A 72,089-nucleotide genomic window follows, 5' to 3' on the forward strand; every position below is an offset into this window, starting at 1 on the left:
AAGTGGGTAGATGAGTCTCATGGCCTCGTGGGCAAATGGTCGAGGCTGTTACGTCACTACTGAGTGTCGAGGCTCCGGGTGCAAAGGGACGGGGTCGGTAAGCCAGTCTTGTAGAGATGAGTGTCGAGGCTCCAGGTACAAAAGGTCGGGGGTCGGCATGATGAGTCTATTGATAAATAGTATTGGGTCTTGACGTGGTGGCGGTTAAGGAACAATACGTTGAGTAATCGTCGGGGTCTTAGGGATAAATTTCAAGGGTCAATGCATAATTCAAGGCCTTGGGGATAAATGGCAAGGTCGAACAGCAAGCTTTTATAGAGGAGTGTTGAGGTCTAGAGGATAAACGTTAAGGACCGATATGATTCGAATTGTTATACTTGAAGGACTAAAATAGTATGATAGGTTAGAAGTAGCTTTGAGAAGCTAGGGACCAACGAGCCTTGTGGTCGAAGTTACATAAGTCTGGGTACCTTGGATGATTGTGTGTGTGTATTGATAACCGTTATGACCTATCGTTTCATTATTACTAGCTATCCTATTTTCATGATTCTTGCTATTACGAGCACGTTGTTTTATGTATAGTTAGTGAGGACTACTAGTGGGCCTTATGGTTGGGGTTACTTTGATTGCATGTGTAGGTTATTCAGTGTTATGATTTATTGATGCATGGATGCCAATTTAATATTTTGTAACCAATGTTGTGTGCTGAGCCTGTTGTTTGTGTGTAGTTAGAGAGGGCTACTTATGGAATATTTTTAACCCGGCTGGAGAAGAAGAACCATAACTAACTTTCGAGCATTTAGTTATAACTTGTCTAAAATAGTTGTTAGGAGTTCTTGTTGAATTAGTTTATGTCTTCTCTTTGGAGCATTGACTCGTGTAAAGTTTAGGGAGTTATTAGAATGTTTGAGATGACTTTTATTTATTTTATTATCTTTTATTTCAACCTCCTTAATTTTGGTTTAAACTAAAAAGCCAAAATTCTCCATTTTAATAGAAAGCCCAAAACCCAAGAATCTCCAACAACCAAACATAAAAGGGTTAACTTAAAGTCTAGAACCCAAGAATAAAATTCAACAATTAAAAATTAAATTTTCCAAACCATTTGATTTAAGATTTAATTAAAAACATTCTCCAAAGTTAAAAGACTTAATTTATGTTAGTCCAGCGAAAATAAACTTAACTATAATCTACTCAAAATTAGAACCCAGATTAGAAATCAAAGAATTTATTTAATAGCTGAGGGAAAATCTTAATGCACAATTTAAACCTTGAAATAAAAATAACTCAAAAACTCGGGGCGTTACAAACTACCTACCTAAAACAAAACTTTCGTCCTGCAAAGTTGACTGGTTCCACTACTCTAAACGCCGAGGCGTTATATCAAGACTACCTTCTTAATATGATCAGGGGTAGTCTTTTATTTTGTTTTAAATAGGTTTAAAATCAAATAATAATAGATTAAATGTAAACTATTGTCTATAAGGGAACTTTGTCTAATCAAGTTCTGTCTAAGTTGAGGTACTTAAGCTGACCGAAATGGAACACTTCTATCTGGGAACCGACCTAGCGTTAAATTAGTCAATATTTTATATGCATGCAATAATGTCCTTAATTTATTAAAACGTTTAATAAACTAGAACATTAATGTACAACCACCAATATAAATAGTTATATTGGGTCGACTAAAAATTCACTTAGCCGAGATTTACCTAAGTAAGGTACCATAGTTTTAGAATACTAAGTGGGATCAAAAGAGAATATGTAATATACAACGTATATTTTTTATATACAAGGTATATATAACAAAATTTTTTGCTCACGTTTCTCCCTAATGTTCACACTATGAGTTCCATGCTTGGCCTTGTGTCGCCCTGGGCGCGACCTCCCTATGGAAGATGTTTGCATGGTTTAATATCGAGGTGAATGAAGATATTATTCACAGTAAATGGGAGAAGGACGTCTGACAACACATATTACGGTCTCTGTCATTAGTTTGCACCGTGAGATGTCATACATGACCTGCGTGTCGTCCTGGTGTGGTCATCCTTACGGAGGGTCCATTGTATGGAATCAATACCACGACTAACTCCATAAATGGATAAGGGTTTCTTAGGTTTTGCTCCAATATTTTCCTTCCCTACGGCAAGATTATTTGAGCGGACCTTTGAGGTCTGAAAATAGTGGGTCACACTTACGGGGAATTGTTAAGCTAGTTAGCAATTTACTGACAAAATAAACGATGACTAAAGTTTATAGGAATAACAGTTATTATGGTGTAAAATTTAGTTGAGAACGTCTTAATTAAATGAAGAGTAGTTGTTTGCCCTATGGTGGTTGTTACTCTAAATAACTAAAGCGTCGTTGTAAAACTTTTTTTTAGGGTGCTTGATTACTTTAGCTAAAATTTGATTGAAGTTAGAGGAAAATGCATGAAACTAATATAGGTTTGTTTCTTATTAAGCATGTCGACTTCTATAATTGCACTCTTAGCCGCTAAAAAAACTTAACGTCGAGAACTATAAACAACGAAAATCGAGCCTAAACACTATACTAATGATAGATTATCTTAGGTTCATCTTGCAAGAGGAATGTTCTCCAGCTCGTACGCCTAACGCCGCCGTGGCGGTGCGCAACGCTTATGACACGTGGATCAAGACCCACGAAAAGGCCAGGTCTATATCTTGGCGAGCATGTCTGATGTGCTTGCTAAGAAGCACGAGAACACGGTCATCACCAAGGAAATCATGGACTAGATGCAGAGCATGTTTGGACAACTGTCCTCACAGGCTCAACATGAAGCCCATAATTTCATCTACAAACCCCTACATGATGGAGGGCTCATAAGTTCGAGAACACGTTCTCAACCTGATGGTGCACTTCAATGTGGCAGAATCGAACAAAGCTGCCATAGACGAGCAGACTCAGGTCAGCTTCATTATGGAATCTCTTCCAAAGAGTTTCCTGCAATTCCGTAGCAATACAGTTATGAATAAGCTGGAGTATACTTTTACTACGTTGTTAAACGAGCTGCAGACCTACGAGTCACTTATGAAAAATAAGGGACAGGAGGGGACGCAAACGTTGCCAACTAAAAAATGTTCCACCGAGGTTCGACCTCTAGAACCAAGTATGCGTCCTCTTCTTCTGGAAGTACGACGTTAAAAAAGAAGAAGGTTGTTGGTAAGGGGCCTAAACCTGACACTACTTCTACCGCTGGCAAGAAAGGCAATGTCAAGGTTACAAACCAAGCAAAATATTTACACTGCAACGTGGACAGGCATTGGAACCGCAATTGCCCAAAATACCATGCCAAGAAGAAGAAAGCCAACAAAGGTAAATATGATTTACTTGTTTTGGAAACTTGTTTAGTGGAAAATGGTTACTCTGCCTTGATACTTGATTTAAGAGCCACTAACCATGTTTGTTCTTCATTTCAGGGAATTAGTTATTGGACGTAGCTTGAAGTCGGAGAGATGACTCTCAAGCTCGGAACAGGAGAAGTCGTCTGAACTGTAGCAGTAATATAGCTTAAGTTGTTTTTATTGGGTGTGTTCCCTAAACTCGTACTTTTTATTTATGTAAAAATAAATTTATATTCAAACAATTTGTTATTTAATTCATAGCATTGCATTGTCCAAACCCAATAAAGTAAACATCCAATGTTATTATCATGTAACCGAGACGGTATATATACTGGGTATATATTTGATATACCCTAAATATACAAGTGGATAATATCCCGGGAATGACCTAAAAGGTCTATAGTACATGGATAAGGCTAGGTACCTTATCCTAGTAACATTATGGATACGGCTCACTTTTTAAATGTTACAGACGACCCGATCTAGGTCGTTCGTGTGGAGAAATGCAAGTGGGGATATCCTAAACCATGAGTTTGTATAAGACTGGACCACGAAATAGTCAATCTTAAGATGTAACGTCGTTGACTAACAGATTGCTATTTCATAAGATGACTAGGCAACTCATTCTCAATCCTGAGTGAGTTATCGACTCCTGCCCGTGGCGACTCGTTCTTTGATCTGTATGAGTGAGAGTGACCCGAGTCGTCGACTACACATTCCTACAATTTTGGGCACGAGACCGAGTAGGGTGCTAAGAACATAACTACACAAGATGGAATTCACTGCTCCCTGCTTTAGGGGAGTGGATGAGTGTTCCGTTTAGTGATGACTCCGGGACTTGAACAAGTGGTATCACCCTCTCATTGGCCCGAGAGGGACTTTCTGTTATTGGTCAGACAATAATCGGGTTATTCATTTGAGGATTAGCGGTGCTTAAGGTACAAGATTTAACACGGGGTGAAATGGGAATTTGACCCATATGTGGTTACGAACACTTGTGAATGATTGACTTGCCGTTAATGGTTCATATCCATGGACATATAAATATTCTATAGTGAGAAAAGTACAACTGTGGGTTTTTAGTGGACTAACCCGTAGTTAACGTATGTTGATTAAGGTGGTTAATGAGTTCAACCAATTAATCTCGCAATGTTGGAGCTTCTGATCTATAGGTCCATTAGGCCCCCTTGCTAGCTCGTAAAAGGTAATTAAGAACATTAAATATTTGAAGAAATTTGAATTGTTTGAATTTAATTAAAGTGAATTGAGTTAATTGTGTATGACACACTTTAACATAATGTATGATGATACATTATAAAACTATATATTATAAGAGTTTAATGTGAATTAAATTCATATTAAATACTATAGGTTAAAGTTTAATGTGAATTAGATTCATATTAAATACTATAGGTTAAAATTTAATGTGAATTAGATTCATATGAACTACTATAGGTCATGGAAATTTATATTTGAATATGATTCAAATATTTATTGGTTTAATTAAATAATATTTATTGGTTTAATTAATTAAATAATATTTAATTAATTATTAATCAAATAATATTTACTTAATTATTAATCAAATTAAAATGGTTTTAATTTAATTATAAATTAAATAGATATATTTTGGTTAAGTATGATTTTTACCATAAATTTCACTCTTTCCCAGTAGTTGCTTTAAAATGCAAGGGATTTCTCCTTGTTGGGTTGGTTGTTGATTTTATGTGTAGAACATATATCTGTCACAATCTCAAGTTCAATTCTCTTTTCGCCTTCTTTCTAAGAAGAATCCCACATTCCGTTCTTCATCCTAGAGTCATAGCAAGGAAATTTAGTGGTCGTGTTTGTGCCTAAACTAAATTTGCTAGTTCCTGCGTTCGTGTTTGTGCCCAAACAAATTTTGTGCTCGAGGAAGAAGGGTTGTCAATGTTCTTCAAATGTAAGTCGTTTTCTTCCTCCCAAGAGGCCTAACCTTCTTTTTTAATAGAATTGTTCTACTCTTTAAATCACAAGCGATCAACCACTTCCACTTGGGATTCGATCCCATTAATTGGTATCAGAGAAAAATCGTGATTTAATTTCGTTTAGTACAAAACAGTACTGGTTTTTTGTGGGTTTGTATTATGCATTTGATGTATGTTTGTTTGCTGGTAGACGATTTCGGTTTTTGATATTTTGATTTACAATTCATGTTGATTTACAATTCAATGTAAAGGCCCGTTGTTTTCGAAAGTTTGATGTAAATCGAGTCTGTACAGTCCGGGTCGTTCGTGGAAAAGAGTTACTGCAAATGAGGGCTGGATTTTGATCAATTTTGAGCGTTTTCGCTGCTGGAATAGATGGCAGAGAGCAGACCTACGACGGTAGCACCATGGAGCTGTAGAAGAAAAGCAGCAAGCACCGTGGCGCTACAGCTACTGGTTTTATGATGTAGAAGTGTCGCGATGCTGCCTTATGGTGCCACGATGCTGTCCCCGGTGGCCCCGATGTGGCCGTTTGTGTGTTTGAGGCTCAGCAAGCATTTTTTTGTTTTTTTTTATTAATATAAATTAGTGTATATTAATTTTAATGTAACATTGGATGCCAAAAACCGATCTAATTAGCTATTTATATTAATGCATTATGAATGTATTTTTATTTTGAATTATATGTTGCATAAAGTATGCCATATAGTTTAAAATCCCACCATAAGTTAAGCATGATTATGTTGGGTTTTATGTCCTAAAACTCATAGTTTGAAAATGACAGATATACTTTTATCATTCAATAAAGTTGTTATTGAAGGTTTTAATCAATAAGTAGTTATTGATCCAATAAAATGTTCTTACTATATCTAAATTCAATAAAATAAAGGATCCTAGACTGTTACCTGAGACTCAAATTCTATGTAAGAGACATAAATATGGATCAAGTTTGAGTTAACAGTCTAAATGGTCTATAGTATAGGAATAAGGTTGGGCGCCTTATTCTGGGGACACTATGGATGTGGCCCACTTTGTAGCTAGTACAAACGATGTGATCCTAATTCGTTCATGTGAAGACATGCGAGTGGGGGTGTCCCGTGCAAAGAGTTTGCATAAGACCGGACCATGAGATAGTCACTTTTACTTTATAACACCGTTTACTGTATGAAACTGACTATCTCAACTTTGATGGCCTAGGTAACTCGATCTTAATCCTGAGCTAACTATGAACTTCTATTTACTCGGGATTATCCTTAGATCTGCATGGGTGAGAGCATCTCAACAGCGCTGGCTCAATAAGCCTCCCATTTCAAGGGTAAGACCCGGTAAATAGCTACATAGGGTGCAAGAAGGAATTCACTTCTACCCAATTTTGGGATAGTAGAGAAGTTGTTCTCTTAAGGGCTGAATCCAGGTCTTGAACAATTGGCGCCACCCTCATCAAAAGGTTTGAGAGGATTTTTTGATTTGATAGTTGGACTACAAATCATTGTTCATCAGAGGATTAGTGGGACTTAAGGAACAAGAGGTAATTACAGGGGTAAAGCGGTATTTTGACCCAGCTGTAATTACGAACAACCTGTGAAGGGTCGACTTACCGATCATGGTTATATCAAATGGACATAATATATCTACAGTGAGGAGAGTGCAGCTACGGGCTTTAGTGGAGTGACCGCGTAGTTAACGATTGTTGGTTAACTAGGTTAAAGAGTTTAACCGGTTAATCTCAGATCGTTGGAGCTCATGATCTGTAGGTCCATAAGGTCCCCTGGCTAGCTCATATAGGAATAAACTTGGAATAATTTGAAGGAATAATTCAAATCGTACGAATTAGGTTAATCATATGAGATATGATTAAGTAATTGATATATGATATCAATTTGAGAAATTTGGACAAAATATTTAAATAGGATTTAAATATTAAAATTATGAATGCGGATTCATAATCGGAGGCATGAATTTCATCAAACATCGGATTTTGGAAAAAGTCAAATAGTTGACTTTGACCAGAGAAAGTCAAAGGTTGAATAAAGTAGATTAAAATAATGTTTTTAACCAAGTTGGTGGAAAATTCCACTAACTTGTTGAGTGGAACATTTAAATAATCTCAAAAATCCACTTTCTGACACTTAGCCATGCATGCATAAGTGGAATGTGTGTTGTAAGTTTTTTGTGAACTTAAACATGCATTTTGACACTTAGCCATGCCATGCATGAGTGAAATGTGTGTTGTAAGCTTTTGGTGAACTTAGACATGCATTTTGACACTTAGCCATTCCATGCATGAGTGGAATGTGTGTTGTAAGCTTTTGGTGAACTTAGACATGCATTTTGACACTTAGTCATGTCATGCATGAGTGGAATATGTGTTGTAAGCTTTTGATGAACTTTGACATGCAAGAGTTGCATGTAATTTGCCTATTTAAGAAGGCTTTTGTTCAAACATCAAAAACTCTTGGAACCTTTGGCCATTTGATGTGCTTTCAAAAAACTTACATAACTCCTTTTAGCTCCACTTTTCTCTAATTTTTTCCTTCTCTAAAAAGAGTCCCACCACTCTATTCCAAGCCTTGAGAATAGCTAGGAAGATCTCTTGGTGGTCCTTCATTGGAGCTATTTGAAGATTTTTGAAAAGCTACAAAGGTTTGTATTTTTCTCTACTTATCTCTAAGCATTATAATGTATGACCATACATGTTTAATCCTAGGTTGTATTATGCATCTAGATTGTTATTTCGATTCTTGCTCACTTCCGCTGCGCTTGTATGTATTTTTTCCATCAGATTATACATTACATGGATATAATAGTTATAAGGTATGATAGCATGTTTTCTTTCATAACTGATTAATATAAGTGTTGTATTAATTAGATGAAAATAAAATTGCATTGAACATGACGATACTTTAAGTTAATATAATTGTTATATTAATTTACGTCGTCAATGCATGATTATAGGTTTAGTTTCATAATTTTATAAGAGTTAATGAATTTTGGTACATAGAAATTGAAATCTATAATAAAGAATTGTAGGCAAACCTAGGAATTATTTATTTATTTTAATAATGTTAAAGTAATACGAAAATATGCCAATTCCCAAACTATTTCAAAAAATGGAAATAGCAGGTCGACCTGTGAAGTGGCAAATACTAAGCGCCACATTAATTTTATTTTTATTTTAAAATAATGCTTGGTTGTCTCTTGAATAGACGACAAAGTCCGTTTTTTAAAAGCATGGACCGCCACGCTGTTTTCTTTTGTTTTTTTAATTACACAGCATGTCGTCTCTTGTTAGGCAAGGTTTTTCGAAATCCCACTTGGTTGTCTCTTGAAGAGACGACCAATTCTGCATGGGCATCAGTTGGCGCCTTGGTCATCTCTTCGAGAGACGATATGGTTTGGGTTTTTGTTTTAAAACCCTTAATCGAATAGCCCCACCACCATTCACTCCAAGTTTTCTCTCCCGCAAACCGCCGGCGATCACCGCTCCGTCCAGCCGCCGCTGCCGATAACCTCCCTGTAGCTGCCGCTGCCTCTTTGGTAATTAAATATTCTTCTTTTATTTTGTTATTTTGTTTTTGTTTGTTTTTTTTTTTTTTGCAATAATTTAGTTTTACAACATGATTATAGGGACCACATGCATCAATTCCAATTTGGAACCACTTGTCATAGAAAACGTTAGTTTTTTCTCTTATGTATTTATTTATTATTCATGTTTGTTTTTATTCATATCATGATTAGTTTTGTTTTTTAGTATATGTATATTAGAATGATTTTGTCGTTTTATGTTTATGGTATGATTTTCAGTTTTTTTAGACGGGTTTTATGTTTTTTATTGTTTATTTTGTTCTTTTTATCTTTTTATTATATTATATTGATACATGAATTAGATAGTGTATACATAATTTAACAAAGTTAGATTTAGATAATTTTAAGTAATGTGATTAATTGGTTAATTATTATTAATTAGTTAGCTAACTAAAACTTTTTAATTTATCTTTTATTAATTTGCGTAATTAGATTTGGTTACCAAATTTAACTTTTGTTTGTTATGTTCTAGGATAGAATTTGGCAATTAAATATTTGGAAATTGTTTTGTATATGAACGGTTGTATGGTGGAAGGTGTGAATGGAGTTGAATATAATCGATCGCCATGTGGAGGTTTCATTGTTAGTAGTGGTATTGATTTTGGACATTTTGTTGAAATGGTTGGATTATCATTGAACATATATGTGAGTGGCAGTGAATTTGAAATACTTTATAGACACCCCACATTGATAAGCGCCAAGGTTGCTCGGGTTTACAAAGCTAGAGGTCCTTCTAGGATCCTTGCAAACATTCACAAAAACGACTAACTTACCGAATGATTCCAACCAAGAGTAAGGTTAGAAGATGAATCACTCTTAGATCGGACTTAGAATCTACGATGGTCACTCCTAGATCCTAAGACGACTCACTCCAGAATTAGCTTGATCGAGACTAATCCAATGAATCGGTTTAACATCAAACCTAAAGCAAGATTTGAAAGAAGCAACACCAAAAGTGTTAAGGAACAAAAGTTCTTGAATTTCAATATGTTTTAATCTTCCAAAACAAGGTGATTACAAGCCTTTAAATAGGCCAAAGGGTCGTTCAACATGAGGAACACCAAAAGTCTTTCAAATCCTATTTAATGCAAATTGTAGAAAATAAGACATGCAAATTAAAACATGATTGCACATCAAACTAGACAACTAAATGTGAATCCAAAAACGTAAAATTGCTTTAAATTGTCTTGGAAATCACATGTAGGAGGCGCTTTACGTTTGGATGAGATTTGACAAGCTTTGACATCACAAACTCCCAAGAGGTGCAATCTGCAAAGGCACCTGTTCACCAATCTGCACACTTTTTTTGTCCTCCGTGCCATCTCTCAAAATAGACAACTTTTCCCATGCCATCTTTGCTCCATTCTCTTCTTGACTCATTAAATTAACATTGTAAAGAATTTTTGCCTCAGAAATCTTTGTCTCCTCGTGTGCATTAGCTAGCCTTTGAAGATGTATTATGAAAACCTCTTGAATCTTCTTTGCTTTGCTTCTTGTAATTGGTCCCCCGGGTACAGTCAATGGATTCGTGGTTGGATTTGCATCATCCCCCCTTTCTTTAAAAGGATTTGTCCCCAAATCAAGGTCTTCATTTCCTACATCAAAAGGAGTCAAATCAGCCACATTAAAAGTAGAACTTACATTATACTCACCTCGAAGATCCAATTTGTACGCATTGTCATTGATCCGTTCAAGCACTTGAAAAGGACCATCTCCTCTTGGTTGAAGTTTTGACTTCCTCTGATCATGAAACCGTTCCTTTCGTAGATGAACCCAAACCCAATCACCTGGGTTAAAAATAACTTTCTTTCTCCCTTGGTTCTTGCGACTTACTAGCTTTCGATTCTTGTTCTCAATCCATTCCTTGATCTCTTTGTGTAACGTTTTGATGTATTCGGCTTTAGACAAAGCTGCATCACTTGTAAACATATTAGGTGGCAAAGGTGTTAAATCTAAAGGAGTTAGAGGATTAAAGCCATAACAACCTCAAATGGTGAACAATGGGTGGTGCTATGTACAGCTCTATTATATGCAAACTCCACAAAAGGTAGAGTCTCTTCCCAATACTTAAGATTTTTAGAAATGAGTGACCTAAGCAGGGCCCCTAATGTTCTATTAACCACCTCAGTTTTACCATCGGTTCGTGGGTGACAAGTTGTAGAAAACAAAAGCTTGGTACCCAATTTGCCCCATAAAACTTTCCAAAAATGACTTAAAAACTTAGCATCTCGATCACTAACAATGGTTTTAGGAACGCCATGTAGTCTAACCACTTCTCTAAAGAAAAGATTAGCTATATTAGTAGCATCATCTGTTTTGTTACATGGAATGAAATGTGCCATTTTACTAAACCTATCAACCACCACAAAAATGCTATCATGATGTCTTCTAGTTTTTGGTAACCCCAAAACGAAATCCATGCTAATGTCAACCCACGGTTCACTAGAAACTTCTAAAGGTGTGTAAAGACCATGTGGTTGAGTCTTAGACTTAGCCTCCTTACATTTGAAACATTGCTTGCACACTTTGTTCACATCTTTCCTCATTTGTAACCAATAAAAGTGTTCACACAACATGCTATATGTTTTAAATTCTCCAAAATGTCTCATAAGTCCTCCCCCATGAGCCTCCTTTACAAGCAACTCCCGAATGGAACACTTAGGAATACAAAGCTTACCTTTCCTAAAAAGCATACCGTCAAACACAAGATAATCATGTATATTTTTCCCTTCCAAACATTGCTCATACACATCATAAAATTCCGATTTCTCAACTTTGTACAACTCAATCATATGCTTAAAACGAAGAATTTTTGCACTAAGTGAAGAAAATAGAGCATACCTCCTTGATAATGCATCGACCACTACATTGTCCTTACCTTTTTTGTAATGAATGACATAAGGAAATGTCTCGATGAACTCCACCCATTTAGCATGCCTCCGATTTAACTTTGTTTGGCTTTTGAGGTGCTTCAAACTTTCATGATCGGTATGGATAACAAACTCTTTTGGCCATAAGTAGTGTTGCCAAACTTGTAAAGCCCTCACAAGTGCATGGAGTTCCTTGTCATAAGTTGGGTAGTTAAGCTGTGCTCCATTTAGCTTCTCACTAAAGAACATGATCGGCCTTTTTTCTTGCATCAAAACAGCTCCTATACCTATCCCACTTGCATCACATTCAATCTCAAAAGATTTGTCAAAGTCAGGCAAAACAAGACAAGGTGCATTGCTCAATTTATCTTTCAATTCATTGAATGCATTTTCTTGCTTTTCTTTCCACTCAAATTTAGCATGCTTCTTAACAAGTTCATTTAATGGTGAGGCTATGCTACTAAAATCTTTAATAAACCTCCTATAAAAACTAGCCAACCCATGAAAAGACCTTACCTCGGTTGCATTGGTGGGTGTTGGCCACTCTCGAATAGCCTTTACCTTTTCCTCATCAACTTTCACCCCATCCTTTCCAACAATGAACCCTAAGAAGTTGACTTGGTCTTGACAAAAACTACACTTTTTGAAGTTGGCATAAAGCTTTTCTTCTCTAAGTTTTAGTAAAATTGTCTTGACATGCAAAATATGATCATTCAAGCTTTTTGAGTAAACAAGAATATCATCAAAGTATACAACAACAAATTTTCCAATGTATTCTCTCAAAACATGATTCATTAGCCTCATAAAAGTACTTGGTGCATTAGTAAGGCCAAATGGCATAACAATCCATTCATACAACCCAAACTTTGTTTTGAAAGCTGTTTTCCACTCATCTCCCACATGCATTCGAATTTGATGGTAACCACTTTTAAGATCTATTTTTTAAAACAGATTAGCACCATGTAATTCATCTAACATGTCATCCAATCTAGGAATAGGATGTCGATACTTTACCGTGATTTTATTGATGGCTCAACAATCAACACACATCCTCCATGTGCCATCTTTCTTGTGTACCAAAATTACCGGAACCGAGCAAGGACTCATACTTTCTCTAACATAACCTTTCTCCATAAGTTCTTCCACTTGCCTTTGAATCTCCTTGGTTTCGGTGGGATTGGTCCTATAGGCAGCCATGTTTGGGAGAGTTGCACCTGGTATAAAGTCAATTTGATGTTCAATCCCTCTAAGAGGAGGTAAACCCGTAGGTGCATCTTCATGGGGAAACATGTCATTAAATTCCTGCAAAAGAGACTTAAATGCACTTGGCAAAACATCATGAGATTTTGTTTCAATTGCTAAACACATACCTTTGCACATAAGCACAAAATGTGGCTCTTGGGTTAACAACACATTTCTCAATGCACTCTTTCTTACAATCAAACTCACATTCTTTCTTTTCAACTCATCTTTTTTTTCTTCTTGATTTTTACTCTCATTTTGCCTTTCACTCTTCTCTTTTTTTTCACTAGTCTCACTTATGCTCTCTTCTCTCCTCTCTTTTTCTTCAAATTCTTTTCTTTTCTTCTCTAATTTCAAGTGGTCACAATGTACTTCAAATGGAGACAACGGAAGTAAAGTAAATTTCTTTCCTTTCAAAGTAAAACTATACTTGTTCAACAGCCCATCATATGTGACCTCTCTATCATATTGCCATGGTCGGCCCAATAGTATATCCCCCGCATTCATAGGGACAACATCACAAAGGACTTCATCTTTGTATCTTCCCAATGTAAAAGGAATAAGAGCTTGGGAGTTTACCTTTAGTTCTCCTTTGTTTGTCAACCATTGAAGTTTGTATGGTTTTGGATGTGGACGTGTAGCAAGTTGAAGTCTCTTAACAAGAAAACTACTTACCACATTTGTGCAACTTCCACTATCAATCACCAAGCTACACGGATTTCCTTCAATTAAGCATCTTGTGTGAAACAAGTTTTCCCTTTGATCTTCAACTTTCTCTTCCTTGATTTGTACACTAAGTACCCTTCTTGTTATCAAGGATATGAAGTTACCTTCTTCAATATACTCTTCATCACGTTCTTCAAATTCTTCATGTGCATTTGTGTGCATTAGCTAGCCTTTGAAGATGTATTATGAAAACCTCTTGAATCTTCTTTGCTTTGCTTCTTGTAATTGGTCCCCCGGGTACAGTCAATGGATCCGTGGTTGGATTTGCATCACACATTTACACCTTCAAGATCAAATAAGTACATTCCTATTCCTGTTTTGAATCACTATGCATTGGAGTTGATGTTCTCAATTGTAGTTTTCTCCCCATAGATGGTGGAATTATTTGTGTGTGTTAGAAACATAGTTAAGGACACATCTAGCCAATGTCTCAACGAGAGCCAATGCCTTGACCCTGAGCGTGAACCAAACGTTCTTCAAAGTGATGATGTAAACGAGGATATAGACTTACATGCTGAAAATAGTATTGTAGAATTGAGAATTGCAACATATGATGAGTTTGATAAGTTGGATTTCGAGGGTCCTGAACATAATATCCGTTTAGACATGTTCAACGGCTTGGTAATGGACATCATTAATAGTATTAGAGAACATGATCTGATCGTTGAACCCGTCGCTGTGGAAAATGATCTGTTGTACAAGGGGTTCAGATGCAAAGATAAACAAATAATGCAACATATTGTGATACAATTTTCAATTAAAAGTCACCACCCATATGATGTTGTGGAGTCGGCACCATTGAAGTGGGTAATTAGATGCTAGAAGTGGGAAGATGGATGCAAGTGGCAACTCCATGCGATCGTAAACAAATGTTGAACCTTTGGAAAATCACGAAGTACGAAGATCAACATTCTTGTGTTTACTCTGAACTCAATCAAAGTCATGCTCAATTGGATTCAAATATGATTAGTATTGAAATTTATGATGTGGTGAGAGATAATTATTCTATAAAAATAGTGACACTTCAAGGTTCATAAAATAAAAGTTTTGATATCATGTTCCTTACATAAATGTTTGAGATGAAAAAACAAAGGCACTGGCTCGAGTATTTGGTGATTCGGATGAGTCATACTAGCGTTTATCGAAGTGGATGTACATGGTGAAACACACTAATCCAAGAATGACTATTACGGGACACTAGGTTATGTCATTCTTCATTCCGTCTTTTGGGCATTCGGTCCTTGTATTGCAGCTTTTAAAACGCTTCACCCCGTATTTCAAATTGATGAAGTCACCTTTATGGAAAGTGTAGAGGGAAACTTTTCATTGCAACATCAGTTGATTCTAATGGACATTTGCTGTCATTTACTTTTGCCATCTTTACAAGGAGAGTCGAGATACTTGGGGCTGGTTTTAAAAAACCTACGAAAGATTGTTACGCATGAAGAAACATGTTTGATATCTGACCGTTACTAGGTATTATATTAGACGTTAATAATCCATATAATGGTTCGACAGGACCTAAATCTTATCACAGATTTTGCTTATTACATGTTATGAGCAACTTCAATAAAAAAGACGAGTAATAAGTTGAAAAATGTGGTATATCGTGCTGGTTTTCAATCCGAAGTTCGAAAGTACAACAAGTGTGTTGAAGTGGACCCAATCACATGATCGTGGGTATAGATATGAGTGGATGACTACCAATCTTTCAACCTACCCTTGTGCCTACCAACGATACAGGAAGGCCTACCTCATACCCGCTCCCCTGCAAATCAAAGTAAGAAAAGAGCTTTCCACTTCCTTCACAGAGCTTGCTTGCATCTGATCTAAGCCTATCGCCCGCCTGCTTCCCGTTCTGCAGCGTGGTGGCAATACCCTGCGAGATGTCCAATACTCTCTGACTTTGTCTTCGAATCGTAAGTTTCAGCCCGTTAGCCTTCTTCCGAAAATGCTCTTTCATCGCTCTAAACTCATCAACTGCTAGTGGCCTAGTCTGCCTGTCTACTTAGTGGCAATAAATAGCTCACTGAGCGAGGGAGCTCGTATATTACCTATCACTGCATTGGCGGACCTTACATTTTACAAATGTGTTAAGTACTTTGAGAAGAGAAGGGAAAAAGCAAGAAATGATTTAGCGAGAAATGAAAAGTATACAAGGTAATATGTAGTTCATTGTTAATACTTTCAACATTCTTCTTAAATGACTATGCTTATGATGATATATATTCAAACATGAATCTTTATGATAAACTTCTTAAATGGGCGATGAGATCTAGCAAAACACACGGTAGTGAATTATGATAGAGTTGTTGGTGTGTTTTATGTGAATACCGGAATTAACTACTATAATTCAAAAGGAGGAAAAACACAAATAGTGAGATTCAATGCGATTGAACGTTCATGTACATGCAACAAATGGCAATCATTTAACATCTGATGCTCTTATTTCATGTCAGTTTGCTCCCATATAAACATAAACTACGAAGATTATGTAAATTATTTTTACAAACTTACAAAGTATGTTGCATGCTACGCTCATCAATTAGAACCAGTTCCACATGAAGATTACTGGATTGCCCATCGAAATATGGCTATCCTAAATCCTGATCCATAATTATTGAGACAGCTTGGTAGACGAACAAGTTGACATATTCATAATGAGATGGATTAGAGAGAAACTAGTATCCAACAAAGATACAAGTTATGTAACCAACTTGGTCACAATCGAAGAATAGCTGTCCTTCAAGAAATAGGGAAGCACCGTTATAGTAGCATGTACTTATGATTTCTTTTTGTCATTATAATATTTTACCTTTTTGTTTAATTTTGAATGATGACATTATGATTTATTTTTGTTCAAATTTTCAATGCTGACATTATTTATTTAAATATTTAATGATTACATTATGATTTAAATTTTCAGTGATTTTATATCATGATTCTTATTGTACCTCATCACATAATTTATGGTAATAGATTATGGAGCTAAATCCAAATCCGATAGATCAATCAGTGTTGTATTGTCAAGCGCGCCATCGATCAGAACTAGTTTGGGAAGGTCAGTGTAACGAGGAGTTGCACTTCAAGCGTAGAGATACAGTATTTGATCCCACCATTCCATTACATCATTTGATTAAACCAGCACTTCGTGCTTCCGGTTTTTATGGATTTGCCAAAGTTGGATTTATTCAATTAGAGTGGCACTTGAGCACTGCGCTTGTGGAGCGATGGAGGCTGGAGACTCACACTTTTCACATGCCTGAGGGTGAATGCACGATAACTCTCGATAATGTAGCAGTGCAACTCGAGTTACCGATAGATGGTGAGCCAGTAACAGGCCAGTACATTAGAATTGGAAAGCCACCTGTCAATTATTTCTTGGTGTGATTCCAGACGACTCCCATATTAGAGGATCTAGACTTAGTTTACCATGGTTGGTTTCAGAGTTACGCAACTTAGATGACAATTCCAACGAGGACACCATTATTATATATGCTCGTGCTTACATTTTTCAACTTATCGGTGGTAGCTTATTTGCCGATAAGTCTAATAACTTGGTCCACTTGATGTTCCTTCCATTGTTGGCTGATTTTGAGATTGTTTGATGATTCAGTTGCGGAGGAGCATGCTTGGCATGGTTGTATATAGACATTTATGCAAGGCATGTCGATCTGATTCACGAGACATTATTGGTCCGATCATACTCCTTCAAGTATGGGCTTGGGATCAGTTCCCAAACATGGCTCCAGCTCGTCGCCACATCGTGGAACATGAGCTCGTGGGACGACCATTAGCTGCACGGTATGCCTATCTAACTATTTCATTGTGTCATAACATTATTTCTTTACTTTACAAACTTAGAGTATTATTGTAGGTGGAGAGATCAATTTTGTGTCACAGAATTATCGACACATGTATTGGTTCAGTACAGATACATGATCAGTACTTGTTTAAATATTTAAAATTATAAATATAACTTGATTGACTTTTGACATGATATTTTTTCCTAAATATTTCAGATGATTGGAGAATCATATAATAAGGAATTTGCATCCTTACCAGATTACTGCAGCAACGGACATGAGATATGGTGCAGAGTAAGTCCACTCATTTTTTCATGTTGTTGAATGGCATCATCCATATATAGTTGCTCGGCAGTTCAGGATGAAACGATCAATTCCATATGTTCCTAATTTGGACTCGAAGATACATGATGTAGACCTTCGACACCAGAGATGGCAGGACCATACAACACCTTTTGTGGCTAGGTGGCGCATGAGATATATTGCCATCCGGTGGACGATGATGGTGATTGCGATCTCGGATACATGAGTTGATATTTGTCAATTACTAGATGTTATATCACTCAAGAAGGAGCAGTGTTTGGTGCTATTGTATGTTTTTCAATGTTTTTCAATTTGACTTTACAAACTATTTGAATTTAAATATATATTTATTTTAATTCCGTTTCTACGCATGCGGCATGTTTTGAACAAATTAGTATCCTCTCATTGTCAGAAGATATTAATAGCTTGTGTACCACTGGTGGGAGATATCTTCAAAGGCTTCATCAGTTGTATAGAGTACCTACACCTACTCACGGTCCCAAGCGTAGAGGACGTCGTCAAATAGAGCAGGATGTTCCAAACGAGCCTGACATTCCTGAACCTGAAGTTATGTATCATAATGTTGATGACGCTCCACCTTTCACACAGACATAGGATGATGTCGGCCCATCCACACCTATGGTTATGATACCGACTCCTGGTTCGAGTCAAGTTCACACACTATGATTATAAGGGTCATGGAAGTGGGCGTGGAGAGTATGAACAATACATCAACACTGACGAGGATCAACAAACACCAGAGGCACCGAGAGCTCGTCGTCGACAGCCACATCGTTATCGACGATCTCCCCTATGTGGGACACATTAGATAGATTGATAGACTATAATGCTTAATTTTTGTTATTCAGCTCTACCTTTTAGATATTAATTAATATTTTATTCCTCTCTTAATATTATTTTATAATCTCCTATTGATAAATTCACTATAATTCTCTAATATTGATAAATTAAGAATATTATTTTCAAAGTATGGTATTAACAAAATTAAATCTTGAAATATTAAATAATTTTAAATGAAACTATAAAATAAATATATTAAATAAATTATGAAGCAAAAAAAAATAATAAAACAATAATGCTGGTCGCTAACGACCAGTTAGTAAAAAATAAAAATAAAATGAAACTTGGTCGTCTCTTACCAAGCTATGTAATTAAAAAAAAAAAAACAGCGTGGTGGTCCACGATGTTTAAAAACGAACTTGGTCGTCTCTAGCGTTATTTACAAAAAAAGTTAACGTGGACTTTGAAAGTGTCGTTAGCTGGTCGTCTCACAGTCTTTGCCATTTCACACTTGTTATTTCCAAAACATTATTTTTGGAAATAGTTTGGGAAGTGACATATTTTCGTAATTAGTATAACATTTAATAGTATTAAAAAACAATCTTGCAAACATAGGGTCTAAGTTCATTAATTTAAAGGGGTTTAAAATTAATTAGACCTTAGGTTATATATTATGATATGATTAGTGGGTAGTTTTTTTTTTCTACCTAGGTTTAAAATGAAATAATAAAATACTAAATATAAAATATTTTCTATAACGGAACTTTCTCTAAGTAAGGTTCTGTCTTGGTTGACGTACATAAGCTGACCGAAGGGAACACCTCTACATGGAAACCGGCCTGAGGGTTGAATTAGTCAATATTTTATATGCATGCAATAATGTCATCAATTTTTAAAACGTTTAATAAATAAAAACATTAATGTAAACTATAAACATAAATAGTTATATTGGGCTAACTAAAAATTCACTTAGTTAATTTCGCTTAAGCCGGGATTTAGCTAAGTAATATACCATAGTCTTAGAATAGTAAGTGGGAACAGTGGAGAATATATAATATACTGCGTATATTTTTGTAACGCCCCGCGTTACTCAGGTTAACTTGCCCCGAGTTCGGGAAAATTTTATAACAAAATGGATTTTATTTATTGATTTATTGATTTATTTCATTGTTATTTTTAATTGATTCATCAGTGATCTTATTTAATTTAAGTGTGACATCTCGACTAGTGTGTATTGTTACAGTTTTAGTGGTGAGTTAGTAGCGTGTAGTTATTTATCAAGTTACATTTAGTATGGATTTCCATTATGCGACACTTGTTTTGGATCATTGGGCCAATTACGAAACTCTATTATTGGCTTGTTTTAACAAGGAAGGGTTCGGTAAGTGGGCCTTAAACAAAAGGAAAAGAACCCAAGCCCAAAGGAGTTAAAAGTTTGAAACAAAAAAAAAAAAGGAAACCCTAGCCACTTGTTCTCATTCCTCTTCTCCTTTTCCCCTTTCCCTCTCTTGTTGAAGTCGTCGGCCACCCCCCCTCCACTCGGACTCTCCCTCTCCGACACAGCAGTACCGACGGCAGCCATCTCCGGCGGACACAGCAGCAGCAGCGGCGGCGGCAGCAGGTGCGGCGTCGAACAGCAGCAGCGCATGACGGGTGGCGGCGACGTGCGGCGGGCAGCGGCGGTGTGCGACGATTAGCGGCGGCGCGTGACGTTCGGGTAGCTGCAGGCGGCATCGATACACGCGGGGTTGTGTTCGCGGCGTCCTTGCTCCGATTCAACAAGCCTAACGACCTCGAACAACTTAGATCCATGAAACCCGGTAACTTTTCTTTGACCCACCTTTGTTCGAAGTTAGATTTGGAGTACCCACACCCAAACGAAATCGATTTAGAATACCCACACCTAAGCGAGGTTGTTTTGTAGCAACGGACATTGAAACGAAGCCATTGGAGATCGTATTGGACGCTTTTCGCTGCTGCAAAAACGTGGACAGCAGCGTATTAGTGGTGTTCGGCGATTATCTACATTCGTTGAAACCCGATTTACGCTACCCACACCTATACGAAGTCGTTTTGCGGTAATGAGCCCCTTTGAACCCTCTTAAAGTTGTTTTTTGAAGGCTGAACGGTACATTTAAATTGTTGTATTTTTCTGTTTTTATGCTTAGGTGTGAGGCCGACGCAAACTTAAAGACGTGGTTGTGTAAGTAGCACCAGGGGGCGAGTGTGTGCGTTAATTAGCGTTGACGGAATGATTTTGATGCTGTTTTTTTGTTAAAATAATGTAATTGAGCATGTAGGGATTGTTAGATTTGATTTGTGAATTTCTAGCGATCTTGTTGCCGTTTTTCTAATATTGAACACCTTTGAGGAGACATGTCTTCTGTTCTTATTGTTGTAGGTGACTAGTAGGTTCTGAATAGTGGTAGCTAGAAGTAACTGGCTCATGACGTTTTGCAACTGTGATGTAAATGAAATGCTCGCGTTGTCAAACTGATAATTTAGTTTATATTGTCCTGGTTGCGAGCTGTTGGATGTATTTTGTTTATTTCGAGGATAAGTATGCTTGTAAACGGTGCAGAGATTTAGAATGTGGGAAATTTACCTGCAGGTGGTCATGGGAGGGTTAGCGAAGTGGTGAAGGGTGAAGGGTAAAGGGACGGGTTGATGGTCCGTTAGCTATGGGTGTTCTGACCTGAAAATGTTTATGAATCGTTTGGAGGTTCAAAGCGTTGAGTAGTGGCCTTGGGAATAAATGACAAGGCCAAAGGTCAAATTCTGTAAACAAGTATTGGGGTCTTGGGAATAAATGTCAAGGACCAATACGCTGGGAAGTCATCGGTACCTTGGGGATAAACGGCAAGGACCGGTGCACAGTTCAGGCCTTGGGAATAAATGGCAAGGCCGAACGTCAAGTTTCTGGAGAGGAGTATTGAGGCCTTGGGGATAAATGTCAAGGGTCAATACGACTCGAGGAGTTAGGCTTGAGGGATTAAAGTAGAGTGGAGCTTGCGAAGTAGTGGTGCTAGGCCTTGGGAATAAATAGCAAGGTCGAACATCAAGTACTGTAAAAGGAGGGGGCGCGGTAACTTGGGAATAAAAGTCAAAAGCCGTCATGTCTCGAGAAGTTAAGCGGGAAGTAACACAGGGGGGTGTAGAGGAAGGTTTAGTACTACGAGACAAGGGTTAGTGAAACATGGGTTGTAGTTTTGGTAGTTCCGACGCATGGTTGTGTTATGTAATTGTCAAGTTATTGTTCATTATTTCTCGCTGCCTATTTAATTGCCTTGCTATCGTTTTATTCTATATGCCGTGACTGTGAGCATGATTTTTGTGCTAGTTAGGAAGTGCTGCTTACGGAGTACCTTACGTACTCACCCCCCCCCCCCTTTTTACCCTTATATGTTTTCAGGTGTGAACAGGGCCGACCGCAGTGATGACGTGGAGAGGGCTTGACCGAGGAGAGATCACTAGCCTAGTTAGTGAGGATAGAGGGAAGGGTCATTGGGTACGAGTAGCATTGAGATTTATGTTATAGCTAGGTGCGAACTGAGGAGAAACTTTGTATTCATTGAAACTACTTTAATTGTTATGGATGTTGCTAGAAAACACGTCACTGTTGCCGTTGAGGTTGACGTGTACAGTTGTTTCATTTATTAAGAATTTTTGCAACTGAGGCGGATATGAAATGTTTTTCCCTTGGTTTTTAAATTGCCCACGGAGGGCGAGTCCTGACATTTTATGACAGTTATATTTCTGATAGAACGTATGGGAGTCGAAACTTTATTTCATTTAAATTATTTTTCCAAGAAGGTTGCTTATCTCGTGTTTAGAGTTAAGGTTAGCCAGGTGAACTTTAGCGTTGCCTAGGACGATATATAAGATCCTGGGGCGTTACAATTTTTGACATACGAGGTATATATAACATATGTTTTCTCTCTCGTTTATCCCTAATGTTCACAGTGTGAGTTTCATGCTCGACCTCGTGTCGTCCAGGACGTGGCCTCCCTCCGAAAGGTGTTTCATGGTTCAATATCGAGGTGAATGGAGATAGTGTTCATAGTAAGTGGAAAAAAGACGTGTGACAACACATCCTATGGTCTCTACCATTGGTTTGCACCGTGAGATTTCATACATGACCTGCGTGTCGTCCTGGAGCGACCATCCCTACGGAGGGTCCATTGTATGAAATCGATACCAATGAAAACTCCAAAAATGGATAAGGGTTTCTTAGATTTTGCTCCAATATTTTCCTTCCCTATGGCAGGATTATTGGAGCGAATTCTGAAAATGGTGGGTCACACTTACAGAGAGTAGTTAAGCTAGTTAGCATTTTTTTTTACCAAATAAATGAGGACTAAAGATTACAGGAATAAAAGTTATTATGGTGTAAATTTAGTTGACGTCTCAATTTAGTGAAGAAGTAATTGTCTGCCCTACTACGATTATTGCTCTAAATAACTGAAGCGTTGTTGCAAAACAATTTTGTTAAGGTGCTTAATTACTTTGCTAAAATTTGATTGTGTTTAAAGGATAATGCATTAAACTAATATAAGTTTTTTTTTTTGTTCAGCATGGGTACTTCTATAATTGCACTCTTAGACACGGATAAACTTAACAGCAAGAACTATAAACAATGGAAATCGAGCTGAAACACTATACTCGTTGTAACGCCCCAAAATATTTTACACTATTCTAGGTAACGTTAATTAAACCCCCTGTCAAATATTATCTCTAAACCCGAGATAAACAACTCCCTGTGAAATATTTATATAAAATAAAGCTCCAACTCTGTTCAATACGTCAAAATTAACACAAAAATAATACATCAACTCTATAAATTTTCAGCCAAGCGTCCTCCGTGGACAACACCACAAGGCAAATCCATTATTCCAACTAAACGAACTCAACGACTAGAAGAAAATAAATGAAACACCTGTCCCGAGTCAGGGTAAACAATAGGTGGGAAATTCCCAACAATCAAATAGGACAAGTAGTCTATTGCTAAACTAATAATGCCTAAATCATCAAACCTAAGCTAAACGAAGATAACTACGCAGCCTATGGTCCTCTCTTGTCATGTCTCCTCCACGTCATCGCCATGGTCGCCAACAAACTCTCCGCCTGAAAACAACAATTGTAGGGGGGGTGAGTATATAAAATATACTCCGTAAGTAGCCCTCACCAATCACACACAAACATCATGCTCAAAAGCCATGAAGAACACATACACATTCATGCTCTATCATTACATCATACAATCAACCATAGACATGCTATATAATTACATTATACAATCAACCATAGACATGCTCTATAATTACATTATACAATCAACCATAGACATGCTCTATAAGACTCGATGCTAACCACACCCATATACAATCAACTACCGTTCAAATAACTCCCTAACACCTCAAACACCTCTATGTTCATCTCAGCTAATCAAGCTTTCCAAGGCTACTTTGTTTGGTAGGGTCGGCCCCTGACCATTTTTACCCAGAGTCCCGACACTACTGCATCGACCATCGACCATTTATACCCGAGGCCTCGATGTCTTTTTAACTATTGGCCCTTGACCATTTTTACCCAAGGCCCCAATAGTTTTCCTTCCAAAGGACTCCTCGCCCCGACCCTTGCCATTTATCCTCAAGGCCTGACACTCATCAACCGAGGCTTGGCGTTCGACCTTGCCATTTATCCCCAAGGCCTTGAACTGTGCATCACATTATGTTAGTCCTCCAAGTCTAACTCCTCGAATCGTATAGACCCTTGCCATTTATCCCCAAGGCCCGACACTCATCTACAAAAGCTTGACGTTCGACCTTGCCATTTATCCACAAGGTCTTGAACTGTGCATCGACCCTTGACATTTATCCCCAAGGTATCGACGACTACTCAACGTATTGGTCCTTGACTGCCACCACATCAAGACCCAATACTAATTCAACAAAATAGAATCACCGTGCCGACCCCCGACCCTTTGTACCTGGAGCCTCGACACTCATCTCTACCAAGTTGGGGTATCGATCCCCGACCTTTGCACCTGGAGCCTCGATACCCAACTAGTGACATGCCAGTCTTTTTCGCCCTGTTAGTTTTCCTTCCAAAAGACTCCTCGCACCGACCCTCGACCATTTATACCCGAGGCTTCGACGCTCATCTTTATCCAATGTTGGCGTATCGACCCCCGACCATTTATACCCGAGACCTCGATACCCAATTAGTGACGTATCAGCCCTCGACCATTTATACCCGAGGCCCTGACACTCACCCATTCACTTCATAACTTTCATAACTCCACATATCATTTCTAGCCTCCAACCAGGATTTCAGTACTACTTCCCTAATAACACCGACCACCACAAAGCCCATCAACAACACAACCACTAGTATGATTTCAATGCATCACGGATCTCAAAAACACAAAGTTTGACAACAACCAACCTGCTCACAGCATAGCGCACACAAAGCTTCAACAAACAACTCTGACATTCTTCACATAACATGCTTTTCACAACATAACAAATCCTAATCACTTCCAACCATACAATATCAGTAAGTTCCTAAAGTTGCAGACAACAAACATGAATACCAGTCATATACATATCCAATATATAAAATAACTGCAAGTTACAATAACAGCATCGACCTCACAAACCTGTCCAACAATTAAAATAATAAGAGAAACATGTTTATAATGTAAAATCAGCAAGAACAACTTCTATCAACACACAGATCAACACACACACCCGCCCCCGTGCTACTTACCCAAAGTCCCAAAGCGCTACTAAGCTCGTCGAAGGGTTCCTAAATCAAAAAGCAAACCAAACTTGATCAGATTTCATGTTAGAAACACTTAGTTTGCATAGAAACTAAGTTTAGATGATCTGTTACCGATTATCTCACCATAAAACCTCTTGGGTTAGGAGTGGGTCGTTGTCGAATAAGCTTGGCACTTCAAAACTGAGTTCGAAAAGTCTCGGGCTTGCTGGTCCTATGCCGAAAAGGAATGGGTAACTCAAATCAACCTTCGTTTGAGCGTCGGCAAGTGTCGAAAGGATGCCGAAAGGGTTAGGTATCATGGATTTGGCTTCAAACACCAGTGGGTATCAATAATCCAGCTTCGTACACGGGTGCGTAAGTGCCAAAAACTACTGGAATGCCACTGTCCACGAAATCCAACAACGGAGATGCGCTACCGATGCTACTGTGCACGTTTTAGGTGGCAGGGACGTTGCTGCAGCTGGAAAGCACTACAAACCACTGCGATACCCGTTACAATCGCTCCAAATCGATGCTACTACTCTAGGTGACTGGTTCGGTGACGAAAACTTCGAGTCTACCTGAAGACGCCACAGATCGTGTGGATGAGGGGCGCGACGCTGAAAACCACGCCTGGTCGAGGCTACACCGTCGCCGAAGACCGATGCTGCTGTAGCTCGAGGAACGCCGACGCGATCTGTTTTGCTGCGGTGGGTCTTGAACATCGATGCTCCATATTTGTCGGGGGAAGAACGGGTCGTCAGACCTGCTCGAGAAAGCGCGCCGCTCGTCGCCGTCGGAATGCTCGAAATCGCGCTAGAGGAAGTCGAACCTCGAGCTGCAACAGAACTACACCGTTGCTGAAATCGTGGTCGGGTACTATCGCCGTTGGTTGCTGCTGCTGTCGCGTCGCCGTCGTGTGTTTCGTGTGTTGGGTCGCCGGAGCTACAACGGCCGGCGGTTCAGGGCTGGCGGCTGGGATTGATGGAGGGAGAAGAAGATGAAGATGGGGCTAGGGCAAGAGGAAGGGAAAGAGATGGAAAAATAAACACTAGGGTTTCCTATTTTACCCTTTTGTTTTCTTTTCTTTTAAAATTCCCCTTTTTTATGTTTTAAAATCAATAACCTAAATTCTCAAATTTTAAAAGAGCCCAACTAAATAACATGCCGACCCAATCACAAGAAGTCCAAAATCACATTTTATTTCTTAAAGTAAATCCCACAATGATCCCAAAATAAAATGATTAACTTTAACATTAGAACACAAGAATAAAGTCCAAAAAGGGAAAATTAGAACTCCAAAATTATAAAATCCAAGAATTAAAATTATCAGCTTTGGGAAAAATCCAAAGGCACTAACGATATCTTAAAAATAAACATACTCGAGAACGCGGGGCGTTATACTCGTGATAGATGATCTTAGGTTAATCTCGTAAGAGGAGTGTCATTAAGCTTCTGCACCCAACGCCGCCATGGCGGTGCGCAACACTTATGATAGATGATCAACACCGTGCAAATTCTAAAGACACAAGAAATTGCACAAGAAATGGGAGATAAAGCTCTCAACCAAGCTAATGAGAAAACTCACTTTTCATTAAACTTCAAATTGTGTTTACAACAAGACATCTCAAGGCTATATATAGCCATCCTAGCAAGCCATATGAAAAGTCTTAAGCAAATGAAAAAACTTGTAACTTACAAGAAATGAAAAGACTTGTAAATGAGAAGACATAACATACAAGAAATGAAAAGACAAGCAAATGAAAAGGTTAAGAACATGGAAAGCCAACCAAAATAAGTACAATCTCGTCCATAATGAGGGATGTGAGTGTTTGACTTGGTTTTTGAATTGAATGAGTTGACTTTGACTTGTCTTGATGGAGTTGACTTTGACCTTGACCAAGTGGATTTTGACTTGCCTTAAAAACACTTAAAAATGCATAACTTGCACCAAATTGAAGTGCATAGTTCCAACTTCTTGCACATCTTCCTTTTTTTCTCTTGTCGAGTTCAAGAACGCTTGGACACGAAGTAGCAAAGCTTGTTGAAGTTTCCTAGCTCTCGATCTTGTAATCGGTCCATGAGGCATAACAAAGGTAGCTCAGGTTCATATCAAAAGGCAAGGCCAAGGTTGCAAACAAAGGAAAATGCAACATGGACGAGCATCAGAAACGCAATCGACCAAAATACATGGCCGATAAGAAGAAAGCCAATGAAGGTAAATATGATTGACTTGTTTTGGAAACATTTTTAGTGGAGAATGATGGTCTGCCTTGATATTAGATCCAGGAGCCACTAATCACGTTTGTTCTTCGTTTAAGGGAATTAGTTCCTGGAGGCAGTTTAAGCCGAAGAGATGTCTCTCAAGATTGGAACAAGAGAGGTCGTCTCAATTGTGGCAGTAGGGGAGCTTGAGTTGTTTACAAACAATAATTTGTATATATTATTAGATAATGTGTACGTAGTTCAAAAAAATTAAAAGGAACTTAATTTCAATTTCTTGTTTCTTAGAACATTTGTATTCCATTTGTTTTAATTCAAATGAAGCGTTCATTTTTTTAAATGGAGTGAATATTTGCTCTATTAAACTTGAAAACAACTTGTATGTGCTAAGATATACCATAACTAAAGCAGTTTTAAATATCGAGTTGTTTAAAAATGATAAAACTCAAACAAAAATGTAAAAAGTCTCTCCTAAAGAAATACCCATATTTGACACTTAAGATTGGGTCAGATTAATCTCAATAGGATTGAGAGATTTGTCAATAGTGGCCTTCTAAACGAGTTAGAAGACGACTTTTTACCACCATGTGAATCTTGTCTTAAAGGCAATACGACTAAAAGACCTTTTTATTGGAAAAGATTATAGAGCCAAAGGGCCCTTAGAACTTATACATTCAGACCTTTGTGGTATGATGAATGTTAAAGCTCGATGAGGGTATGAATATTTCATCTCTTTTACAGATGATTATTAATGGTATGGTTATTTATGCCTAATGCAACACAAGTACGAAGCCCTTGGAAAGTTTAAGGAGTAAAAGGCCGAAGTTGAAAATCAATTAGGTAAAACCATTAAAACACTTCGATCCGATCAGGATTGAGAGTATTTGGACGTGAGATTCCATGACTATGTGCTAAAATATGGAAACACGTCCCAACTCACAGCCCCTGGTACACCTCAACAAAACGGTGCATCAGAAAGGAGAAACAAAATCCTGCAATACATGTTTTGATCAATGATGAGCTATGCTCAGTTGCCTGACTCGTTTTGAGGTTACGGAGTGGAGACTATGGTTTACATTTTGAACGTAATTCCATCGAAGAGTGTTTCTACAAAACCCGTTGAACTATGGAAGGGTTGTAAAGCTAGTTTAGTCACTTCCACATTTGAGGATGTTCGGCACACCTACTTGGAATAACCAAAAGAAATTGGAGCCTCGTTCATAAGTGTGCGTATTCGTAGGTTACCCTAAAGAGATGAGCAGTGGTATCTTCTTCGATCCTTAAGAAAGCATAGTGTTTGTATCGATAAATACCATTTTTATGGAAGAATACCACGTTCGAGATCATAAACCACGAAGTAAGGTAGTGATAAACGATATTTTTTCAAGAAGCTACAAACTTAGTGATGCCATAAATGAATTAATATTTGTCCTTCTTCTTAGCTTTGCGAATTTTGTTGTTCTAATTTTGGGTTCTTTGTCGCATTATTAACTATGATACAACATCGCAATCAGAAAAAGTACAGAAAAGCAGCAGACTGACAGTGACAGTGACAGTGACAGAGCTGTTAAAAAGGGGAATTACCACAGTAATTGAAGAATCACCTAGAAGTGAGAGTTGGGGGCCCATAGATGTTGTTTGTTGCCCTAAAAAAAAGGGTATAAAAGCAACATTAAAGGAAGCATCCAAACAGACTTTTAACATCAATCATCTCTCACTTCAAAACATTCTCCCAAGAAATCCAGTTCATAAAAAGACAAGAAGAAGGTGGAGTTCTGAAGATGAGCTAGAGCAGAGGAAGAAAAAGAATACCACAAGGAGCTTGTGATGCCCCCCCCCCCCCCCCCCCCCCAAATTTTACTACGTAACAAGATGACGTCACGATGTTACCTATTCACCCCCCTTCCCCCTTTCCATCCAAGACGCGAAACAGTTACTTTATAGATAATCAGAAACTCACAACACAACCAATCCCTAAAAGTTCATGGCCGCTTCAGTGGCTAGCAATCCAATTAAAATAAAACAACCATGTGGTCCAGTAATCCCAAGTGCATCAGTACTCGAATAACAACAATAATCGCAAAATGTTAGTTTGCCTATGAAGAAATAAGAAAAAAAGAAAATGTTTCGTGGGTCAACCCAATGTCTAGTACACCCCTAACTATAAGTTTCTAACGCTGCTCCCCATGAACGGCAAACCCTGCCATCCTAACCAACACAACTAGTGATCCCTCCTCGGTCAAACCTCCTCCACGTCATCACCACGGTCGTGGGCCCGGTTCGCACCTGAAACAATTAAAGTAGAGGGGGGTGAGTATATAAAATACTCCATAAGTAGCCCTCCCTAACTAATCACCACAGCATGTTCGTAATCACAGCGACATCAAACTCAATAGTAAAAACAACAACCAGGCAGCAAAAGGTAATAACAGTAGATAGACATTCTCATATAAGCATCCATACACCAGGACTCCTAGGACCCCGACTGCACGACCCGCTAGCCTTTGACCCACCCGAACTAGAATCTGCTCTCCCCTCTACGTTAGTACCTCAAGTCTAACTCTTCGAGGCGTATCGGCCTTTGAAATTTATCTCCAAGGTACCGACCTACCTCTATAAAAGCTTGGCGTTCGACCTTGCCATTTATTCCCAAGGCCTTGAACTGTGCATCAGTCCTTTACATTTATCCCCAAGGTACCAATGACTACTCGGCACTTTGGTTCTTGATATTTATCCCCAAGATCCCAATACTCATCCATAGCAACTTGTTGTTCGGCCTTGTCTTTTATCCTCGAGGTACCGATGTCTGTCGGTGTATTGGTTCTTGACATTTATCCCCATGACACCAATACTTCTTTATAGAAAACTTGGTGTCTGGCCTTGTCGTTTATCCCCAAGGACTTCTACCCTCGAAGCCTCGACATTCGGTAGGAACCTAGCAACCTCATTCGTTGCCCACGAGGCCACCACACCAGTACATCCACTTTCATTACACGATAAACCACGCATTCAACCCCTCCAAGACAACCTGTAAGTTACCCTCACTCCAAGTCACAACAAAATTTACCAGCATACATTTAATCGTACCAAACAAAACACTACCGAACAGCTCGCAACTAACAACATAAAACTAAGTAGCATACGATCAGTATGTGCATTTCATCTCAACATGTTTTCAAACGTCATAGATCAACCCCTTCCAACCACAATAATCAGAATTTCCCAACCACATTCAATGACGAGAAACCATGCATGCCCATAATGTCTAACAATAGAATTAACAACATGTAACTCAACAGAAATCACTAGGCGATCACAAAACCAAGGCTAACAATTACTATATGCACGAACGAATTATTCTAACTAAAAATCAGCACAAACCAATCAGAACTGCCCAACCACAATCAACGGCGAGAAACCATGCATGCCCATAATGTCTAACAATAGAATTAACAAACATGTAACTCAATAGAAATCACTAGACGTTCACAAAACCAAGGCTAACAATTACTGTATGAACGTAACGAATTATTGTAACTAAAAATCAGCACAAAACCATTCCAGTAACATTTAGCAACTCACGCACTCGCCCCCTGGTGCTACTTACCCACTGCTATGCTTTTAGATCTTGCGTCAATTCAACACCTAATCAACAATAGACAAATAAAAATAATTAACACAAAATTTCCAGCCATCGAAATTCAATATAAGGGGTCTTGCGACGTCCGTTACAAAGAAAAACGCCCTTGTCTAGGTGCGGGTATCTCTGGCCTAACTCGAATAAATATGGGTTGCATAAATCGAGCTCCTAATGGTTATGGGTAAGCGCCGAAAGCCAAAAACTGCTGCTGTCCAAGCTACTGTATCAACAAAAAACTCACCAAATCGATACCCACTCGCGAGGGGAAGGATGCGCCGCCGGAAACACCCCAGAACCGATCCGCCGCTGCACTGCCTTCACCTACTGCTACCCGACACCGCGCGCCCGCCCGTTGTTGCAAGAAATCACGTGTCCGATGCAGTTCGTCGCCACGCACCGCTGCTGCCCTGAGCCGCATGCTTGCTGCTGTCCGAGCCGCGCCGCCTGTTGCCGTTCACCGGAGTTGAGCGCCGCTATCGAGGTCGCCGGCCGTCGGAGAGAAGGAAAAAAATTGGGGGGGCGGGGTGTTTCACGAAAAGTGGTGGGTTTGAGGCTAGGGTTTCCTCTTCCCTTTTCTTTTGTTTTGAAACATAAAACCCACTTGGGCTAGGGTTTTTCCTTTACCTTTCTTTTGTTTAAGGCCCACTTACCCAATCACTCTTTATTAAACAAAACCAAGCCCACGAATCAAGAAATTAGAATCATATTCCAACATTCGTAAGCTTATTTATAACCAATAATAGAATTTTGTAGTTGGTCCAACGACCGAGAACAAATGCCAACGAAGCGGGACCCTCGCTAAACAATAATTAAATAAGTACCTACACGCAATTAACTCACAACAATTTCCGCTGCAGTTCAAAATAACCGAAATGCAACACTTCAGTTAAATAAAGATAAATAAATAAATTAAAATTAAAAATAAAAATAAATAAATAAATAATAAAAAAAATTTTAAGAAAGCAAGTCCCGAGACTCGAGGGTAAGCTAACCTGAGTAACGCGGGGCGTTACAGAGCTGAACCTTTCAGCTCCTTCGTTTAACTCTTGTGCCCACTTTCTCTCTGTATCACTTTATTGATTTTTGTTTCTCTTATTTTTCCCCATGACTATGCGTAGCTAAACCTATTTGTAACGGGGAAGGGTTGTGAACTTTTTTTGGAGCTAAATACTGTGCTGTTGGTATTAATGATGAATGAGTTTTAAGTTGTTGTGCTAAATCTCATTTTCAGAATGCTTGATCACCATTGTTGGAATATCTCTTTGTTAACTCTTGAAAAAGTGTAATGAGGAGTGATAAACTTCAGCTTGTCCTAGATTATGCTTGTGTTAGAGACTGAGTGCTTAGGAATAGGACTCACCTAGCATGGCTATAAACTCCTTTTAATTACTGTGTAAGTGTGTTGATAAACCCCAGCAGTAGAAATCTGGCAAACCTGGAAAGGATCCACGTCTGTTTGGCCAGTACACACATTATTAATGCTACAACATTGTTTAAGCAACCAAGGAAAAGACACACCTAAGCCTTCTCCTTTACCTTGTTAAAATGAAGTAATCAATCTTACTCATTAATTACCATTTTGTTAGAAGTTATCGAACCTGACTGTGGTGTGATTTACAATAGTTAGTGTGTAGAGTAGTTCTTTAGTTTTTGTGACATTATGTTCATTATGAGTTGACCAAGGATTGTTTGATTTTATATTTTAGCTTTCTCGAAGCATTGTTAGAGTGTGTAGGCAACATTTCCCCGTGGATTCAAACTTTTTATTACTTTCTATAATGACAGTGTACACTTGCACATAAGGATAAATTTTTGCTCAACATACCACCTTATACGGGAGATACTGCAACGAGGGGATGTGATCATCACGAAGACCGCTTCGGAGTACAACATTGCTGTCCTTTTACGAAGGCGCTAACGGCTAAAGTGTTTGAGGGCCATCTAGAAAGTCTATGTTTACGAGCATTGTACGATTAGTATAGGGCAACTGGGAGAAATGTACTAGGTATAGTGTATGTTCTAGTTTATTGTATTTGTCTATTTTGCTATATAATGATGTACACCCCACTAGAGTTTAGTTTAGGTGGGAGTTTGTTGGGCGCGTTGCCCTAAACTCGTAGTTTGTAATTATGGAAAAACACATTTATATTCAATAAAGTTATATTCATTCAATTTGTTGTTGAATTCATAGCATTGCATTGTCCAACAGTAAACTAAACATCAGAGGTTGTTATCATGTAACCGGGACAATATATATACGGCGTATTGTGGGGTGTGTTGCCCTAAACTCGTAGTTTTTAATTATGTAGAAACAAATGTATATTGAATAAAGTTTTATTCAATAAATTTGTTGTTGAATTCATAGCATTGCATTGTCCAAAAATCCAATAAACTAAACATCCAAGGTTATTATCATGTAACCAGGACAATATATATACTGGGTATATAATTGATATATCCCTGATATACGAGGTATATATTTGATATACCCCTGATATATAAGTGGATAATGTCCCGCGAATAACCTAAAGGGTTTATAGTATATGGATAAGGTTGGGTACCTTATCCTGGCAACACTGTGGATACGACCCACTCTGTAAATGTTACAGGTGACTCGATGCAGGTCGTTCGTGTGGAGACATGCGAGTGGGGGTATCCTATACAATGAGTTTGTATAAGACCGGACTGCGAAATAACCAATCTTTACATGTAACACCGTTTAATAATAGATTGCTTGATATGAACCAAGAAGCTACCTTTGTTATGCCTCATGGACCGATTACAAGATCGAGAGCTAGGAAACTTCAACAAGCTTTGCTACTTCGTGTCCAAGCGTTCTTGAACTCGACAAGAGAAAAAAAGGAAGATGTGCAAGAAGTTGGAACTATGCACTTCAATTTGGTGCAAGTTATGCATTTTTAAGTGTTTTTAAGGCAAGTCAAAGTCCACTTGGTCAAGGTCAAAGTCAACTCCATCAAGACAAGTCAAAGTCAACTCATTCAATTCAAAAACCAAGTCAAACACTCACATCCATCATTATGGACGAGATTGCACTTATTTTGGTTGGCTTTCCATGTTCTTGACCTTTTCATTTCTTGTAAGTTACAAGTCTTTTCATTTGCTTAAGACTTTTCATATGGCTTGCTAGGATGGCTATATATAGCCTTGAGATGTCTTGTTGTAAACACAATTTGAAGTTGAATGAAAAGTGAGTTTTCTCATTAGCTTGGTTGAGAGCTCTGATACCAAAATGTTAAGAAACCCTTGAGAGTTGGATCTAAGAACCTTGCTAACGAACAAGACCCATAGAACTCAATCCCAAAAACCCCGAAAACAAGTATGAAATCAACCCAAGGAAAAGTTTTAGAACGGATTACCTTAATGATCAATATCAAGAGTAGAGAAAACTTGTTTCTAAACTCGTGATTCGAATCACTCCACAAGAGGTATGATCAACACCGCTTGAATGATCCTAACATGCAAATTCTAAAGACACAAGAAATTGCACAAGAAATGGGAGATAAAGCTCTCAACCAAGCTAATGAGAAAACTCACTTTTCATTCAACTTCAAATTGTGTTTACAACAAGACATCTCAAGGCTATATATAGCCATCCTAGCAAGCCATATGAAAAGTCTTAAGCAAATGAAAAGACTTGTAACTTACAAGAAATGAAAAGGTCAAGAACATGGAAAGCCAACCAAAATAAGTGCAATCTCGTCCATAATGATGGATGTGAGTGTTTGACTTGGTTTTTGAATTGAATGAGTTGACTTTGACTTGTCTTGATGGAGTTGACTTTGACCTTGACCAAGTGGACTTTGACTTGCCTTAAAAACACTTAAAAATGCATAACTTGCACCAAATTGAAGTGCATAGTTCCAACTTCTTGCACATCTTCCTTTTTTTCTCTTGTCGAGTTCAAGAACGCTTGGACACGAAGTAGCAAAGCTTGTTGAAGTTTCCTAGCTCTCGATCTTGTAATCGGTCCATGAGGCATAACAAAGGTAGCTTCTTGGTTCATATCATTGCTATTTCATAGGATGACCAGACAACTCATTTTCAATCATGAGTTAGTTATAAACTCCTGCTCGTGAGGGCTCGTCCTTTGATCTGTATGGGTGAGAGTGGTCCGAGTTGCCAACTCAATATTCATACCATTTTGAGGACGAGACCGAGTAGGGAGCTGGGAACATAACTTCACAAGATGGAATTCACTCCTTCCCGACTTTAGGGGAGTAGATGAGTGTTCTCTGAAATGCTGACTCCTGGACTTGAACAAGGGCCTCACCCTCTCATTGGCCCGAGAGGGACTTCCGGTCATTGGTGGGACCATAACTGGGTTGTTCATTAGTGGAGCAGTGGTATTTAAAGAGCAAGATGTAACTTAGGGGTAAAACGGTAATTTGACCCAACATGAGTTACAAGCACTCGTGAAGGATTGACTTATCATTAATGGTCGTATATCTGTGGACACGAAAACATTATGCAGTGAGAAGAGTGCAACTGCGAGTCTTAGTAGAGTGACTCGTAGTTAACGAATGTTGATTAACTCGGTCAATGAGTTTGACAGATTAATCTCATATCGTTGGAGCTTCTGATCTGTAGGTCCATTAGGTCCCCTTGCTAGCTCATAACGGGTAAAACGAGGATCGAGTTTTTGGAAGAATTTGAACTGTTCAAATTGCTCAAGGGAATATATGTATATTGATACATTATAATATATAGTTAATTATAAATTGAAACTATATATTATGAGAGAAATTATTTGAATGAGATTCAAATAAAATTAATATGAATATGATTCATATTAAAACTATAGGTTAAAAAATTAATGCAAATAAGATGTACATTAAATCTATAGGTTATACAAGAGAGAATATGGTTTAATTAAATATGAGATATTTAATTAAATGTTAAATAATTAATTGTTAATTATTTAATATTACATTTAATTAATTAATTATTAATTTAATTAATAATTATTTAATTAATTAATTATATTAATTTTAATTAATTATTAACTCCCCTGCATTTTAGCAGAGGAGTGGGGAGTTTAGTGACGTGGGGTAACTCCACACGTCATTTAGTTTTGGTTTTGAATGCAGAACTGTTTGCAGGATGTGCAGAAAAAACAAAACACAGAACTCCCAAGGGAATTTTCTCTCAATCTCAATCTCTCTCAATTCTCCCTCTCGTTCCAAAGAAACGCTCCCACAAGCGTGTTCTCGAAATCCAAGAGGATAGCTCAGAAGATTTGGTAGTGTTGTTCGTGTGGAAATTAACTTGAAGAAGAGTTCTTCAAAGGTAAAAACATTTTTCCCCTGTATTTTCATCTTTGAACGTTTGATTTTGTTTCTAAAAAATTATGAACAATGATCCGCTTCCGCTCCGAGATTCACATCCCATCAGGTATATATTTGATATATCCTCGATATACAAGTGGATAATGTACCGGGAATGACCTAAAGGATCTACAGTAAATGGATAAGGCTGGGTACCTTATCCTGGTAAGACTATGGATACTGCCAGCTTTGTAAATGTTATAGACGACCCGATCAAGATCGTTCGTGTGGAGACATGCGAGTGAGGATATCCTATATCATGAGTTTGTATAAGATCGGACCGCGAGATAGCCAATCTTTAGATGTGACACCATTGACTAACAAATTGCTATTTCATAGGATGACCAGACAACTTATGTAACGCCCCAGGAATTTCACCATTTCCAAAGAGGGACCGTTACTAAGACTACCTAAAATTTTCACATAAACAAGAGAATTGTCTTCGCAACAATACTAAGCAATAAGGCTACCACGCTTTCGCTGCGCTACTCTGATTTTCAACACTCACGAGAGCTTGAACAATTAGAACAACACCACTAAAGATTCAAGAGAAACTCACATCCTAGGCAGATAAACCATTAAATACCGACTTCACATCAACCAAACCCTTCAAGGAAACCTCTACTAACTATAAACCATCCACTAAATGAATATTAACATCTCAATGACAATGAAGCAAAACTAATTCAAGTACTATCAATTTAAACAAATGTATTCATAAATATCCTAAGTAGGTTACGATCCCGTAGTTCAAGAAGCTAACAAAATTAATGCTCTAAAAGAGAATAATGAATCGGCAACCTTACAACATCTTTTAGACCATAAAACTAAACAAGACCAATCGCTAACAACTCAACTACACGATTAAATAGCCACAACTATCCTAACTAAAAGAAATTAATTGTACGCAACATAGCCAATGGTCTTTCCGATCAAGCCTCCTCCTCACCATCACCATCCCAAGAGCTAGCTCGATACCTGCAAACTGGAGGGGAAAAAGAGGGATGAGTACAACCACAGTACCCAGTAAGCAGCCCTTATCTGAAGGGTCACGCACAAACAGCATACTTATCAAGGAACAACGTGTCATGCTTATTAAAGAATCAACACACACACATCATGCTCAACCAAATCATGAAACATTCATAGTCATGCTTTTCATCACATTATGCATTCAAACATAGACACATTCTATAAAATTCGGTGACAACCACAACTAGGAACACATTAACTACCAACCTCTAGTCTCCCTAACATCTCAAGTACCTCTACGCTTATCACAGTTATCCTAGCCTTCCACAGTTAACTCCTTCGAGTAGAGTCGGCCCCTGACCATTTTCACCCAGAGCCCCGACACTGCTGCATCGGCCCTCGACCATTTATACCCGAGGCCCCGATGACTTCACCATCTATTGGCCCTTGACCATTTGTACCCAAGGCCCAAATAGTGTTCCTTTCAAAAGACTCCTCGTATCGACCCTCGACCATTTATACCCGAGGCCTCGATACCCAATTAGTGACGTGTCAATCCTCGGCCATTTATACCCGAGGCCCTGACACCCACCCATTCACTTTCTCCAAGAATCCAACTCTCACCAGAGTCTTACTATATACTTTCTTAAGCCACTACCCCTGCATCTTTCAACTCACAAATACAATTCAGCATGCTTCCACAACATAAATAACTTTCTAATAATGAAATAATAACTCAATCATGCTTGATATCCAACATCAATATTTAACAAGCATTACTAAGTATAATAACTCACTAAACACGCCGAACCATTCATGCATGATCTGACAACAAACATTTCCACAGCAATACTCAACAGTTTAGCAAAGCAGAAATCTCACCATTTTCCCCGACAAATATCCAACACTACTCCAAGTACATCGGCTAACACAACGAGAGTTATTTAGCAAAATGACATATCAAAATTAATATTAAACGTCACAAAACCAGCACATTAGAGACCACTTAACACACATTAACACACGCACACTCCCCTTGTCTACTTACTTTATTATGTCTCAAAACTCTCACAAGAGTCCTACTTGCTACTACGCCATGCCTCATGCATCAACAATCTCATAACAGTCCCACATGCGATACCCCAAAATGATCATATATAAAAACCAATCAATTTAAAATAGTCCAGCATGATCCAACAGCTCCAACAGACTTCGTTCACAGAAAAGGCACATCCAACAACTTAACCAAAATATAATTGATAGATACCCAGCATACCTCAAACACAACCGACTTCTCATAAATATTCAATATGCTTTCGAAACAACAGATTATAGTACCGGTATACATATTTCATCATGAAAACCAATTAGAACATAACAACTATTCCATCATAGTCATCCAAGATTACTTGGCTACAATTTATTCACACAACCACATAATTTTCCCAAGATATATCAACAGTTTTATCAACAATAACGTTTACTAAATGTTAACAACGACAAGCAACATGCAAATATCACACATGGGCACACGAGCAAACAACCATATCATATCAGCACACAACAACAACCCCTCCAGTAAGAAACTACTTACAACAAAGTTCTAAGCGCTACCAAGTTCACCGAAGGGTTCCTAAATCCAAAAGCAAACCAAACTTGATTAGAATTCATGTTAGAAACACTTAGTTTGCATCGAAAGTGAGTTTAGATGATCTGTTACCTACTATCTCACCATAAAACCTCTTGGGTAAGGAGTGGGTCGACACCGAGGAGGTTCGGGCATCCAAAACTGAGTTCGAATGTCCTTATGCTTGCTGTTCCGATGTCAAAAGCGATGGGTAATGCTGGCTTGAGTCTAAATAGGGGTGGGTACCGCGAATCGAACTCCGGACATGTGTGGGTAAGCGTCTAAAGTCGTCGAGGGGAAGCAAAGGCCACAGATCGAGGCTGTGGGTGGTCGTCGGAGCGCGCACGGCCACGGGCCGCCGTCGAAACTCCGCAGAAACGGCACAGCCACTGCAGAAAACCGGAACCGCCCCGGGTTTGGGTTCCAGACCCATGTGAGACGCCGGAAAAAGGGCTGAAGGCGCGCCGCTGCTGCCGTCGACGACTGCTGAAGAAGTTCCAAGTCGCGCCGCCGTTCGGGATTGAGAGTCGCCTCTGCTGTTCGAGGAAACGCCGTCGTTGCTGGTTCGAGGAACGCCGGCCGCTGCTGCTACGAGTTCGCCGGATGGAGAAGCGGCACCGTTCGCCGCTGTTGTCGTGGGTCGTCGCCGGAGAAAGAAACCAAGGGAGGCCGGCGGCTGGGGTGGGGGATGAAGAAGAAGAAGAAGACGAAGACCTAGGGTTTGTTTTTTTTTTTTGTTTTAATCTCCTTTTCTTTTGTTTGTTTTATTTATTTAACATTTAAACCAAAAAGCCCACATTCCCAATTTTTTAAAGAATCCTCTTAATTAGTTTTAAAAATGAAAAGCCCAACTCCCAATTCCAATGGAAAGCCCATGGGCTAGAGGAAACTAGAATTCTATTTTCAAATAGTTCTAACGGCCCAAAACAAGAAACCCGAAATCTCACGTTAGTTGTTAAAATAAAACTCACAATAATTCAAGATAAAATAATTAACTTCAACTCTAAGACCCAAGAATAATAATTCAAAGAAAAGTAGAATTTATGAACGAAAATCCTAAAACCCCTGAATTTAAGATTTAACTAAAAATCTCCTACACGGTCGAGAACTTAAATTATCTTAATCCAATGAAATTAAACTTAATTCTAATTTAGTCAAAATTAGAATCTCAAAGTTAGAAGATCCAAGAATTAAAGTTATCAACTTAGGGAAAAATCCAAAGACACTATTTATCTCTTAAAATAAACGAGTCAGAGAACACGGGGCGTTACAACTTATTCTCAATCCTGAGTGAGTTATAGGCTTCTACCCGCGAGGACTCGTTCTTTGATATGTATGGGTGAGAGTGGCCCGAGTCGCCGACTCAACATTCCTACCATTTTGGGGATGAGACCGAGTGGGGAGATGTAACATAACTACATAAGATGAAATTCACTCCTCCCCGACTTTAAGGTAGTAGATGAGTGTTCCATTTAGTGATGACTCTGAGACTTGAACAAGGGGCCATACCCTCTCACTAGCCTGAGAGGGACTTCCCGTTATTGGTCTGACTATAACTGGATTTTTCATTAGAGCATCAGTAGTACTTAAGGTACAAGATGTAACACAGGGGTAAAACAGTAATTTTACTCATATGTGGTTATGAACATTCGTGAAATATTGACTTGCTATTAATTGTCCCTATCCGTGGCGCAAAAACATTATATATTGAGAAGAGTTCAACTGCGAGTTTTTAGTGGAGTAATTAGTAGTTAACGTATGTTGATTAAGGTGGTTAATGAGTTTAACCAACTAATCTCGCAATGTTGGAGCTTATGATCTATAGGTCCATTAGGTCCATTTGTTAGCTCGTAAAAAGGTAATGAAGGACATTATATCTTGGAAAAAATTTGAATTGTTCAAATTTAATTAAAGAGAATTTGAATTAATTGTGTATGACACAATTTCATATAATGTATCATGAAATATTATAAAATAATATATTATGAGAGTTTAATGTAAATTAGATTGATATTTAATACTATAGGTTACAATTTAATAAGAATTAGATTCATATTAAATACTATAGGTCATGAGGGAAATGTATATTGAAATATGATTCTAATATTTATTGGTTAATTAAATATTATTTAATTAAATTAAATATTATTTCATTAATTAATTAAATAAGATTTAATTGATTATTAATTAAATTAAAATGGCTTTAATTTAATTATTTATTTATTTAATTTATTTATTAATTTAATTTAATTTTATAAATATATCATTGTTAATTATTGTTTTTACCATAATTAACAAACCTCACCACCCCATCATTTTTGGTGGGAAATGATGAGGTGGAGAGTGGGACTCACACTGTCTCTTCCCTTCTTGCTTTAAAACACAAGACCTTTCTCCTTTTTGGCTGGCTGTTGAATTTCGCAGTAGAACATATCCGTCTCTCACAATCTTAATTTCAATTCCCTTTTTGTTTTCTTTCTAAGAAGGATCTCATAGCCCGTTCTTGATCCTAGAGTCATAGCGAGAAAATTTAATGGTGGTGTCTAAACTAAATTTCCTAGTTCATGCATTCATGTTCGTGCCGAAAAAAATTACGTGCTCGAGGAAGATGGGTTGTCAACGGTCTTCAAATGTCTGTCGTTTTCTTCTTCCCCAACAAACTTAGCCTCTATTTTTAATAGAAATGTTATGTTTAAAAAATCAGTGTTGTTTCGTTTCTAAATCGATTAAATCACAAGCGATCAATCGCTTCCGATTGGGATTCGATCCCATTAGTTGATAGACAAGAATCACATAGTTTATTAGATAATGTATATGTTGTTCCTAAAATTAAGATTAACTTTAATTTTATTTCTTGTCTTTTAGAGCAATTGTACACTGTTTCATTTTTTTGAATGAAATGTTCATTTCCATAAATGATGTTAATATTTGTTCGGGCAATTTGGAAAACAACTTGTATGTGCTAAGACCAATCGTAAATAAAGCAGTTTTAAATACTAAGTTATTTAAAAATGCTAAAAGTCAAACTAAAAAGCAAAAAGTTTCTCCCAAAAAATACATATCTTTGGCACTTAAAATTAGGTCACATTAAACTCAATAGGATTGAGAGATTGGTTAAGAATGGCCTTCTAAGGGAGTTAGAAGACGATTCAATACCACCATGTGAATCTTCTCTTGAAGGCAATATGACTAAAGAGCCCTTAGTACTTATACATTAAGGCCTATGTGGTGTGATGAATATTAAAGCTCGAGGAGGGTATAATGTGACCTAATCTTAAGTGATTATTCATGGTATAGATGATTATTCATGGTATGGTTATCTATACCTAATGCAACATAAGTCGGAAGCCCTTGAAAAGTTCAAGGAGTACAAGACCAAAGTTGAAAATCAATTAGGTAAAACCATTAAAACACTTCGATCTGATTGGGGTGGAGAGTATATGGACTTCAGGTTCCAAGACTATATGATAGAAAATTGAATCACGTCCCAACTCTCAGCCCCTGGTACACCTCAACAGAACAGTGTATCAGAAAGGAGAAGCAGAACCCTTTTAGACATGGTTCGATCAATGATGATCTATGCATATTTGCCTAACTCATTTTGGAGTTATGCAGTGGAGACTACATTTTATATTTTGAACATAGTTACATCAAAGAGCGTGTCTGAAACACCATTTGAACTATGGAAGAGTCGTAAAGCTAGTTTACGTCACTTTCGCATTTGCGGATGTCTAAATCGTGCTGGTGAATAACCCAAAGAGACGACAGGTGATCTCTACTTTGATCTCAATAAAACATAGTGTTTGTATCGACAAACGCCACTTTCTTGGAAGAATACCACGTTTGAGATTATAACCCACAAAGTAAGATATTGATAAACGAGATTTTTTAAGAAGCTACAAACACATCTGTAGGTCCATTAGGTCCCCTTGATAGCTCACAATGGGTAAATTGAATATCAAGAATTATGAAATAATTTGAAATGTTCAAGTTATATAAGGGGATGTATATATTGTATATTGATATATTATATATAAATATATATTAATTTTGGATAAAGATTCAAAATTAATACTATATATTATGAGAGAAATGTTTGAACAGGATTCAAATAATTAATATGAATTTGATTCATATTAAAACTATAGGTTATGCAATAGAGAATTTTTTGAATATGATTAAAATATATATGTTTAATTAAATATGTGATATTTAATACAAAGATAAATAATTAATCGTTAATTATTTCAGTATTTATTTAATTAATATTTGAATTTGATTATTTAATTATTAATTAGATTAATAATTAATTAAATCATTCATTAAATAAATTAGTAATTAATTAAATTAGTTAAATGTTCATTAATTTAATTTAACTATAATTAATCAATTTGTTAAATTAATTAATTATATTATTATTTAATTAAATAAAAATATATTAAAATCAACCCCCTGCACTTGCAGGGGAGTGGTGACATTGGGTAACTCCCTATGATATTTTGCTTTTAACTGCAGAACAGTTATGTAGTGGTGGGCTCTCTTCTTCAGCCTGCAAAAGAAATAGAGCAGATATTCTCTAAAAAATTTAGTCTCTCATTTTTCCCTTCAATTGCTCCCACAAGCAAGATCGTCGTTCCCATGGATAGTGGGAAGATCAGTGGTGGTGTTCGTTGGTGATTACTCGAAGAAAGGTTCTTCAAATGTAAGTTTTTCCCCCTGTATTTCCCTTTTCTTTGTGTGTTTTTGTTCCTCAAAATTCAAGAACAATATCTCCGTTTCTGCTACGGGATTAACGTCCCTTCACAAAAATTCCTACAAGTAAAAACTACTTACGACAAAGATCACTTATGCACTACTAAGCTTTTCCAAAATGTTTCCAAAACAAATGAGATTACACATGGTTAGCATTCCATTAAAAACACTTGAATTAATTGAATTCAAGCTTGGGGTTACCTCCTGACTCACCTTAAAACTGCTTGGGTTTTGAGTGGGTCAACGTCGAGGAGGTTCAGGCTCCCAAAACAGAGTTCGAAAGGTCTTAGGCTTGCTAGGCTGATGTCGAATAGTAGTGGGTCGATGCCAAAAACAATGTCGAAGGGGTGGGTAACTCAGGCTTCGCCTAGGTGTGGGTCACAGCCAAAGGTCACCGGAACAATCAAAAAATGTCACGAACTCGCCGGCTTTACGAACCTGAGATGCAATAGTTGCGGCTGTAGAAGACCATCAGAGTAACAACACACCGATCCGAACCTGAGGAAAAGCATACTGAAATTGGGTCGTCGTTGTGCTTACCGACCACTGGGATGCCGCCTCCGTGGGAACCGTTTAACGCTGTAAGGGACATCACTACTGTCGAGATAAAGCACTGCCATGGACGGACTCCAAAACTATATTTTGTGTAGCTGTTCTAGTCGTTAGATCTTGATGGAAGATGTTCAAATTGCCGATAAAAGTAGATATCGTGGATATGACTTCGTTCAAAGCGTGGGTCATAAAGATCTGGGAGTCAGAGGTTGGATGACGTTGAGAACCTGTCAAAATTTGGCTTGAAAGACACATTGTCACCGCTGGTAGTTCGGGTCATCAGTGGTGTCGCCGGCGAGGGCTACCGAAGAGGAAGAAGAAGAGAAGGGGGGGGGGGGGGGGGGGGGCGCTACAAGGAAGAGGGAGGAGAAAGAGATTGGATTTTTAGGATTTCCTTTTGTTTGTTGTCTTTTACACAAACATTTTTTTTTATCAAATCCTTTTCACTTCATTTGTTTTGAAAATTAGAAAGTCCAACAACTAAAAATAAAAAAGAAAGCCCAAAACTAGAGTTCAGTCCAAAAAAATAAAAAATAAATAAATTTCAAAAAACCTTGGATTTAAGATTTAATTAAAAGTATATTCCAAAGCTCGAAAACTTAATTTATCTTAACCCAACTAATTTAATTTTAGTTCTAATTTACCTAAAATAAGAACTCACAGATTTGAAAGTCCACCAAATAAAATCAACTTAGGGGAAAATGCAAAGGCTTAATTTCAATCTTAAGATAAAAATAACTCGAAAACTCGGGGTTGTTACAAAAAAATTTACAAGCTTAAACGATCCATCTATGGTTTGAAAGAAGCGTCTCGATCTTGGAACATAAGATTTTATACTACGATCAAATCTTACTGTTTTGACCATAATGTTGATGAGCCTTGTGTATAGAAGAAAATCATCAACAAGACCGTAGCTTTCTTAGTGTTGTATGTGGACAATATCATACTCATTGAGAATGATTTAGGTTTCCTTACTAACATGAAAAAATACTAGCCCTATCTCATGCAACTGGTATCGACAAAATGCTTGTCAAATATTGGATGTAGAATTCCAAGAATGGTTACTACCTTTCAGGCATGGAATCTCTCTGTATAAGTAACAATGTCCTATGACGCCTCAAGAAGTTCTGAATATGAGATGTATTCCCTATGCTTCTGTAGTTGGTAATCTGATGTATGTCATGTTGTGTACTAGGCCTGACATTTGCTATATAATAGGGAGTAACACTACGTATCAAAAAAATGAGAAACTATATGATTGTGTATGGCGCTAAGGATTTGATCTTTATACGATACACTGACTCTGATTTTCAAAGTTATAAGGATTCACGGAAATCTACATTGGGATAAGTATTCACTCTTAATGGATGAGCTGTAGTATGGCGGAGCATCAAACAAAGATACATTGCATACTCCACAATGGAGGTTGAATATGTTGTCACTTGTCAAGCAACAAAAAAGGCGGTATGACTTAGAAAGTTTGTAACTGAATTGGACGCTATTCAGACGCTATTCCTAACATGAATTTGTTCATCACCCTTTATTGTGATAAGAAAGGTGTTGTGGTAAATTCTAAAAAACCCCAAAGTCATAAGAGAGGCAAGCATACTGAGAAGAAGTACTACTTGATACGGAAATATTACAACGAGGGGACGTGATCATCATGAATGTTGCTTCAGGACATCACATTGCTGATCCATTGACGAATGCTCGCACGACAAAAGTGTTCGAGGGCCATCTATAAAGTATAGGCTGACGAGTTATGTACAATGTAGTTTAAGGCTAGTGAGACATTTGTAAATGGTATCATGTATGCCATAGTTTATTGTATCTGTACATTATTGTACAACACCCGCTGCTTTAAGCTTTTATTCACCCCACTAGAGTTTAGTTGAAGTGGGAGATTGTTAGGTTTTATGCCCTAAACTTCTTATTTGTAAATGTAAAACAAAAATTTATTCAATAAAGTTTTTATTGAAGTTTCCTTTAGAATTACATTAACCTAAATCCAATAAACTAACATCTAAGGTTATGTCATGTATCTAGAACAACAGTATATATTTAATATAAAGGGTATATATTTCATATATACAGTACATAATTAATACACAATATGTATTCGATATACAGGTTGATAATGTTCTAGTAATAACCTAAAGGGTTTATAGTATATGAGTAAGGTTAGATACCTTATCATGGTAACACTATGGATACGACCAACTTTGTAATAGTTATAAACGATTTAATCAAAATCGTTCATATGGAGACATGCGAGTGGGGGTATCCTATGCAATGAGTTTATATAAGACCGGATAGCAAAATAATTAATTTTTACCTATAATACGGTTAACTAATAGATTATTATTTCATACGAAGACCAAGTAACTCAATCTCAATCTTGATTGAGTTATAGAGCTTGTAAGGGATCGAATTTTGATTTATATGGGTGAGAGTGACGCGGGCTACTTGCTTAATATTTCAACAATTTTGGGGATGAGACCGAGTGGACAGTTGGGTACATAACTACACAAAATGGAATTGACTCATTCCCGACTTTAGGGTAATTAGATGAGTGTTCTCTTAATTACTGACTCAATGACTTGAACAAGGGGCCCACCCGTTCATTGGCCCGAGAGGAACTTCTGTTTAATGGTCGGACCATGAACGAGTTGTTCATCAGAGAATTAGTTGTACTTAAGGTGGAAAAGGTTACTCTGAGGTAAAACAGTAATTTGACATAGCTGTAGTTACGAACACTTGTGAATGATTGACTTATTTATAATGGTCACATTCCGTTGACACATAGTATTCTAGAGTAAGAAGAGTGCAGCTGATGGTCTTTAGTAGAGTGACCAAAAAGTTAATGAATGTTGATTAATATGGTCAATGAGTTTAATCAATTAATCTCGTAAAGCATCTACGACCACCTGAGGTAGGATTTTAAACCCTTCCAATAGGTGTCTGGGTTCTCAACGACTACTTAGAATTTCAACAGATGTCTCCATCACTTCATTCGTCGCACGAGGGATGCGACCGCCCGTGAAACGACGAAGAACATGTGTCCCCTTATTAATGCAACTGTATGAGTGGACGTTTGTTATGACGTATCTAGACAAACTAGTGGCCCCCACAATGGATACGGGAAGGATCTACCCGCCACGTGCCTCGCAATATGGGCGCTCATGCTTCTACTTCCAGCAATGCCTTTAGACTCGATCATCCCAAACAAGATAACCCAGCTCCGAAAGTGGGCTAACTATTGAGGGAGAAATCCGAGTAAGATATGCGTCAAGCGTTGGGATCGACAACGAATCGCTGGACCACAAACGGTTAGTATCGTACGCTGCACAGACATACAGGCACGTCGCCACCATAGCTATACAGCGGAGACGTCCATGACTGCAACCTGCGACCTACGGCTGTAGGGGGACATACCAGCAAGTGGAGGAGCCACCCAATAACAATCGGGGACGTCCCACCCCCCACCCCCCCACATCAGGACCTCGTACAGCTTGGCGTGGCTCTATAGCTCTAACCACCGTCTTTTTTTGGTTCGACCACTGCGCCTATAAAAGGGAAATATTTGTCACTAAACCCTTTGTGTCTACTCGTATTCCTTTCCTCTGATTACTAATTTGAGCGTTGTATTTTGACACGACCCATCCCAATACACCTATCAGCCTTAGAACGAGTCGCGCCGACCATAGACCCCGAGTAAATACGAAGTCCATGGTCAACTTTTTCTGAAATTTGACCTGAACTTTGACTAACAATTTCTGAATGGATGCACAATAAATTAATAATCTCAATATAACAACCACACTTACATCCATTCTAAATATTATTTTCTATCAAAGGGTACAGATAAAAATTTTTTACAAACAAGGCACATGCATACAGAATGTCATGCAACTCTTGAACTGTTATGGATGGCTTAATCTGTTATACTTTCTCCTAGAAACTCAGATACATCCTAGGGGGAAGGGGGGATCAAATGATAAATAGTGAGCTGGAAAGCTCAATGAGTGGTAAGTTAATAGGAAAATAATTTCATCCAATTTCTTACATAATCAACTGAAAATTCAGTTCTAAAAACAAACTTCATAAACTGAAGTATCAACATTTTCATTTAAATTTCACAAAACTTGAGCAACTAAAACTTAGTAAACTTTCTCATAATAATGTGACAACAATTTCTTTCTAGGCAAATCGAGAAGACAACGCTCCTAAGTCTAGGATTCGGACCAGGATTTGGAATCCGGATTTGGCCCTAATCGGCCCGACATTCCCCGCATCCCGTACGACCTAGTTACGCCAACTTCTCAACCTGCTCTAAATCACATTCTAAAACATATAAAACATGCTTCTTTCAAACATAAAACATATAGATAAGACTGAACACCACACATGTATCCATATTCTATTATGGTTTACTGGCATAGAGTAATCTCAATACACACAGCAGAATAATTCTAGTCTACTAGCATTGAGTAATCTCAATACGTATAGTAGAATAATTCTCTCAACACGCAGAGTAAAATGGTCCCAAAGACCTTCTATTTCTGGGTATACTATAGAAACGCACTCTGATAGCATACGGGTAATCACCTGGATATAATTATATGGTGGTTTGAAACGACTCCCATAAACTATTATAAATTTATTTTCTTCTTTTTTATAAGAACTGTTCTAACTTTCTTAAATCATTTCTAAAATCTTTCTTTCTAAAAATATTTCATGAAATTCTAAAATCATTTTATGAAATCTCTTTCTAAATACCTTTCATATCTTTCTTGAACACTTCCTTGAAATCGTAAAACATTTATAAATTCTAATAAACATTTCTAAATTATGAGACAAACACATTTTCTTTCATTCTTATCATAAAAGCTAAATCTTACATATATATAATTTCTCATAAATTCTATAATAATATCCAAAACATTTAAGTAAATAAGCACTCACAAATCCTTCAAACCGGGTCGTTCGCAGCTCCAATTTCTGTATGACCTGAAATATTGATCTAATATCAAATTAATACACTTAATTCCAACTTAAATCAAAATAACTTCAAATTAAACCCAATATCCAAAATCACAACCTCACTCTCCCTGTTCATTTAAAACTATTAATTATTTTTGTTACTACCCTACAAGTGGGACCCACCATTTACCAATCAATTTCTCTCACTCAATTCACCACACGCAATATACCTTTTTTTTTACCCAATTTCTTTTCTTTTTCTTATTTAATTTTAAACCAATGCTTTCTTTCTCTCTCTTCCCTTCAACATCCACCTTCTTCTTCTTCACCTTAGGACCATTCTTTACCAAATTTATTGTCATATTCACAACCATTGCAAACCCAACGAAATCGTACATCCCTGTAAAATTGAGCCCCAAAAATTCATCCTTCATCTCAGGTAAGAATAACAAGAGTTTTTCCCATTCTTTAAATACCCATAAAACTCAACTCCTCAAAAGACACTTATTTCCTAAAAACCCACAAATACAAATCTTCAAAGGCTAAAAAATTCCATGGATTCTTCCTATTTGATATCTAAAAACTTACCAAATTCTAAATTTCAGCTCCAAATCAGGAAAGTTCCTCCTGCTTCCCCATTTCAACAACTTTTATCCATCTTCCAGCTTTCAATCTCTACTTCCTCTTTAGTCTTTTTTTTCTCCAACCCTTTCTCTCCCATTCTTTATCTTCCTTCTTCGTTTTCGTTTTTTTTAACACATGTGAGTGACACACCAAACAAACACCACACACACGTGTCCTACAAAACAATTCCCAATTTTCTTCTTCTTCTTGTTTTTTCTTCTTTTTTTAAACCTAAGTGGTAAAAGACCAAAGTGCCCGTTATTCCAAAATTTTCTTTTTCTTTTTTTTTTTAAATAGCTAAAAGACTATTATACCTTCATTAACTTCAACAATTCCAATTTTTTTCCTTTTTGGAAAATAATGACTGACAAGTCCTTACATATTGTATTAGCCGGGACACTACACCAGCGTCGAGGTTTCTGGTTGCAAGTTCATTTGCCCCAATGCAGACATAAGCTTACCCGAGGGACACATGGCCCTCCCCATAAGTCTAATGGCACTTTCTATAAGTCTAATTAGAAAATGGATAAATATTTATATATTCAATTTTTTATTTTATAGAATAATTTGTTTCCTCAACCTTTCTTAAATGGTACAAGAACACAGCAACTACCCTACTGTTTTAAACTTAAAATAATTTGTCTTCAATTTGGTTCAATTGTTGTCGACAATTTCAATACTTGTTTTTTTCTTAATAATTTTTCTATATTTCATTCTATAAATATATTTTTTTCTTTCTATACAAATCAGTTGGTTGCTCTTATTTTATTTCATTTATAATTTGAATTTTGAATAGTCTAAAAAGTCAACAAAATTCTCTAAAATAATTTTTTTATTTCCATTTAAAGTAAATAATTTATACTTCTATATGTTATAAACTTGCACTGTGGGTCATATTAAAAACAATTAATTTAAATCTATTATTCTGAAGTATTGTAAGTATGAAAAATATTATCTTTCTAAATTCCATTATCTTCCTTGACTTATATATAAAATTTAGTAATTATGAAATTGATCTATAAACTTTGAGGGTTATGTCTGGTAGGTTCCAAAGCTTTAAAACCATGTATAACAGGTCTTCAAACTTTAAACTTTAAATGAACAGGAGTCTGAATTTTCAATTTTTTTTGTTTAATATATTACTAACCTATTAAACTATATTTTTGTTTAATAGATACAAAATTCAAAGTTTAAAGACATATTTGATAATCGTTGAAGTTTAGAAAGATATCAAAGACAAATGAGAAAATTAAAGGAAAAACTTGTACTTTACGCAACTTAATATCAAAACATATAAACTAGTAAGTTATTTAAGTTCATCCACAACAGAATCTTGACAAAAACTGTAGATGCAAACTTTTCGGTAATCCCTTTTACTGGAAGCTGTAGAAAGCATTGGGTGCTTGTGTGTGTGTGGATTAACCGTTATGACCAATCGATGCATGATCACTAGTTATCATATTTTTATGATTGTTGTGTTTACGAGCATTTTGTTTTGTTAATAGTCAGTGAGGGGCTACTTACGGAGTATTTTATATACTCACCCCCACCCCTCTACAAATATAGTTTCAGGTGTTGACCGAGTCCTTGACCATGGTGATGACGTGGAGGAGGCTTACAAGGACCATTAGACTGTGTTTCTTTTGTTTAGGATAGTTGATTTATATTTTGATTGTTGGATACGTTGGGGACTTCTCGTTAGTGGTGCACTAGTTATTGCCATTGTGATGCGTTGAGCAACTTTCCAGATGAACCGTTGTTTTTTGTTACTTATGGTTTTCTTGTTTAGCTTGAATTTGTTGGACAACTAGAAGTTCCTTTCCTTTATTGATTTATTAGCCCATTTAGGGTAGATGAATTTTCTTTTTGGAGTTAGTTGAAGTATTAAATCCCACATGTCTATCTTTACAACAGTTGTTTATGTTTTCCTTGTTGAGATGGCGGTTGGACAGGGAGTTTCATAATGTTACCTTGAAATTGATGTTGAAATTTCTGGGGCGTTATAGTTGGTATCAGAGTCGAATTGTTCCTGTAGACTAACCTAGTAACTAAGGTGTTTATGAGTAGTTATTCTGGTCGACCTCCTTGTCCTCACCAGGTACGCTTTATAGTTGGTTGTTTTGTGAAACTTATAACTCTCCCATGGTTTAATTGTTTATATGTTTTCATAAGATTCGACTGTCACCCTCGTTTGAGACTACGCTTAGAGTAAAGTGCTAATGTTTGTTTGATGATTCTTTTGTGCCCTTCCATTCCAGACGATGCCTCCTTGTCGTAGTATGAGACTGTGTGTGAACGTAAACCCAGTCTCGAAGGTGAGAACACGGCGGACCCGGTCCCTCCGACACGTGCTCAGGCAAGGGTAGCTCCTCCAATTCCTCCAACAATGGCTTAGGGAAGGGTGGTTCCCACAAATCCCCCAACAGTTCCCTAAGTAAACCCTCAGGTGGCTTTGCTCGCAGAAGCGTTATTGGCGTTGATCAATAACATAGTTTGGTCGGTGGTGCTCAAGCTCAGCCACCCCGACGTTTTGAAGCTCCTCAAAGTGAGGCCAAATTCATCAAAGGTTTCCAGCATTACGGGGCCTTACATTTGACGGAGGTAGCAAGAAATTTACATTAGCAGAAGAGTGGGTTAGGGAATTAGAAGCTCTTTATGCGTATCTAGGTTGCAACGACTAGCTCAAGGTCAAGGGAACGGTCTTTATGTTGATGGGTGAAGCCCTGAATTGGTGGGACTCAGTGGCAGCGCAGAAGACCATCTAATGTATCGGTCATGTGGGGAAGGTCCGACATACCGTAAATGGACATTTCATGGAGAAAAGGTAGATGTTTCTCCATTTCAAATATTCAAATCAATGTTTCTTTGAGGTACATTTTAAGATTCGGGTAAAAATAGAGAAGATGGTGGAAATAGTATAAACCAAGCGATAGCTAATGCTGATGAGATGCTCCAAATGATGAATGACTTGATGGTGTAGTGTTTGAAGACATTCCTAGAGTATCAAATAGGCAATATGAGATAAATGACTTTACTGAATTGTTTCATGATGTAGACAAAGAGTTGTATCCAGGATGTTCGAAGTTTACATCGTTTTATTTTTAGTGAAGCTTATGCACATTATAGCTCTTAATTATTTGAGTGATAAATCATTTGATATGTTAGTCCAATTATAAAACGATGCATTTCCAAATGGTGTAAGGCTTTCTAAATAAAATTATGAGGCTAAGAAAGGGTTACGTGATTTATGGATGAGATATGAATAAATTCACGCGTGTAAGTATGATTGTGCTTTAGTTTGAAAAGAATACGCATCAGTTGACCATTGCCCGTATTATGGAGAGTCAATGTACAAACTTAATAAAATAGAAGGAAAAAAAATTCCCCATAAGATGCTGATGTATTTTCCATTGAAGACAAGGTAACAAAGATTATATATTTCAAAACCTATGGTATGGGATATGAGGTGGCCTACAGATAAAAGGTCTAAAACTAACGGAATACTTCGATATCCTGCTGATGCTGAGGGTTGGAAACATTTTGATAGCCGGTGTACTTTGTTTGCTGTAGATGCTCGTAATGTGATATTGACACTTTATTTGGATGGTTTTAATCCATTTGGAAGTATAAATTTATCGTATAGTATGTGGCAAATGGTGCTCGTTCCCTATAAAGAATGGATGAAAAAAGCATCCATTGTTTTATCTCTACTCATTCTTGGGCCAAGGTATCCTAGTAAATAGATTTATATTTTACCTACAATATTTGATAGATAAGTTGAATGAATTGTTGGTGAATGGTTTCCGCACGTACGATAGTTTCAGTGCCTCTTTCTTCCAACTTCATGTTGCCTTATTGTGGACGATTAACGATTTTACAGCTTATGGTGATTTGTCTGGTTGGAGGACAAAATGTTATATGGTTTGCCCAATTTGCAATGACGATACGAGTTCAATGAAATTAAAGAGAAAAATTTGTTTCGTGGGACATCATCGATATCTACCTCAAACACATACATGACGTATGAGTAGACAACATAATGGAAAACAAGAATTTAGAATAGTTCCGAGATATAATCTGGAAATGATATTAAAAATCAATTTAATTCATTGAGTTTCCCTATTTTGAGCAAGCATCCTACAGTAGTACGTGAAAACAAACGTGCGGGGATAATTAACAAGCACAATTAGAGTAAAAGAAGCATTTTCTTTGATCTTCCGTATTGGCAAATTCTTAAATTACGTCATACACTTAACGTGATGATATTGAGAAAAACATACGTGATAATTGTGTTGGTACTATATTAAATATTGATGGGTTTATAAAAAACACCATTAAATCCCATGAGGACATAGCAAACTTGAAAATATAAAGGAACTTCACGTATTGAAAATTGGAGGCAGACGTGTGAAGCCCCATGCATCGTTCACACTAACTGCAAGTGGAAAAGTTTTTTTTTTGTATATTTTTATAAACCGTGAAGTTTCTAGATGGATTTGCTTCAAATATACCCCAGCATGTCAACATAAATGAGGGCAAGATCACAGGTCTGAAAGTCACGATTTTCACGTTTTATTGCAAAGGCTTTTTTCCAATTGGTATTCGATCATATATACACAAAGACATTTGTACATCTATATCAGAATTGTCGAACTTCTTTCATCATTTATATGCAAAAACTCTACAGATATCAAATTTAGACAGAATGCAAACTGATATAGTGTTCATCTTATATAAGTTGGAAAAGATCTTTCCATGGGCATTTTTTACATTATGGTTCACTTAGCTGTTAATTTTCCGTGGGAAGCAAAGATTGTTGGTCCAGTCTGTTATAGTTGGATATATCACATTGAAATGTATATGAAAATTTGCCCTTATACGTTGCTTCATATTTTTTCCATTGTCGATTTTAAGTTCTAAGTCCATCACTATTTTTTGTATTAGGAGCTTGCGATATTTGAAGAAATATGTTATAAAGAAAGCTCGTCCTGGAAGTTAAATTGCATAAGCCTACATCATAAATGAATCTTTGACTTTTTGTTTTTATGTATTTAAATGGAATTGAAACAATATTTAATAGAAGTTAGTGTAATTATGATACCATCGAGCATGCAGATAATAATGGTGGGCTATCGGTTTTTTCTATACGTGTACGATTATTGGGTGGCAGCAAATGTCAACGCTTGACTTTTGATGAGCTAGAAAAATCACACTGGTATATATATTAAACATCTATGATGAAGTGGAACCTTACATTAAGTATGTATTTGTTCCCCCGTATAACTCGTATATTAGAATTTGTTATTATGATGAAATTTAGTTACGTTTCACGCTTAAGGTGCATATGAATCTCCTTCAATCAAACGGACATGGTGATTTGTACAAGAGACAATAATTATAGTTTCCTACTTTGTAAAAAAAAAAAAAAGGTAGGCACATACTTGTAGTTATACAACTCTATTTTCTCAAAGGGATTTCCGATGGGTTGTATGCCCTGGCCTTGGATCCGAACAACTATGTTCAATCTTATAGTGGGTGTATAGTCAATGGAATTCGATTTCTTCAAAAGAGCGTGATAGTCGTCGAGTTACTCAAAATAGTGGAGATGATGAAACCGGACAAATAAATTTCTATGGCAAGTTGCAAGAAATAATTAGGCTACAATATATTCACTCGAGGACACTTATTTATTTTAAATCTAAATGGTACGATACAAGTTCAAGAAAGGGCAAAATTAATGTATCGGATGGTTATACATCGATTAATACACGTTATCAATGGTACAAAGATGAGTCATTCATCTTTGCAAGTCAAGCAGCCCAAGTATTCTACTTAAATGATTACAAGCTTAGTCAAGATTGGAAAATTGTTCAAGAAATTCAACAAAGACATGTGTGGGATATTCCAGAGGTTGAGAATAATGAAACATAAGAAGAAGTAGTGACATATGAAACCATTGACACATGTTACCTACAAGTTGTTGATAAGTTGGATTCACTAACCTTTATTAAAGCAGATGTTGTACCAACGCCTATTGGAGATGAAGTAGATTTTGGTAGTGACAATAAGACATCTACTCATGAAGAAAAAGAGTTTGATTTTGAGTATTCTAGTGATGATTCCATGAACTCAAATTTGAATATATTATTAAATGATGAATAGAGCGATAGTGATAGATAGACATGTTCGTAAGTTGATAAAATTATACGCAATATTTAGTCTTATATTTACAATATTTTTTAGTGTGCTTTTGTTCATTATTGTGTTACAGGATGTCTTTATCAAACCATGGACCAGATAATGGACGTAGTCACACAACAAACGTTTAAATAATAGAAAACGCTCGCCAATAAGATGTTGATCACCAAGCACAAAGTACGTACTGATTTTCACCGACATTCATGTCATGTACATGCCATAAAACATCTGAAAGGAACATTAGAGCTCGATCGGATGAACTGTATCCTCGTACAACAAGAACTATTGCATTCCTACGCCATAGAGAAATATTGTAGGTATTATTTTCGTGTCATAAGTCATCAATATTTCACTACTCATTACTTCGATTGATAATTATGTAGAAAATCAAAGAGGGTCGGGAGTAGATGACATGAGACATGGAACATGTAACGCCCCCAATTTCACTACAAGGAATGGGGTACCGTTGCCATAATAACTATTCACCCTTTTCCCCATTAATGAAACATAAAGCGGAAAACCCGTGGGGTCTCTGTCGCAACCGAAACCTGGAAACGCATATTCGCCTCAGTGGGTAATAATCCAAATAAAGAAAAGAACCGGATCCTATAAACTCATAATTGCCTCAGTGGCTAATAATCCAAATAAAGAAAGGCACAGTTATTTGTTTCCACAATTCAAAAATTCGCCCTAGTTTTAAATAATAATAATAATCAGTACAACTAACAGCTCGATAAAAAAGTATGAAATAAGGAAGAACGTCCCATGAGTCAACCAAAACCTAGTACCACTAGCAATAAGTCTCTAACGTTACTAGCAATGAAACCCCAACCCAACTATCCTAGACAAAACGCAACTAGTGGTCCCTCCTCGATCAAGCCTCCTCCACATCATCACCACGGCCGAGGGTCCTGTTCGCACCTGAAATAAGCAACATTGAGGGGGGTGAGTATATAAAATACTCCATAAGTATCCCTCACCAAACAGACACCAAACAACATACTCACAATCACATCGACATCATACTCAATAACTAAAGAAACAAATATAAAAAATCTATTAACAGTAAAGTGACATCTCGACAGTCCAATCAAACTTCAGAACTCTCGTGACTTGAGTTGCAGGACCCACTAGCCTTTTACTTCTTCAATATACCACTCGTACTAAACCCTGAGTTAGTGTTCCAAGTATAGCTCTTCGAGGCGCATCGACCGTTGACATTTATCCCCAAGGTACCGGCATCCCTCTACAGAAGCTTGGTATTCGACCTTGCCATTTATCCCCAAAGTCTTCAACTATGCGCCAGTCCTTGACATTTATCCCCAAGGTACCGACGTCCCTCTACAGAAGCTTGGTATTCGACCTTGCCATTTATCCCCAAGGTCTTGAACTATACACCGGTCCTTGACGTTTATCCCCAAGGTCTCCGGCGACTACTCAACGTATTGGTCCTTGACCTCCACCACGTATAGACTCAATACATAGCCTCAATTAGATTAATCATGCCGACCCCCCACCCTTTGTACCCAGAGCCTCGACACTCTTCTCTACAAAACTGGTGTACCGACCCTCGACCTTTTGTACCCGGAGCATCGACACCCCATAGCGACGTATTAGACCCCAACCTTTCTCTTGTAGGGCCCTAACACTCATCCAACATCCTACCCGTAACAAACAACACTCACGTTCCCACTCTTAGTTTTCAACAGGGGTTCCAACTCACGATATCACATCCTGCTAGTCACAACAACCTTCATAACAAAGAAAATCCAACATACTTATAACTAGACAATAGTAACCACAACCAGTCTTCTCATAATGCAAGACATTATACTCACACGATTAGCACAACACGCGACTTTCTAGCATACAACAGATGCAGCAAGACTATCATCTTACAATCATCAAGTATAATGTATGCCTTATGTACATAGTCATTTCAAACAAAACCACAGCAATCTATACATACTACTCAACTAGGGATGGCGATAGAAGCCCGTCCAACATTCTCAGAAACATCGACACAGCAATCACACTCAGAAACATAAAATCCAACAGATGCTTCACAACATTCTAGCCAACCTCAATTAGTAAATCTCAGCAACAACAGACAACATTTAAGCATAACCTAGTCTAACGTTGACAAATATAATAGTATTCATTTGTTTTTTTTTTCTTTCTAAAGTTAACCGAGCAAAACGTAAAGCTGGCCAGAACCAATGAAAGCAGACATTCACATCTAGACTAGCGCAAACAACAATGCAAGGACTCATTCAAGGTACTCAACACACAATCACTCACATCCAGTGTCCCCATCCTATTGGAGTGGGAAATTTCTTGGTTTTGTAATAAGTGAACGAAACAGCCCTAAAGTGGTGTATCGCTGGTCTTTCGAGAATGGCGTTGTAGGCTAGGGGACCGTCAATCACAACAGACTCTTCGATTCGAGTGACCGCTTCTTTTCCTTCCCCCAAAGTTAGGGGCAGCTCGATGCTTCCTTCATGATGATTTCGTTCACTAAAGAAACCGACCAGTGCCGACGCACACCTTTTGAGCTTAGTGATATCCCACCCGAGTGCGCGCAGCATCGTCGAGGGTAGGACGTTTGTCGAGCTTCCGCCTGCTACTAGCACCGATGTGTGGGTACGTGATCGATCCTAAGCGATGATGATGAGGGCGTCGTTCAACGGTTGGAGCTGGGCGTTCGCTTCCTCGTCCGTGATGGTCACTATTGGTCCAGATGGGCTGGTTTCACAGTTAAGACTTCCGATGCTCCGAGTTTCCCCCGATCTTGTCGGGATAGGGTCTTCCATTTATTGCTGGATTCTCCCTTCGTTGGTTCCCCACTGACAGTAAGGATAGCCGACGGGCAGTCATTTTTCTTTGGAGACTTTGGCTTTGGCTGCGCTTTGATACTGTTATACTTTCGTCTACGACACCCTAATTCTGAGCCTTCACCGACAAACTCCTTTAGATATTGCCTTTGGACAAGGGACTCGACCTGATCCTTGAAGTCTCTGCAATGTTTTGATGATAACAAACACACTTAGTATTAATTATTTCTAGTGTGTTAGAATTATTATTATAAAACTTAAATTTATTATTAGCTTCAATAATATTATATCATTTACTGATAAAACATATTTTGTTTAACAAAGAATTTTAGTGTTTTGAAGTATCCACAGTGTAGAGCTTGATATGACGATTCCAACGAATTTTGAATTACTCAAATCGGAGCTCATATGAATTAATTATGGTCGAAAGAAGTTGCAAGAAAAATACACAAAGTGGATGACGTGGCGGTTGAATCAACTAAGCGAACCAATGAAATGTTGACATGTGGCATGGTGTTAAAATATACAAGAAAAAACAAAGAAAAAAAACAAAGTTACCGTTGAAGATAACTTAAGGAAAATAAAAATAAAAGTAAATAAATAAATAAATATATTTATATATATATCGCATCACATTAAATGCATATTTGTTTATTATATATATATATATATATAGCCGTTTGACACATTGATATATAATATTTTTTTTATTATTATTATTACTTTATTCAATTAAATAACACCATTTGATTTTTAATAATTTCAAATCAAATGGTCCAAATTTAATTTGGATTTCAAATTTCTTCCAAACTTTTCCTCCTCTATTTAAACCTCTCATTCTCTCATATTTTAACAACATTTTCTCTCCCCATTTATCCAACATTTATCTATTGTTCATCCCTCCAAAAACTTCAATGTTCTTTTAAATTTATTGTGGGAGATTTTATTTGAGAGATATTTGTGCTTCCAATTTTATTTATCTTAGCCAAATTGAGGGTGTTATTTGTAAGAATTTTTCTTACAAATTTGTGAGCAAAACATTTGTATATCTACTATTTGAGAGAGTTTGTAAGTTCGTTCTTCATATTCCAAATCTTGTAAGGGTTGCTCTTGAGCCCGAAAAAGAGCAGTTGTAACGGTTTGATCTTGAACCGTGGAAATGATCGGGTTTCTTCTTGCTCCCAGAAAAATTAGGCTTTCTACCGGTTTGACTCCTACCGTGGAAAGAGTCAAGTTTCCTAGTGGAACACGCAAGAGGAGCTTGGGAAGTGGAGTCGGCCGGTTGTTTCCGAACCACTATAAATTTTCGGTGTCATTTTCTCTAACCCTCTTCTATTTAATTTGTGCAATTAATTTTCTTTATTATAAATTGTAATAAATTAATTGTTAAAATTTGTTATTCATGTTTATGGTCAATATTTATATTTGAATCATTTGGGTGGTGGAATTAATTAGGGTGTTTGTATTTTTAATTTATTGAATAGTTTATGTTAAAATCATTTGTTCTTAAAAAGTTTACTTATTTGTTTAAATTGTGCCCACAGTGTTAAAAAGTTTATAAAGTTTCATTAAACCCTATTCACCCCCCCCTCTAGGGTTTTCATACCGATCCAATAGTCATGTCCGTGGTCTCGGTGGAATTTGTAATACTTACTCCTGTCCTTCTTGGTAGGGTCGCCCTTAGAGCATTTCGACCATTGTAGCAGGTTGTCGATGGGGTCCCATTGATTCGGGTGAGTATCTGGTGCACTGGGATACGAGTGGGAGTGTATTTCCTGTATCGTTGTGGTCGGTCGGCTCTGAGTCCAATCGAGCCCCATCAGGCTCTCTCTTCATAGCCGACCTTTCCAACAACTTCCCTTTGTCCTATCGAGTCGCGTCACCCGGCTTTTTGTCTAGGGATTCGGCTGCGAGCATCTCCTCTCCAACTATGTGCCTGTTAATCCTAACCATACAAGCTTTCTTTCTTTGATGCCCTGTGAGAGTGCCCACAGGGCTACACTCTCATTACAATCGGGTACTCGGAGCCTCTCATTCGAGAACCATGCAATATACACCTTCAGGCTCTCACCTGGTTTTTGTTTGATCAAGGCGAGATGGGCTTCCGTTCGCCTGTTGGTGCAGGAGTAATGGAACTGGTCTACAAACTTGCTTGTTAGGTCCTGGTAGATTCCGACCGAGCGCGGAGACAGATCATAGAACCATTGGTCGAGCGGGTCCGATGAAGGTTCCGGAGAAACCCCTGCACTTTTCCACGTCATTGTACACTGACTGCCGCATCGCGTCGTGGTACAGTGTGGCGTGGTCTAAGAGATCTGTCGATCCGTCATACTTGTCCAAGTGCGGGCCTTTGAACCCCTTCAGTAGATCAACAGCCAAGATGATGGCTATGAAGGGCTCTTCAGCGATCTTAGAGGGTTCGTATTGCGTGGTGGGGCCGACTCCCACAACTCTGAGTTCGTTCTTCACTTGGTTGAAGATCACTTCCTGACCCGATCCAGATCTTATGGGGCGAGCCCCGTTCAAGGCTCACTAGGCCTACTCGATGTTCTGTGCTTGTTTTCGAATCTAGATGAGGGATCGTCGGACCACGTCGGGAGCGGCTTCTAGTGACTTTATCCCAGAGGTCTCTCGATCCTTCGAGGATTCCTAGGGATGCCGGGGGGTCGCTTCCCTCTGTTGGGTGTGTTGCCCTAAAGTCGTAGTTTGTATTTATGTAGAATCAAATGTATATCAATAAATTTGTTGTTGAATTCATAGCATTGCATTGTCCAAAATTCAATAAACTAAACATCCAAGGTTATTTTCATGTAACCTGGACAATATATATACTGGGTATATATTTGATATACCATGATATACAAGTGGATAATGTCCAGTGAATAACCTAAAGGGTCTATAGTATATGGATAAGGCTGGGTACCTTATCCTAACAACACTATGGATACGGCCCACTTTGTAAATGTTACAGACGACTCGATTCAGGTTGTTCGTGGGAGACATGCGAGTGGGGGTATCCTATACAATGAGTTTGTATCAGACCGAACTACGAAATAGACAATCTTTAGATGTAACGCCGTTGACTCACAGATTGCTATTTCATAGGATGACCAGACAACTCATTTTCAATCCTGAGTGAGTTATCGACTCCTGCCAGTGAGGACTCGTCCTTTGATCTATATGGGTGAGAGTGGCTCGAGTTGCCGACTCAATATTCCTACCATTTTGGGGATGAGACCGAGTGGGGAGTAGGGAACATAACTTCACAAGATGGAATTCACTCATCTCCAACTTTAGGGGAGTAGATGAGTGTTCTCTTAATTACTGATTCTGGGACTTGAACAACGTCCGCATGAAGGAGGGCTCCTCAGTGCGAGAACAGAGTCAGGTCCACTTCAACGTGGCAGAGTCGAACGAGCCTGTCATAGACGAGCAGAGTCAGGTCAGCTTCATTCTGGAATCTCTTCCGAAGAGTTTCCTGCCATTCCGCAGAAATTTGGTTATGAATAAGCTGGAGTACACTCTTACCACACTCTTAAACGAGCTGCAGACCTACCAGTCTCTTATGAAATGTAAGGGACAAGAAGGGGAGGAAAATGTTGCCACATCAAAGAGGTTCAACCGAGGTTCGTCCTCTGGAACCAAGTCTGCAACCTCTTCTTCTGGAAGTAAGACTTTCAAGAAGAAGAAAGCTATTGGTAAGGGATCTAAACTTGACTCCGCTGCTGCCGCTGAAAGAAAGGCAAGGCCAAGGTTGCAACGAAAGGAAAGTGTTTCCACTGCAGTATGGACGAGCATTGGAAGCGCAACTGCCCAAAATACTTGACTGAAAAGAAGAAAGCCAACGAAGGTAAATATGATTTACTTGTTTTGGATACATGTTTAGTGGAGAATGATGACTCCGCCTGGATACTGGATTCAGGAGCCACTAATCACACTTGTTCTTCATTTCAGGGAATTAGTTCCTAGAGGCAGCTTGACACCGGAGAGATGACTCTCAAGGTTGGAACGGGAGAGGTCGTCTCAATTGTGGCGGTAGGGGAGCACAAGTTGTTTACAAACAAGAATATGTATATATTATTAGATAATGTGTCGTAGTTCCTAAAATTAAATGGAACTTAATTTCAGTTTCTTGTTTGTTAGAACATTTTTATTCCATTTCTTTTATTTTAAATGAAGCGTTCATTCAAGAAATGGTGTTAATATTTGTTCTGCTTTGCTTGAAAACAAGTTGTATGTGCTAAGACCAACCATAACTAAACAGTTTTAAATACCGAGTTGTTTAAAAATGCTATAACTCAAAATAAAAGGCAAAAAGTTTCTCACACGGAAAATACCTATCTTTGGCACTTAAGATTAGGTCACATTAATCTCAATAGGATTGAGAGGTTGGTTAAGAATGACATTCTAAGTGAGTTAGAAGACGATTCTTTACCACCATGTGAGTCTTGTCTTGAAGGCAAGATGACTAAAAGACCTTTTACTGGAAAAGGTTATAGAGCCAAAGAGTCCTTAAAACTTATACATTCAGACCTTTCTGGTCCGATGAATGTTAAAGCTTGATGAGGGTATGAATATTTCATCTCTTTTATAGATGATTATTAAAGGTATGGTTATTTATACCTAATGCAACATAAGTCTGAAGCCCTTGAAAAGTTCAAGGAGTACAAGACTGAAGTTGAAAATTAATTAGGTAAAACCATCAAAACACTTCGATCTGATCGAGATGGAGAGTATATGGACTTGAGATTTCAGGACTATATGATAGAACATGAAATCACGTCCCAACTCTCAGCCCCTGGTACACCTCAACTAAACGGTGTATCAAAAAGGAGAAACAGAACCCTATTGGACATGGATCGATCAATGATGAGCTATGCTCAGTTGTCTAACTCGTTTTGGAGTCACTAGTAGAAATTCGATTTATCGTGACGTTTTTTTTAACGTCACAAAAATCTTTCGTGACATTTTTAACGCCGTCACGTATGCGCCCATCACAAAAGGTATACGAGACGTTTAAGAAACGTCACAAAAATTAGCACACGTGACGGTTAATTGTCGTCATGAAATACATGGATTTCCACGACGTTCATAAAACGTCGTGAAAAATGATTTCGTGTCGGTGATTCAAGGTCACGGAAAGACCTTGAATAGGGAAGGAGAGGTCACGTGACATCCTTTAGTGACGGTGTTTAAACGTCACGAAAAGTATATTTAGTGACGGTTCATATTCGTCCTCAAAAAATATTTTGGTGACGGTTTTGAAAACGTCACTAATGATTTCATTTTGTGACGATAAAAAAATAGTCCCAGAAAATGTATTTAATTTTGATTGCAACTGTTGCGTAATAGAAATATCATATAATCAAATTGTTGATCAAACAGGCAAATATAGTAATTTAGATAATAAAGTTGAACTATATTAAACATGAACAAGGAAACTAATATTTTAATTTAGAATATACTAGTATTCTCAAACAAAAATTACAAAGGACACAACCATTATTTTGGTTCCAATCATGGCGTCAAGAGTCAAAAAGTTTTGACTTTTCTCTGTTCTCTCTCCTCCATGGCGGCGTTTGTTAAGAAACCCTTGGGAGTTGGATCTAAGAACCTTGCTAACGAACAAGACCCAAGGAAAAGTTTAAGAACGGATTACCTTGATGATCAATATCAAGAGTAGAGAAAACTCGTTTCTAAGCTCGTGATTCGAATCACTCCACATGAGGTACAATCAACACCGCTTGAATGATCCTAACATGCAAATTCTAAAGACACAAGAAATTGCACAAGAAATGGGAAATAAAGCTCTCAACCAAGCTAATGAGAAAACTCACTTTTCATTAAACTTCAAATTGTGTTTACAACAAGACATCTCAAGGCTATATATAGCCATCCTAGCTAGCCATATGAAAAGTCTTAAGCAAATGAAAAGACTTGTAACTTACAAGAAATGAAAAGACTTCTAAATGAAAAGACATAACTTACAAGAAATGAAAAGACAAGCAAATGAAAAGGTTAAGAACATGGAAAGCCAACCAAAATAAGTGCAATTTCGTCCATAATGAGGGATGTGAGTGCTTGACTTGGTTTTTGAATTGAATGAGTTGACTTTGACTTGTCTTGATGGAGTTGACTTTGACCTTGACCAAGTGGACTTTGACTTGCCTTAAAACCACTTAAAAATGCATAACTTGCACCAAATTGAATTGAATTGTTTCAACATCTTGCACATCTTCCTTTAATTCTCGTGTCGAGTTCACGAACGCTTGGACACGAAGTATAAAGCCTTGTTGAACTTTCCGAGCTCTTGATCTTGTAATCGGTCCATGAGGCATGACAAAGGGAGCTCCTTAGTTCATATCAACGTTCGTCTCGGTTGGAGTGTGATCAGGTTCTTCGTCTGGTTGGTTGGGGTGTTCATTGGCGTCGGTGGAATTGTTGAATGGTTGCAATTTGATTTTGATTGCAATTTCAATTGCACTTTTGTTCTCGGCGAAGTGGTGATTTGGGAGTGGGTGTGGCGGTGCGGCAGTCGGTGACTAGGAGTGATTTCGTTGCTTGGTTGCAATTTCAATTGCAATTTTGATCGTGAGGTTTTCGTCTCCTGTGCTTTTGGTAGTGGAGATTGTGGGAATCGGTGATCGGTGGGAAGCCGGTTTATTATTTGATTGTTGATTTTGGGTGTTGTGTACGTTTGTGATTAAATTCGATCGCTTCGTTTTCTGGTATCCGCATCGTTTTTGTTTTCCGAAGCTGTGTAGCGGTGGATCAGGTGTTCTGTTTTGGGTTGGCTGGCCGGCTGGTTTCAGAGTTTCTGTTCTGCGGTGGTTGGCCGGTGGGTGACGGCGTTTTCTGGCCGCGGTTGTTGGGGCGGTGAAGGCTGGATCATGGGTTTCTTCACTCGGTTGTGCGTGCGATGAAGAAACCCAAGGGACGGGGTGGTGCTCCGTTCAGGCCGCTGCGGACGTCGCCGGTGCCGGAGGTGGGAGACGACGCCGGAGCTGGTGGCGGATTGGGCGTGAACCCTAGGTTGCATGGGCCGCGTGGTATTGGTGATGGGTTTGGCCGGTCTGATAGTGTTGGCTCGGTCCGGTCTGGTGGTATGGTGCAGTCCGGTTCGGCGGTGGTTCAGCCTGGTTCGATAGGTTCTGCGCCGGTTCAGGTTGGTTCGACTGGTATAGCACCGGTTTTGTTCAGTCCGGTGCCGGTTCCGACTGGTTTGGCCGGTTTTGCGCCGGTTTTGCCTGGATCGCTCTGGGTTCTGTGGTTCCGCGCCGATTTTGCCCGGTTCTCCTTCGGATTTGGCTGGTTCAGCCGATTTTTCACTGGTCTAGCTTGGCCCCCTCACCGTTCCGACCGGTTCGGCCTCTTTAGGGCCGGTTCAGGCTGCTTTGGCTCTGGTTTCTCCCAGTCTTTCTTTGTTCCGTCCGGTTTCCTCTCGGATTCATGATTTGGGGCCTGTTTCGGCGTCGGTTGGGACATGTTCGGGGGCCAAGGGGACCGGTTCTTCGAGTTGTTTGCCTCCTTGTGGCCCAGATTCTTGGCGTGGTCTTTTTGGATCCTCTTTTGGGGTGGAATCTAGGCTTGAGTGTTTTCCTCTAGTGGTGTTGGATGGGGAGCTCGTTGCGGTTCCCTCTGATGATATTGTTGGGGAGGGCGAGAAGTTGTGGGCTAATTCTTTGGTGGGTCAATTTCTGGACTCTCGGCCTCCTTTTGCTGTGGTTTCCCGTCTGGTGGCTCGGATTTGGGCAAGTGTGGAGGAGCCGGTTATTACTTATCCGGATGACGGGCTCCTTGTGTTCTCGTTCCTGCATGCTTCTTCTTGTGATTGGGTTCTGTCCCATGGGCCGTGGCACATTGGGGGGAAGCCGCTCTTCCTTCGTCCTTGGAGTCCTGGTATTGTTCCTCAGTCTTTTTCTTTTGCTTTTGTTCCAGTCTGGGTTAAATTGTCTAATATTTTGCTTAAGCTGTGGACTCCCCGGGGGCTTAGTGTTATTGCCAGTGTGTTAGGTGTGCCTCTCTGTCTTGATAAGGCTACTGAGGATCGTAGCCGTCTGTCTTTTGCCCGTTTGTGTGTGGAGATGCGTGCTGCTTCTTCCTTTCCGTCGTCTATTAAGGTGAAGGTTCGTGATGTCTTGTTTACAGTTGCTGTTGAGTATGCCTGGAAGCCACGACGGTGTTCGAAATGTTGTATCTTTGGTCATTCTGATTCGACTTGTTCTGTTGAGCAGGTCTGGGTTCCTAAGGCGCCTCGGGGTCCGGGCCTCCAGGTGTCCGCTCCTCCAGCTTCGGTTTCCCCAGTTGTGGTGTTCGGGCCTGTTCGGGCCCTTGCTGTTGTGGCTCCTGTTCGGGCCCAAGATTTTGTACGGACCTTCCCAATTCGGCTGGAGCGATCCGACATGCTGCATTACCTTCCTGAGGACGAGGTCGCCAGGCTTGAACGTTCTGACGTTTACCCTGGTGTTGTAATACCGAGCCATACGGTTCTGATATTCAGCCAGTCTGAGTTGGGAGTGAAATCGTTTCTGCTCGAGTAGGTCGAGATTCGCGAGGAGAGCTTCACTGTTGGATTGTTCATCGAAATTCTCAACTCGGGATGTCGGCATGCCGATCTCCACAGGAATGACAGCCTCCAACCCGAAAGCAAGGTCGTGCGGCGTCTCGCCAGTAGACCAGCGTGGCGTAGTTCGATAGGACCACAATACCCCCGGTAGCTCTTCTACCCACCGACCTTTCAGCGATTCCAACCTCGTCTTCAAACCACGCTTTATGATCTTGTTGACAGCTTCGACCTGCCCGTTAGACTGTGGATCGGCCGGAGATGAGCTGAGGTGCGTATGCCGAGCTGTTGACAGAACTGGTCAAACTGGGCACTGTCAAACTGCTTTCCATTGTCGGTGATGATGGCGTTCGGGATACTGAACCGACATATTACATTCTTCCATACGATGTTGACGACCTTCCCCTCGGAGATAGATGCCAGAGGTTCTGCCTCCACCCACTTGGTGAAGTAATCTACAGCTACTATGGCAAACTTCGTTTGCCCCTTCCTCGTCGATAGTGGGTCGATCAGATCTATCCCTCACTGAGCGAAAGGCCAAGGGCTTGAGATCGGCGTCAGCATCTCCGGGGGTTGCCTCAAGATGCTCGCAAAGCGTTGGCATTTTTCGCATGTCTTGGCGAACTCCTTAGTGTCATGTTCAATTGTCGGCCAATAGTACCCCTGGCGAACGACCTTCACAGCCATGGCCCGAGCTCCTCCGTGGTTCCCACAAACCCCTTCGTGAATCTCACGTATTACATACCTCGCCTCATCCGGGTCGAGGCATCGTAGTAGTGGTAGGGAGTATCCCCTTTTGAAGAGCTTGCCCTCTTGCATCAAGTAGTGTGCAGCTCGTCGTCGGAGCTTTCTGGCCTGGTTCGGATCAGCAGGGACTGAGCCACTGACAAGGAATTCTTTAATCGGATCCATCCACGTAGGTTGAGCTAACTGGACCTCCATTACTTCAGGTTGGTCGATGAAATCGGATTTCCCGACCCGTCGTAGGAGCTCATGACCGGAGCTTTGAACCTCGGCGGGATAGGTGCGTTCAAGATCGCTTGGGAAAAGGGCGGCTCATCTTGCTCGGCCACTCGATGTGGATCCACAGGCCTGCACTGTCGCTTGAGATCTTCTATCTCCTTTTGAAATTGATCTCGGAGGAGGTCTACCTCGGATCGGAACGAATGTTCTCCCTGGGAGGACCTCTCTCGATCGTCGACCTCCGGGCTTCCCTCTTCGCCATTGCTTCGATACTCCCGATCCTCGGGCGCACCACTTCGTCGCCTTCATGGCCCTTCTCCTCGGCCCTGTCAGGCGTTGTAGCTGTCAAACGAGGTTAGTGGAGCTCGAATTGGTCGGACCCTTGGGCATCGGTCCTCCACCCGACTGTCGTGTTGCGGGTGATTACGTACCTGGACTCCTTGGGTGCCGTATGTCTCCACTCGTTGTAGCCTTCGCTAGGGCACCCCGACTCGGGCCTCCCTGCGAGGTTGGAACTGATACTCCGTCTTTTTGGTCGGATGCATCGGCCCCTTTCCTCGAATGGGATCCCTGAAGACGGAAGAGCCGGACACCTCGTTGCCTCTTTCAACTGCTTCGAGCCTCGCCTTGACCTCCGTAAGCTCGGCGATCACGTCGGCTACCACGACGGGGTCCACACCCACGTCAGTACTCGCCCCGGAGTGTGCACCTGTGTTCCCCCAGTGATATGAACCAAGGAGCTACCGTTGTTATGCCTCATGGACCGATTACAAGATCGAGAGCTAGGAAACTTCAACAAGCTTTGCTACTTCGTGTCCAAGCGTTCTTGAACTCGACAAGAGAAATAAAGGAAGATGTGCAAGAAGTTAGAACTATGCACTTCAATTTGGTGCAAGTTATGCATTTTTAAGTGTTTTTATGGCAAGTTAAAGTCCACTTGGTCAAGGTCAAAGTCAACTCCATCAAGACAAGTCAAAGTCAACTCATTCAATTCAAAAACCAAGTCAAACACTCACATCCCTCATTATGGACGGGATTGCAATTATTTTGGTTGGCTTTCCATGTTCTTAACCTTTTCATTTGCTTGTCTTTTCATTTCTCGTAAGTTATGTCTTTTCATTTACAAGTCTTTTCATTTCTTGTAAGTTACAAGTCTTTTCATTTGCTTAAGACTTTTCATATGGCTTGTTAGGATGGCTATATATAGCCTTGAGATGTCTTGTTGTAACACAATTTGAAGTTGAATGAAAAGTGAGTTTTCTCATTAGCTTGGTTGAGAGATTTATCTCCCATTTCTTGTGCAATTTCTTGTGTCTTTAGAATTTGCATCTTAGGATCATTCAAGCGGTGTTGATCATACCTCTTGTGGAGTGATTCGAATCACGAGTTTAGAAACAAGTTTTCTCTACTCTTGATATTGATCATCAAGGTAATCCGTTCTAAAACTTTTCCTTGGGTTGATTCCATACTTGTTTTCGGGGTTTTTGGGATTGAGTTCTATGGGTCTTGTTCGTTAGCAAGGTTCTTAGATCCAACTCTCAAGGGTTTCTTAACATTTTGGTATCAGAGCATTAGGCTCTTTGATCGGATATATGTTTCCTTGCATTTATCTCTTTGAATTCTGTGTTCCTTGCTTATGTTTTATTATATCTAAGCATATGCATTCTGTCAAAAAAATTACAAAAAAAAAAAAGTATCAATTCCATTCATCTTTTCCAATTTTCGTCTTCTGCATTATTATAGATCTGGATCTTATCTACAAATCTGTCTTCTTTGAAGTCTTATGATTCGACTTTCTTAGTGGTGAAATTCGTGCACTTTGCTGATTGATTTATAAAAAAAAAAAAAAACTGAACGTGAAAGCATTTATTGTTAGCATTATTGTGCTTTTGCTGATCCATAACTGAAAAAAAAAAAAAACGAAAGAAAGAAGAAAAAAAAACATAGAAGACCCCATTTGTCATTACTTCTTTGTGTAGCCTTGCATTGAAATCTCATGCTACTTCCTTGTTGCTTAATTCCCAACCATCTTTATTTTTAACTCTACTTTCGTTTCTTTCTAGCTTCCATTATAACTCTGTCCATTATTTTTTTTCTTAACTTGTTTCTTTGTTGTTATTCGGGTTACTCCCAAAATCACACTCTTGTTTGAGTTCTTATGTGCTGTCTAAACCACTTGAACTGCACATAGTTTTTAACTTTGCTAGACTCACTTACCGATTTGTTTGAAGTGCATAAGAGTGTACTAAGTTGTGAGGGAGAGATTGTAAGGGAGCGATACATTATCTTGAGTGTTGAGGGTTAAACACGAGTGAACTTCACTAACGAGTGAATTAGTGAGGGAGTGCTTGTGAGGTCCATTTCTTGTCACTCTATTTTGTTTTTACAGCATGGCTAATCTTGGAGATGAAGGCAATATTTCTGATGCCCGGAGGAGAGAGGCGCTAGAAGGAACTGTTGAACGAATGATTCGTAGCATGGAGGCATTGACAGAATGGATAGGAAGGTTGGAGACTCAAAACCAAGCTCAGGAGAGAGTTCCACCACCTCCACCACCACGTGTTATGGATGAGGATGAGTATGAAGGTGATGGATCCGATCATTGGGAGGACGATCAGGCTACAGTTTTAGCGGCTCCAAGAGGGGGTGATAGACACGTTGGTCGTGGCTTAGATCGAGGGAGAGGCCGGGGAAGAGGCTATCATAATTTCCAAAGAGCCCCACGAGCGAATGCTCAAGTTGATCGAAACTTGGGAAACATCAAATTAAAACTTCCGAAGTTCTATGGTAAGACTGATCCGGAAGCGTACATTCAATGGGAGAAAGAAGTGGAGTTCGTGTTTGATTGCCATAATTTCAGTGAAGAAAAGAAGGTACGACTATGTCTTGCTCAATTCAAAGATTATGCAGTAACATGGTGGGACAAATTAATGTCAATTAGGAGACGAAACCTTGAGGCGCCAATCGATTCATGGTATGAGTTCAAGGAGTTGTTGAGGAGGCGATTTGTTCCTAGACATTTCCACAGGGACACAGCGCAAAAGCTCCAAGTGTTGAGACAAGGTAGTAAGTCTGTGGAGGACTATTACAAGGAGATGGATACGTGGATGAATCGGCTGGATCTTGAAGAGGACATGGAGAATCTCATGGCACGGTTTCTTAATGGCTTAAACAAGGAGATTGCGGGTAAGGTTGATCTACAACCTTACTTTAACATCGAAGAGATGTTGCACCTTGCCATCAAAATTGAGAAGCAGCTCCAAAGGCGATCTCAAAGGTATTCTACTAAGCCCTTTTCCCATTCATCTTCTACATGGAAAACAGATAGTAAGAGTGCTGATTCTAAACTTAGAAATCGAGAGGCATATGAGAAACCAAAAGAA

At 38.6% G+C, this 72,089-nt stretch overlaps 3 protein-coding genes and 4 long non-coding RNA genes across 8 annotated transcripts in view; 3 read left to right on the plus strand and 4 right to left on the minus strand.

Moving 5' to 3' along the window:
• The first annotated feature begins 7,800 nt into the window (after positions 1-7,800).
• LOC111025680 (uncharacterized) lies at positions 7,801-18,786 on the plus strand. Its single transcript, XR_015788475.1, has 5 exons — positions 7,801-7,975; positions 8,625-8,869; positions 16,735-17,559; positions 17,778-18,152; positions 18,277-18,786. It is a non-coding gene; the product is annotated as an uncharacterized LOC111025680 (long non-coding RNA).
• Positions 18,787-19,971: 1,185 nt separating this feature from the next.
• Positions 19,972-22,456, plus strand: LOC148213115 (uncharacterized). The gene is made up of 5 exons (XM_088123238.1): positions 19,972-20,046; positions 20,131-20,485; positions 20,590-20,743; positions 20,834-20,868; positions 22,078-22,456. The coding sequence occupies exons 1-5, from the start codon at positions 19,972-19,974 to the stop codon at positions 22,119-22,121; spliced, it is 663 nt and encodes a 220-aa protein (XP_087979364.1). The 3' UTR covers positions 22,122-22,456.
• A 935-nt stretch (positions 22,457-23,391) lies between these two features.
• LOC148213116 (uncharacterized) lies at positions 23,392-26,503 on the minus strand. The gene is made up of 3 exons (XR_015791321.1): positions 25,575-26,503; positions 25,437-25,475; positions 23,392-23,789 (listed from the first exon to the last, which is right to left on the minus strand). It is a non-coding gene; the product is annotated as an uncharacterized LOC148213116 (long non-coding RNA).
• Positions 26,504-29,609: 3,106 nt separating this feature from the next.
• LOC148213117 (uncharacterized) lies at positions 29,610-31,835 on the minus strand. The gene is made up of 3 exons (XR_015792122.1): positions 31,535-31,835; positions 31,261-31,298; positions 29,610-29,939 (listed from the first exon to the last, which is right to left on the minus strand). It is a non-coding gene; the product is annotated as an uncharacterized LOC148213117 (long non-coding RNA).
• A 5,533-nt stretch (positions 31,836-37,368) lies between these two features.
• LOC148213118 (uncharacterized) lies at positions 37,369-50,398 on the minus strand. Of its 2 annotated transcripts, XR_015791857.1 has the most exons (3): positions 50,113-50,398; positions 49,507-49,551; positions 37,369-37,623 (listed from the first exon to the last, which is right to left on the minus strand). It is a non-coding gene; the product is annotated as an uncharacterized LOC148213118 (long non-coding RNA). The 2 variants fall into 2 exon arrangements; XR_015791856.1 differs by lacking the exon at positions 37,369-37,623 and having other exon boundaries at positions 48,623-49,551.
• Positions 50,399-68,265: 17,867 nt separating this feature from the next.
• Positions 68,266-68,685, minus strand: LOC148213119 (uncharacterized). The gene has a single exon (XM_088123247.1). The coding sequence runs from the start codon at positions 68,683-68,685 to the stop codon at positions 68,266-68,268; it is 420 nt and encodes a 139-aa protein (XP_087979373.1).
• A 2,411-nt stretch (positions 68,686-71,096) lies between these two features.
• Positions 71,097-72,089, plus strand: part of LOC148213120 (uncharacterized) — a 9,733-nt gene continuing 8,740 nt past the window's right edge. Inside the window, exon 1 of the mRNA XM_088123250.1 lies at positions 71,097-71,983. Within this exon, the coding sequence (XP_087979376.1) occupies positions 71,097-71,983 (887 nt within the window). The remainder of the gene's footprint in view (positions 71,984-72,089) is intronic.

Source organism: Momordica charantia, assembly GCF_013281855.1.
Source record: "Momordica charantia cultivar OHB3-1 chromosome 1 unlocalized genomic scaffold, Mcharantia_2.0 BLBB01000001.1, whole genome shotgun sequence".
In the NCBI taxonomy this organism is placed as follows: Eukaryota; Viridiplantae; Streptophyta; class Magnoliopsida; order Cucurbitales; family Cucurbitaceae; genus Momordica; species Momordica charantia.

Coding starts and splice junctions, on each gene's coding strand:
- LOC148213115 (XM_088123238.1), top strand. CDS start 19,972: ATGCGACACTTGTTTTGGATCATTGGGCCAATTACGAAACTCTATTAT. Junction 20,047..20,130: donor TTTTAACAAGGAAGGGTTCG/GTAAGTGGGCCT, acceptor AGGAAACCCTAG/CCACTTGTTCTCATTCCTCT. Junction 20,869..22,077: donor AAACTTAAAGACGTGGTTGT/GTAAGTAGCACC, acceptor ATATGTTTTCAG/GTGTGAACAGGGCCGACCGC.
- LOC148213119 (XM_088123247.1), bottom strand. CDS start 68,685: ATGGAGGTCCAGTTAGCTCAACCTACGTGGATGGATCCGATTAAAGAA.